General features: G+C 32.8%; 4 protein-coding genes across 5 annotated transcripts; all 4 read right to left on the reverse strand.

Moving 5' to 3' along the window:
* Positions 1–19,161: 19,161 nt before the first annotated feature.
* LOC107839208 (zinc finger CCCH domain-containing protein 30) lies at positions 19,162–23,064 on the reverse strand. The gene is made up of 2 exons (XM_016682607.2): positions 22,593–23,064; positions 19,162–21,714 (listed from the first exon to the last, which is right to left on the reverse strand). The coding sequence occupies exon 2, from the start codon at positions 21,701–21,703 to the stop codon at positions 19,505–19,507; it is 2,199 nt and encodes a 732-aa protein (XP_016538093.1). The 5' UTR covers positions 21,704–21,714; positions 22,593–23,064; the 3' UTR covers positions 19,162–19,504.
* A 5,010-nt stretch (positions 23,065–28,074) lies between these two features.
* Positions 28,075–40,698, reverse strand: LOC107858541. Its single transcript, XM_047411825.1, has 6 exons — positions 40,096–40,698; positions 39,498–39,959; positions 39,303–39,452; positions 39,095–39,135; positions 30,481–30,717; positions 28,075–28,213 (listed from the first exon to the last, which is right to left on the reverse strand). Exons 1-6 carry the CDS (start codon positions 40,696–40,698, stop codon positions 28,075–28,077), a joined length of 1,632 nt encoding a protein of 543 aa, XP_047267781.1.
* Positions 40,699–46,367: 5,669 nt separating this feature from the next.
* Positions 46,368–48,092, reverse strand: LOC107839213. Its single transcript, XM_016682620.2, has 2 exons — positions 47,806–48,092; positions 46,368–47,065 (listed from the first exon to the last, which is right to left on the reverse strand). Exons 1-2 carry the CDS (start codon positions 47,860–47,862, stop codon positions 46,631–46,633), a joined length of 492 nt encoding a protein of 163 aa, XP_016538106.1. The 5' UTR covers positions 47,863–48,092; the 3' UTR covers positions 46,368–46,630.
* A 2,730-nt stretch (positions 48,093–50,822) lies between these two features.
* Positions 50,823–57,134, reverse strand: LOC107839230 (chaperonin-like RbcX protein 2, chloroplastic). Of its 2 annotated transcripts, none has more exons than XM_016682647.2 (5): positions 56,587–57,134; positions 53,211–53,302; positions 51,817–51,874; positions 51,529–51,594; positions 50,823–51,175 (listed from the first exon to the last, which is right to left on the reverse strand). In XM_016682647.2, exons 1-5 carry the CDS (start codon positions 56,908–56,910, stop codon positions 51,092–51,094), a joined length of 624 nt encoding a protein of 207 aa, XP_016538133.1. In that variant the 5' UTR covers positions 56,911–57,134; the 3' UTR covers positions 50,823–51,091. The 2 variants fall into 2 exon arrangements, with proteins under 2 accessions (XP_016538133.1, XP_016538125.1); XM_016682639.2 differs by having other exon boundaries at positions 50,823–51,217.
* Between the last annotated feature and the right edge of the window lie 14,955 nt (positions 57,135–72,089).

A 72,089-nucleotide genomic window follows, 5' to 3' on the forward strand; every position in this document is an offset into this window, starting at 1 on the left:
CTGGCTATTACAGATGGTTTGATGAGGAATTTTCTTCTATTACATCTCCTATGTCTGGATTGACTCAGAAGAAGGTTAAGTTTCAGTGGTCAGATTCATGTGAGAAGAGTTTTCAAGAATTGAAGACTCGACTCACCTCAGCTCAAGTTCTAGCTCTTCCAGATGGTTCAAACGGTTTTGTAGTTTACTATGATGCATCTAGAGTGGGTTTAGGTTGTGTCCTCATACAGCATGGTAAGGTCATAGCCTATGCCTCCAGACACTTAAACTCCATGAGAAGAATTATCCTACTCATGATCTTGAGTTAGCAGTCATAGTCTTTGCCTTAAAGATTTAGAGGCATTATCTCTACGGAGTTCATGTAGACGTCTTCACAGATCATAAGAGCCTTCAGTATGTCTTTTCTCAAAAAGATCTCAATCCTCTTCAGATAAGGTGGTTAGAGCTCTTAAAGGATTATGACATGAGTGTTCTCTATCATCTGGGCAAGGCCAATGTAGTGGCCGATGCTCTCAGTAGGCTGTCCATGGGTAGTATTTATCATGTTGATGATAGTAAGAAAAAGTTAGTCCAGGAAGTCCACCAGCTTGCCAGACTAGGTCTTCGCTTAGTCGATTCTTTAGAGGGTGGTGTATGTGTTCAGAGTAGTTTAGAATTATCTCTAGTTTCTGAGGTAAAATAAAAGCAAGATAAGGATCCTAGCCTTGTCAAGCTAAAAGAGTCAGTTCAGAATTAGAAAATAGAGGTTTTCTCCCAAGGGGGAGATGGTGTTCTTTATTGTCAGGATCATCTCTGTGTTCCAGACATAGATGACTTAACGCAGTAAATTCTTACAGAAGTGCATGGTGCGCGCTACTCTATTTATCCAGGGGACACTAAGATGTACCATGATTTGTGGGAAATCTATTGGTGGAGTGGGATAAAAAGAGATAATGTAGAGTTTGTGGCTAAGTGATCTACACGTCAACAAGTTAAGATAGAGCATCAGAAGTGAAGTGGTCCTATGCAAGAGTTCAGTATTCGTACTTTGAATTGGGAATTTGTGAACATGGACTTCGTGACGGGTTTGCCTCGAACTTGTGTCAGCATGATTCAGTCTGGGTCATTGTAGACAGAATAACCAAATCAGCTCTTTTCCTTCCAGTTCATACCTTTTATTCTGTTGAGGATTACACCAAGCTCTAAATCAAGGAGCTGGTCAGATTGCATGGTGTTTCGTTGACTATTATCTCATACAGAGGTACCCAGTTCACCTCTCATTTTTAAAAAGCATTCCAAAAGGGTCTTGGTACCCAAGTTCATCTCAGTACAGCCTTTTATCCTCAGATAGATGGTCAAAAAGAAAGGACCACTCAGACTTTGGAAGATATTCTAAGGGCGTGTGTAATTGATTTTAAAGGTATTTGGGATGACCACTTGCCTTTGATTGAATTTGCATACAACAATAGCTATCATTCCAATATTCAGATGGCTTCATTCGAAGCTCTCTATGTTAGGAGATATAGATCTCTAATCGTATGGTTTGAAGTTAGTGAGGCCTAAGTCATAGGTCCTAACTTAGTATTCGACGCCTTAGAGAAAGTTCAGTTAATTAGAGAAAGACTCTGGGCTACTAAGAGCAGTCAGAAGTCTTATGCAGATATTCGTAGAAAGGATCTTGAGTTTGAGATTGGTGATTGTGTCTACCTCAAGATCTCTCCCATGAAGGAATTAAAGAGATTCGGCAAGAAAGGAAAGCTCAGTCCCCGATATGTCGGTCCCTTCAAGATTCTCAGTCGATTTGGCAAGATAGCTTATGAGCTTGAATTGCCTTCAGATCTAGCCTCAGTTCATCTAGTCTTTCATGTCTCTTTGCTCAAGAAGTGTATAGGTGACCCATCAGTCGTAGTCCTTATTCAGAGTATAGATGTTCAGAACAGCCTCTCTTATGAAGAGATTCCAGTTGAAATCTTAGACTATCAGACTCGTAGATTGAGGAACAAAGAAGTCCCTCTAGTTAAAGTAATTTGGCGAAATCAGTCCGTCAAGGGATTTACTTGGGAAGCAGAAGCAGATATGCGTACCAAGTACCCTCACCTCTTCTCCACCAAATCAGATCAAGCTCAAGGTAACAGTTCTCCTTAAGCTTACTCAGTTTCATGATTAGTGTGCATCACTAACTTAGTATTCAGTATCATGCTCATGTTCCCATGATAAGCTTGGTATCAAGTACCACCACATACTCAGTCATGCATTCATGTATCAGATCAATCATATAGTTATGCATCAGACATGCATTCTCATTGTGAGAAAATTTAGTTCTTCAGAACTTTCAGTTATGAATTTATGAATCAGTTACGCATGCATCATATATGATGTTCAATATGTTATGTTCAGCTTGCCAGTCATGTCCGTCATGAGATCATGTTCCATTTATTCATGTTCAGCTCATTGTTTCCCCTCTCAGTTAATCTCATTCGAGGATGAATGTTCTCAAGGGGGAGATATTATAATACCCGTGCTTTTTCTTAGCTTGAAAATTATATCAACGATGTTAGAACTTGCTTTGAGATAATAATTCATTCTTATACATGAGGTATTTCCAATCACGTGAAAAATTAAATAAGCTTTCCATTGATATATAATTCACCCAAATCCGACACCCGGGTGAAGAGTTAGAGCCTTTTTAGTGAGACAGTGTTTGACCTGAGCCTTCAACGCGTCGCGGAGATATCTCAAATGGAAATTATCAAATTCCAGTGTTGCTCCATGATACTGGAACGTCGCACCAAACTTCATGGTCGTAGACAAAGTGGAATGCGATAGCTTCGCATCGCGCCACTGTGCAGTTTCCCAATTGTCAATTTCCAGTGATACGGTATGATAACGCCGCGTCACGCCAAGGGCCCAACTCTAGAAATTTTACCAAAAATTTAAAAACGTGTCTAGGGTTAAAAGAGTCAACTTCCTACCCCTATATAATCCCTTTAACATGTGATTCAGCCACTTTTCACCCAAAACATATTAGTTTCTCTCAAGTTTATCTCAAGAACAAACTAGGGTTTCTATTGGGAATTCAAATTCAGGAAGGTTTCACCATCAATCTTCACGAAATCACGATCTAAGTTATGTATAGTGTTTATTCATGGACTCCTTTCGTCCATAAAGTCCAAGAATCCTTTTTATCTATAAGTTATGGATTTTCTTCATGTTTTCATGCTTTATATGTTCTCATTCATGTTGATAAATGAGGAATTGATTTCTATTCCATGATTTGATGATAAATTCCATGTGGATTGATTAGTATAGATAAAGATTTATGAAATCTCATGACTAAAACCTTGTATGATGGAATTGGAATTGAAGCATGATGTTTAATTGTTGTATAATGTGTTTACATGTACTATGTCTGCCATATGTTTGATAAAATGCCTAGATGAAGGAAATTTGCCTAACTAGCATGATATCATGAAAATTCCCATAAATGTACAAGCTTATGCCTATTAGACGTTTGATGAAATGCTTCAATAAACGTATAGTGGTGATTATCATGTATTCAAGAATATCAAGTCATGTCAGTTTCCTTCCATCGAGTCCTGGGGGTACTTGTACCTGAAATATTAGTTGTGTGCCTAGATCTATGTCATATTTTCACGATACTCTCAGCCAAGCTATGAACTCTTAGACTTCAGATAGTCTTATGGCTCAGGAAAAATCTTCATGATCTCATGACTCAGTCAGTTGTCAGATATCAGTAGTATTTCGTCAGCAACGAAAATTCAGTAACTCAGTCCATACTCATTTCAGTTCAGTAAATCTGCTCAGTGTCCATTTATATAGGAGTAGGAATTAGTACCGAGTGAACCCAAGGACGGGGACTCACCTGTTATACGAGGCTGTGATTCCTAGAAGCAATCCTTGCGTTCTAGAACTTTGTAGCCAGCATAGGTTGAGACATCATAGCCTGTTATATGAGGGTAGATGGGGTGGTTTAACCTGTTATGTAAGGGTTCCCACCATTATCGCTAGAGTTACCTATTATATGAGGATTACTCACATGTTGTCCTTACCAATGGCGCGGTATTAACACCCTTCCAATCAGGGCATAGATTGGACCCCAGCTCAGCTATCATAGCACCTTTGAGGCATGTCGGTTAGCTACTACTTCCCACAGTTTCATGTTATAGAATCAGGATTTTCAGATACAGTCAATCAGTTTCAGTAATAGAACTCAAATAGTTCTTCAGATTTCAGGACTGTTAGATACAGTTAACTCAGATACAGTACAGAACTCAAATAATTCCATCAGATTCAGGACTGTCAGACACAGTCACCCATGTTATCAGTTATATTCAGATACAGCCATTCATGTTATCAGTTATGTCATGTTATCAGTATACAAACTCAGAAATCACAAAATCACGTTGTCAGTTATAGTTACGTATTTATGCATGTATTCTCACGTTTATGTTAGACAGTTAGTTAGCATTTTTCATGCATGTGAATCATTGAATATAGTCTACCACACATGTATACTCAGTACATAATTACTGACGCATTTATGCTATGGTTCTTTATTTTTATGTTACATCATTGGTTCAGAGACACGAGTTTTAGATCAGCAGTAGATTTCAGATTCAGCAGTCAGAGTAGAAGTGAGTCCTCATCCTTCGAGGACATAATGATTTTCTAGTATCTCATTGATTAGCTTATTAGTTGGAGTTAGTTGGGGACATGTCCCATCAACTCCTTATTCAGATTCTTCAGACAGTAAAGGCTTTCAGACTAGATGCAGACTAGATACAGACTATCATGTTCAGTTATGTTCATGATCGAACCTTATGGCCTTTCAGTGCATGTTTCCGCATTATTATGTTATCTTATGTAGTATACAGGTACAGATATTAGTCATGGGTTAGTTTGTGGTCCTTCGGGGTCATGAGCACCGTGCAGCATTTCAGTTCAGCAAATCGGGTCGTTACAAACAGCTACCGAGTGAAAGAAAATAAGAAACTAATATACACTTTTCTCACACTCTCTTCTCTTTTTTAAAAAAAAAAACTTTGGAAAACCTCTATATCACTTCCAATACCTTCTAATTCTCATGTTAAAGTACTTATATATTCTTTTAAAAGTTCCGATTCCAATGTAGTAATACTTTTAAATAATTACTGAAGATTAATTCTAGTTTTATTTTTTCTGCCCCTTGTATTATTTCTTTTTTTAAATACCAATATCTTATTCTTATATTTCTAGCAAATGGATGCCTTTTCATTAAATATTTTTTCTATACTTGAGATGTTTTATCAATTCGTAATCTCAGTCAGATATTATGGTAATTAGATTATCTAGTCTTCTCAAGTCTTCTTTTGTACTATTTAGTCTTTTATATTTTTAGTATAAACTATACAAATTATTCTCGATTTCTTCTAACGATTTTGTATTTCTATGAGGTGTTCTCATTAATCTAGATGAATATCGTTTATCCTTTTCCAACTTTCTACAAACTTCAACTCGTGTATATAATATTCTATTTGCACTTGTAATTCTGGTAATCTAGCATCTATTCTTTCTAGTTCTTGATGGGTCTGTTCGCTTAGTTCCGGTGAAAATTCAATAAGTTGAAGGTATAACTGTTTTTGTTCTACCAAAACCTTATATAGTTTTTTATATCTTTTAATAATGTACAAATATCCCAATAATACTCTGAATCTGATATTATCTCTTTTTCGTAGGGTCTAGGCCTTCTTTTCTGAATTCTAGAAATAGTATGAATTGATAAAGCACCTCAAGTCTGGCTTTGATACCATAATAAATATATAATAATATATATATATATACCAATAAAAACAAATAATACGCAAAGAGTAGATAAAATCAAATAAGATTAGACAAGTATAGGGGCAAAGTGATTAAAGCAGATAAGTAGTTATCAGAATGAAAGCAGAGTTAAGGCGATTGTTTTATAATGTTGTGTAAAATTCTTCTCAGTACTCCCTCCTTCGTTATCTTTAGTTCAGTGTAGTAGTAAAGTTATAAAGATCAAAGTATACTTTCTCCCAAAATAAATATTATTTTTATTTTTGGTAACAAAACATCCGTCATTATTTTTCATCATAAAATTTAATCCTAAGACGAAGTCTACTTTTATGTTTAAATTTCTAACTAGCATTCCAATGAGGGTATATGATGGTTGGTAGAATTTTTCACAAGTATTAATAAAACTTAGAGAGAAGTATACATTACCCCCCTGAACTTTTCGAGTTTTATTCATGGTACACCTAAACTTTTACTAGTCCTAAGTACCCCCCCCCCCCCAAACTTGTTCTTTTAATACGTCGTGTGGCTCCTTTTTGCTGAAAGTCCACAGCGTGTAATACATGCGCGGACACGTGGAAAAAAATGCTTATGTGGCTTTCCACGTGGATAAATACCATCCAATTTCCTTATATTTATCCTATATTAAAAAATAAGCCTCTTCTACCCTAAATTATCCGATTTCTCTCTAAATATTTATCCTAATATTTCTGATTTATTTAATATGTAAATTTTAAAACTGTTTAAACCATAGATTACAGCTAAAGTCTCTAAGTCTATGCTACTCATATTGTCTTTTTCTTTATACTTTCCAATTTGATAAGCGCAAATATTTTATTCTTTTTTATCACTATATTTATTAGGTCTTGCTTTTAGTATGGCTCCCCATCCTTTGACACTTTCATCTGTCTCTACAATTAAATAGTCGGTTTCTAATGGCATAGCTAGATATGAAATGTCTTGTATCATGCGTTTAAGTTGTTCTACCAATTTTGTCTTCGGTATTAAAGGTCTTTTGGCATGTCGAACCGGTCTTAGAATACAAAGGTCCTACTACTTTTCCTAAGTTTTTAATAAAATTTCTAGCATAATTTACTAAACCTAAAAATTTCTGTAAATCCTTGGTTTTGTCTAATTTATCTGGCATATTTAAAACTTTTATTGCTATGTGAGGTTGGAGCTTTATCTTTTCTTCTCCAATAACAACTCCTAAGAAATTAATATTATTTTCACATAATTCCACTTTCTTTTTGCTTATTATGATTCCATTGTCTAAAAATAATTTAAAAATCTATTGCAAATGTCCTAGATGTTCTCTCATATTATTACTAAAGACTAAGATATCATCAACATATACCAATATGAAATGCTTATAATTAACAAAAATATTATCCATTTTTTGTTGGAAAATTGGAGGGGCTGCCTTTAAGCCGAAAAGCATAACTATCCATTCAAAATGCCCTTTAGGACATGTAAAAGTTGTCCATTCTATACTATCTCCATGCATTTTTACTTGCCAGTATCCAGATTTACAATCAAATTTACTTAACACTTTCATTTCTTGTATTCTATTTATCAATTCTGTTTTATCAGGTAGCTTATATCCATCCATAGTAGTATTATTATTTAGTCTTTTATAATTTATTATCATTCTAGTCTTTCCTCTTATTATTTCGCTATGATTTCTTACCATGAAAGCTGTTGATCTATGTCTTGATTTAGATTTTCTGATTATGCCTAATTCTAATAGTTCTTTTATTTGTAGCTCAAAATCTTTAAGGTCTTCATTTGTAACTTCTATAGATGTTATTTTTATAGTATATTCTGGATTAATTATTTCTAATTTGCAGGTAATTTGATTGGAGTCTCAATGTTGCTAGGATTTTTCTTCAATTATGTCTAGTTTGTCTAGAATTTGTATTATTTTGTCTAGGTCTTTTTGATCTTTGATTACTCCTATTTGTTGTATACCTTTCCTAAAGTTGTATAATTTTATATCCATTTCTATCAAAGTGTAATCTTTTTCTATTTCTTCTACTGTTAATAGATCTTGTATTCCTCATACATTGTTACCTTTTTATTATCACTACAAGTATAATTTTCTCCTTTATCACATTCTAGCGCTTTTTCTGGAATGGATTTCGACTCACAGACATTACATAATTTGGATACATAAGCAATGACGATATTTACAAAAAGACAAAATAAGAGACGCATGCAATGATATAACAGATGAATAAATGGGAAACAAATGGACGGATGGGAGTTAAAATGGAGACATAACCATGTGACTGTGGGACCCGCCCAACTTGCTAAAGTTTTATCAAGCCATTTGAAGTAAAGATTTGAAATCCATCAAATGCCTATAAATTCCCACCTTATGGGTGACTTAATGATATATAGCTAGAGAGAAGTTGGAGAAAATCAAGAGTGAGTAAAAGAGTGAACATTAAAGTTTTTAGTCTTCTAAAGTTTTTTGTTCATAAAGTTTCTCAGTTTTCCAAAGTTTATTTTTAAAAAAAAAAAAAGAAGGGAGTGTGTGAAAAGTGTATATTAGTTTCTTATTTTCTTCCACTCGATAGCTGTTAAGCCTTCAGGGGACTCCCAAAAGAGAAACCTCACTTCTTCCTTAAGACATGTAAGTAGTTGTTACATAGATCATTGTATTTTTTTCTCTAATTTGTAAATTATGTTGAATTATGCCAAGCTCATATATGTTTTTAATATTATAGATCTGAGAGTCGTACGGATTACCACCAGCTTTCCGATCTTGTTGAATTATATCAAGTTCATATTTTCTTCAATGTGTTTTTAATATTATAGATCTGATAGCCGTGTGGATTACCGCCAGTTTTTCGATCTTGTATAATTGGTAAATTACTTATAAATATACCCCTAGTATATGGTTATTCTCTCAGTGTTTAGTAATAACGATGGATTAATTTATAAATTCCTAGGGAATTAAAAAAGTTCGATATTAATTTGAAAGGATTGTTGTATCATCCCGGGGTGTGATTAAAGAAGACAGTGCTAAATACCTAAAACTGAAGAGAAAGAGATGAACGGGGTATAAATCAAAAAATAATAAATTTTTTTGGGAGAAAGTATACTTTGATCTTTATAACTTCACTATTACACTGAACTAAAGATAACGAAGAAGGGAGTACTGAGTAGGATAGGGGCAAAATGATTAAAGCAGATAAGTAGTTATCAGAATGATAGCAGAGTTAAAGCGATTGTTTTATAATGTTGTGTAAAATCCTACTTAGTACTCCCTCCTTCGTTATCCTTAGTTCAGTGTAGTAGCGAAGTTATAAAGATCAAAGTAATTATTTTAGATAGCATATTATTCGTTAAACTGTTTTGGATAAAACCTGATCTTGGTCTGCTTGGGGATGCCGAAAAAAGGTCCATGATTTTTTGGTAGAGTTTAGCTTTTATTTCTCCTTTTGAGGAGTTAATTCTACTTTCTTTAGTTGTTCTATTAATTCTTCTATACTAGCTTGTTGTTCGATTTGAGCTTTCTCTTTTTTAGCTTGTTGTTCTAGCTGAACTTTTTCTTCGAATGCTTTTTCTAGATTTTTATTAAGTTCTAATAGTAGTAATATTATAATATTATTTTATTTTATTATTGTGGAGTCTGCTTTTCCCTAGGGTTGATAATCTGATAATCCCTCAGAATTTAGTTGAATTTGTGCCGCTTTTTGTAATATTGCTAAGTAGAATTGATCATTTATAAGGATGTTATTCATGAGAGGGTTATTTCTTTTAGATGACTAATTTCTTTACGTATTTCTTTTAATTCTTTTTCTATGTTATTTATACTAAGAAAATTTATATCCTTATTTGTTATTAGTTTAATTTTTCTTTCTAGTTCTATTTATTGATTTTTTAGGAAATCAAAGTTCTGTTCTATTTTATCTAACAGTTTCTTTTGTTTAATTTGTAGGTTTTCCAATACTTCTAGAGTCTTAAGTATTTTACTGTCTTCTCTTTATACTGCTTCTCCCAGGTTTATTATGAGATTTGTAATAGTATTTAGTTGAGAATCTTCTCCATATAAAATATGTTCTCCATTACCGAAATTACATTTAATTAATGAATCATCTTTTATTTGTATGTGTCTCCTTTCTGCCTTTAATTGCAAATCTAGATATTCTATTTTCTGGAAGGGATCTATTATAATGTTCTTATCCTAACCAAAATGTCTCTCTATTACATTCTTCTCGAATTGATTTTATTCTAATGTTCCAATAATCTATACAATATCCAATATGTTCTAATTTATTTTATAGCGGGATTAAATGGTCTACACATCCTATATATATATATATATATATATATATATATATATATAATTTTTATTTTTTTATTTTTTTTTATTTTTTTATTTTTTTTACCCGGTTCATCTCTTCCTCTTAACCTATGTTCTTAACAATTACTTCTTTAACCCCGCCCCGAAAACTTCATATGGCAACTAACACTCGTCCTTCGTCTATTCTGTAGACATAACAAACTTATCAAGGCCAGAATTCCTAGGAATTTACAGGTTAATCCATCGTTATTATTAAGAAATTAAGAGATTAACCATATACTAAGGGTAATGAGTTTAAACAAACATAGTTTAATTTACATGATGTACAGCAAACATAAAAAAATTTAAAACATAAAAAACTTAAATTTAAAACATAAAAAACATATTTTTTGATGGGGAAGTATAGAATAAATAAGAACTTACATGAAGTAACTGGAATAGAGGTTTCCTTTTCGGGAACCCCTTAAGGACTTTGAAAAACTGAAAACTTTATTCTTCCACAAACTTTATATAATACAAGCTTTGATTTACATCAGGAGGAGTTGGTTGGACAGGAGGATTGGTTTATACATAGGAGAGAGGAAATATTTCTAAGAGGTTCTGAGCGTTTTTTCAATCTATGTTTTGCTATTATTTCTAAGTCTTATATAGACCAAATTAAGAAAAAGGAGTGGACACGGATTAAACTACATGGCCTGGACAATATGGCCGACAGATAAGGATAAGATTCTTTAATAATGCAGGTCGGGTACACATTGGGCCCCATCGTCACATGCATTATTATTCCTCTTTTCCAGACACATGCTTCATCAGTTTTTCTTTCCTTTTGAAAAGTAATGATAAAGGAAGCACTCTGACACAGACTTGACTAATTACAAGACTCGAAGTGGGCATACCCACATGGCACTCTTATCATAATACTATCATAATACTTATATCTTATTATTCCACATATCTATCTTCTTTTCCACTTGTCTTCTGTTTGTCTATGTATCCAAGTTGTGTAGGGCTATGGTGTCGAAGCTCATTCCAGAGTCATCATCTTCATAGGGATCCTGAGCATCTTGGAGAAGACTATCTTCAAATCTATCGTCTTCTTCGTCTGACGATCTTGGAACATTAATGTTTGTTGTATTGTTCATGTTTTGAACTACCCTATCTGTGTTTGTACATGATTTGTCTTTACGATTCATATGCTTATCGTGTTCTTGGCTACTAAAGAATTTCTCTAATGTCTATTTTACGATAATCTCAATTTGTTTATTTTTCTTTTTCGCCATCATTGTCTTTTTTAAGGTACTAGTTCTAGGTGGTGTTGATGAAGGTCCTGCTTCATCTTCACTTTTTGGCAAGTGACAGCCATAAACAGATTTGATTTGTCTTTACCAGTTACCGTTTGAACCGGACTAGCTGTACCAACATCCGGTACAGTGGATTTCTGAGTATTCAGAGGGGAATGCACACCCTTCTCATCTATTTTTTGTGGAGATGGAGAACTCTGTGTCTGAGTACTTGCATGAGTCCTTTTAGTTTGATATTTAATAAACTTGTCTTGTAAAGTCTGTATTTGCTCCATGAGTCTAGAATTCTCCACAATAAGAGCCTCCTTCTGAAGATTTAATCTTTTGAAGGCTTCGGTCATTGAGGTGCAATGGTCACAAAAAATTATTTTTCCTGAATCCCTTTGGATATTGTATTGGGGTGTCTGGTCTGGATTTTGTCTGAGGGCTGGTGATAAATAAAAATTTGGTACAAGGTGTCCTCTTGCATAGTCTAAAGCTTCGGAAAAATCATTAAAATCTTTGTAAAGAGGATTTCTTACACCTTTTATAGAGTCCATCACTTCTAACCAAGTTTGAAAATTTTCATTTGTCTTACCATGTATAATTACATAATATTTGAATCTAGGCTTACTTTTATCTGATATATATTGACATAAAGCATTTATAGAGGCTAAAAAATGTTTGTGGTCTGGCTTATGGTGTGCTATCCAAATATTATCTACCAAACATTTTTGGGATCTGTCTAAAACATGTTCTGGTCTAAGTTTGAACGAATAATTACTGGGTGGAAAAGAAATTAAATTAAAAGGTCCAAAGTCTATTCTTTCCATTGATTCTATGGAATTTCAAAGTCCTATAGAATTCTGGGGTCTAAATCTAACATTTTCTAGCATTGTCTGATAATAAATGTCTTGAGATGAGGAAGATACTACTCCCTTGCCCTTGTCTGCTGTATGTTGACTAGTTGATCGCATGCTGAAACAAACATTAGTTTTGGTTAACTGATTTTATTTTTAATTGTAACCTACTTAACTGATCTGCTAATTCATTTTCTTTACCTTTAATATATTCGAAAACAATGTTCTTATATACCGATATGGTGTCCATAAAATTTAACCATCTTCTTCTACTACTAGCTTTATCATTTATTTTTTGGCTAAATTTCACTATAGCCTCACAATCTGTCCTTACTAAAACTTCTTCTTTATTTAAAATATATAATTTAAAACTATTTAAACCATATACTATAGCTAATACTTCTAAATCTACAATAGGCATATTTCCTTTTTCTTTATATTGTCCACTTTGATATGCACAAATTTTTTCTTCATTTTTATCACTGTATTTATTAGGTTTAGCTTTTAACACTGCTCCCCATCCTAAATTACTTCCATCAGTCTAGATGGTTAAATAATCGAATTCTAGTGGAATTTTTAAATCTGGGATATTTTTAACCTTTTCTTTAATCTGTTGTACTAATTTAATGTCTTCTAGATTAAAATATTTTTGCCCTTTACTGCCTATTTTAGCATATAAAGGTCCTGCTATTTTTCCTAAGTCTTGAATAAAGTTTCTTGCGTAATTTACTAATCCTAAGAATTTTTGTAGGTCTTTAGTATTTTCTAATTTGTCTGGCATTTCTAATACCTTTTCGGCTATATGAGGTTGGAGTTTTATCTTCCCATTTCCTAGGGTTATTCCTAAGAAATTAATATGTGTTTTATATAATTCCATTTTCTTTTTACTAATTATTATTCCGTTTTTAACAAATAGTCTAAATATTGTTTGTAAATGTCCTAAATGTTGCTGCATATCTTTGCTAAATACTAAAATATCATCTACATATACTAATACAAAATTTTTATAATCTCTAAAAATATCATTCATTTTTCTTTGAAAAATGGGTAGGGCTGTTTTTAGTCCGATTGGCATAACAAGCCACTCAAAATGCCCTTCTGGAAAGGTGAATGTTGTTCATTCTATGTTGTCTGGGTGCATTTTTACTTGCCAATATTTTGATTTACAGTCAAATTTACTATATATCTTTTTACCTTGTATTCTATTAATTAACTCACTTTTATCTGGTAACTTATATGCGTCTACTTTGGTGTTGTCATTTAATCTTTTATAGTTTATTACCATACAAGCTTTTTCCCTTATTTGCTCACTATGGTTTCTTACCATGAATGTTGTTGATCTGTGTCTAGATGTTGATCTTCGAATTACTTCTAATTTTAATAATTCTTTGATTTGTTTCTCAAATTCTTCTATATCTTCATTGTTAGCTTCTATAGATGTTGTCTTTATGGTATATTCTGGGTTGATTATTTCTAATTTACACATTATTTTGTTATCATTCCAATGTGCTAAGGGTTTTTCTCCTATTATTTCTATTTTATCTAGAATATTTATTACTTTATCTAAATCTTTAGGACTATTTATCATGCCTATTTTATTTATACCTTTTTGAAAAATATAAAGTTGAGTTTCAACATTTATTAATGATCTTTTTCTATTTCTTCTATATATTCTAATCCTTCTGCATTAATTAGTGTGTAATTTTCTAATTCTTCAATATTTCCTTTTAACGTTTTATTTTCTTTTAATAGGTTACTATTTTGGCATTGACTTTGACATTTGTCATTATTTGAGCATCCTTCACAACATGGTTTAGAAATTATTTCCTTTTTGTGTGTTCTTAGTGTTCTATATACTGTTAGTAATGTTACTATTTGTACCGGAGTATAGGTTAGATTTTTAAATAGTATTATTCCATCTCTTGTTAAGAGACATCCTCCTTTATTTTGTATGCAAAAATGTAATCCTATTACAAGTTTGAACCTATGTTTAAATCTCTCACTAATATTCTGTTAATATTGTAAGTTGGCTTGTAGAATTCATTACATGTGTTTAAGAAACTTATTTGTGCCTTTTCTATGTAATAATTATAGATATTCTGCGATCCATCCATTTGTGTAGCTGTTATGGGTTTATCAAATGTCTTTAGTAAATGTTATGGTTCTATTTCTTTATTAATTATACAGCTGGTACATCCTGGGTCTACTAGTGCTAGAGTTTCTATCTCTATATCTTGGATTCTAATTTTCACTAGTACTTTTATGGTAGAAAACTTTTTATCTTCATTACATATTAGGCTAGTGCCATTATCTTCTATGTTCATAAGTTCTGCTTCTAATTTTTCTAAATGCACATTTTCTTGTGTATCTTCTTGTGTATTTATTTCTTCTCTAGTTATTTTGGCTTTCCCTTTTTCGAATGTAGTTAGCCTTTGTTCTAGATTATTTACTCTGGCTTCTAGAGTTGCTACTCTTAAATTTAGAATTTGATTATTTGTATAATTCGGTTCTCTATTTGGTTCTGATTCTATTTTTATCTTTAGAGTGTTTTTTATACAATTTACACAGGCTTTTAAATAACATTTTCTACACTTAGCTCTTTTTTATTTGCTTGGGTACCAACTACATATACGACATCTATTACTGTCTAGACCTTTATATTTTTGAAATTCATGTACACATTCTTGAGTGACATTCATTAAATTATTAATTACTAGGTTATTTAAATCTAAATCATCTAGATCATCTATTTCTTGTCCTAACTCATTTACTAAATTATGCTCTTCTGAATCTGAAGAGTTAGTTTTAGAAATGTCCTCTATATCAAAACTTATTATTGAATATATACTCTCTGTATCTGACATGTATTCGTCTACATTTAATAATGTTTCTTGAAAATCTTCTATTAATTGAGAATTTCTAGTTCTATTATTATTTCTTGTAGGACATACATTAGCTAAATGATCTATGTTTCCACAAGTATAACATTCTAATTTGTTTTTATAGTTTCTATCATTTCTATATTTTCTAACATGTCTATCTCTATTTAGCCATGATTTTTTAGTTTTTGATTTCTTAAGAAGTATTGTTTACGACTAAATGATTTTTGCTTATATTTTTTCTTATATCTTGTAGTTTTTTCTGATTATCATAATTATTGTTCTGTTTCTATAGTACTTTCTGTTTCGGCGTCGTCTAAATCTCTTCTAGTTGTATAATTATAATCTATAAATTTAACTGAAGTTTCTCCTTTACTTGTAGTGTATAGTAAATGAGATTCTAGTGTAAGGATTTTTGGTTTAATAAATTTGTTTAGATTCCATTCTAAACCTGCATATACCTCTGGGTCTATTTTTATTGGTTTTATTAACCTTATACCTTTATTTCTCATTACTTCAACTACGTCATTTACTTTTAATTTAAATTTAGTATTACTACTTAATGTTAATTTTCCTATAAATCCTACACACATTAATAAATTGTTACCACTGTTCATTTCTTCATACCCTTTAGTCTGAATTCCTATTTTAATGTTTTTTCCAAATTCTTTTAAGTTCATTAGGAAATCTAGACTTATGTAGAATATTCCTCCATTATTTGTCATATCTACTTCAATTAATCCTATTATTGATTTCTTAATGTCTGACCATCTGTCATCGTATATTGTTATTAGTACTTGAGATCCTAGATTTTTTCTAGTTAATTCTTTTATTCCTATAACAATTAATCTCATATGCATTAGCAACATTCTATTTTTTATATGTTTTAAAGATTTAGAGTCTACTAAATTTAATATTGTAAAATTTTCTCCTATAGCCGACATCTGTTCTTCTCTATAATGTCTATACAACTGATTATCTGTTGAAAAATATCTAGCATTATATATATATATATATATATATATAAAAGATACATATCAAATTTGTATCAGTATTGTATAAAGCTGTCAGCGAATTGCTACAAAATAGAATTAAAATTCAATAGTTATTTTCTGATTAATAATTTGATTTGAAGTGCTATTTATGTTCTTTTTCCCTGATAAAAATTAAAAATCATCCCAAAAATAAAAACAACCCGTACAAGAACTTGATTTCCAGTCCCTCTGAGTTCCATGGGCCTTGTGGGCTACTGAAGATCAAAAGCACAGAGTCCAGAAATCCAACTAAACATTCTTTGTTCTTTTTTAGGGAAAAAAAAGAAAAAGGATAAAAATAACACCTAAAATTAAAATAATTTCACAAAACTAGCACCTAAATTCTAAATCCCCATAAACAACCACTCAGGAAACTAATTCCAACTGAATGACCATTGTTTTGGTACTTCACAATATATGTTGTGTATTTATTTATTAAGGATTCCATGTTGAATTTTGTTTTCTTTTGTTTTTTAATCAAGGGAGAATTCCACTTTTCTTTTATTTTTATGTGAGCACTTGTATTAATGTTGTTGTTGTTTTTTCGCTCCTTTTCTTTTTTAAAGATTCTACTCATTTTTATTCTTTTTAAACAATTGGGTAATTGCTTCTTTTTTTTAGATTATTTTGCATTCACCAACATTATTAAAATAATATACTATTTGTTTTGTTTATTTTTACTTATTTATACAATAAAATACAATACCAAATACTTTTAATATCATACAATTGTTAAAGATATATATTTATAATAATGATACATTTTCTATATATATACATATTCTATAAATAATTATAGCATTTTTACACGCATTCTATATAATTTTTAACTACAATTATTATTTAGATACATATTTTATACAACTATATATAGTTTCTACATGCATTCTAAAAATGTATCAATCTAGTATAAGAAAGTATCAATTGAGTATATGGACATTGTAAGTGTATCAATGTAGTATAAAAATGTATTAATGTGATATAAAAGAGTATCAATTGGGTATAGGGACTGCATGTGCTTGCATAGAATTTTCTTTCTCTTTTTTAAAAAGTGTATCAATATAGTATAAAAGTATATCAATTTGGTATAAAAGTGTATCAATTGAGTATAGAGATTGCATGTGTCAAATTGAGCCAAATGGCTAAAAAAAAGAACTAAAAATAGCCGACTGATTATAATTATCCACCTTTTCAAATTGTGGCCATTGTTTTAAAAATTATCAGTCCATATCCTTTTTTCAAAAAAAAAAAAAAAGCACTTAAAAGACTTACCTGTATTCACAAATATCCGGTAAGTAGATAAATTAACTCCATAAAGTATGTCCTTTTTAGTCATGCACATTGACATTAATATCAATTGAGGTTATGTCATATGTGTATTATATAAGGAGAACATATTCTAAGTGATCAACTTATTTATATAATGAATATTTAAAGTGCATACAAAGCCTTTATGAAATTTCAAGTACTTGATCGAAATATTACTTAATTCAAATATTTAAATAAAATTTATTAACAAACCAAAAAAGTTGTGTAGTCTGCTGAAAAAAATTAAAAGAAGAAACTACTCATGTAATTGACTAATGAGATTGCTTTTGATGAGAGGTCCATTTCGTGTTTGTCACATACTACATATTATACCATACCAGGGTAACTTGGAACTGAGGCAGGCTCATTCCAATCCGGAATTTTACAATTATATTGAATTGATGATAAAAATAGATTTAAAAAATCTCGATTTTCTAAAATTTATACTAAACTATCAAGTAGGTGATTTATCTGAGGCTGACTTATTCCACTTAGGAATTTAACGATTATATAGAATTGATGATAAAAATACACCTAAAAAAATCTCGACTTTCTATATTTTATATTAAACAAAGTAGGTGAGTTTCTCATCTGAACTATCTCAATTTTTTGTCAAGACAATTAATTATTTAATTTTTCTAATAATTGGATATGAAACTCAAATAATTAGTAGGTGAAGTATGTTTTAATAAATAGTTCATCTAATGTTTTAATAAATAGTTCATATAGAAAACTCACCCATTTAATAGTTGATATATGATATTCAAAAAATCAAAATACTTTAGGTGTATTTTTAACCCATTCACTCTAATATACACACACAACAAATTGCTAATAGTATTTGCCTATAATAAGAGACTGGATAACAAATTAAATTTTTAAGTATTTATCAAATCTCCAATATTTTTTAAAAATTTTATAAAGAGTTTAGAATAATTAACTAGTTTACCAAATTTTTGAGACGTGGCTACCCATTTCATCTTTTGAATAGAGCATGCCATAAATATACCAAAGTGATTCACCTATTTTTGTCCTTTATTTGGGACTACTATAATGCTTCTTTTTCGGTAGAAATTAAATTAATTATTTTTTTAAAAGGACATTTGTTTATTTCCGGACCATTCAAGGTAAAAATCTCATTTTCCTGTCTCCACATTTCACTATCAAAAAATAGTACACTCCGTCAAAAACGACAAACCCCAACACTCGGCCCCCACAAAATTAAAGATTTCTGCCCAACTTCACCCACCACTTTTCTGCAATGTCATTTGATGACTAAGTCAGTGGCCTGTTATCATTTACTATTTTAGCACCCATATATTAAAAGTCTTGCCCAAAATTTTCAAACTTAAATAAATAAAGAAAAAAATTCCACCCTTGTCGCTTTCCATCACTATCTGAAGACGAAACCTATGTTGAGAGAACATAATTTTTTATCCTCAAATACCAATCAACATCAACCTGCTGGACCCCACCCATCTTATTTACTCCACAACAATCCACAAAACCTTTGTTGAGTGGGTGGGTAGCAGATGGTCAGATATTGTATTTAATATTAGAACATGATCATGAAATATACTTTTATTAAAACGAAATAATAGGTAAATATTCTGGTCATGTTTTACATCACCAAAGGCAAAGAAATATATGTCTTGGCACCTTAAAATTGTTTGTGCAGTGAACAAAAACTAGTATTAAGGATATATGGCTTCATTTGGGAGTAACAAAAAATAGTCCTAGGAATTAGGATTATGGAAAAATACAAGGATGAACTCAACAAAGCTGGACTGAGTTTTTCTTTAATACAGCCCAGACAACTTGAAGACTCCTGCTGTAAACAAATAAACGATTAGAATTGAATAGAAACATTTTTGGAAAGTTATGCTTGCCTTTTCCCTAGATCTGTTCTTGTTTTTCCCAAACTTCCGGCCCTCCATCAACAAAAAGTTGTACCCCAAAACAATATATACTACTCTATGAATTTTGATTTTGTTTGGCTAAATGCGAAAATGAATTAATAAGTCTTATCTCGCTAGGCTACAAGCTGATCAAGTTGCATCTGCTCAAGCCAAGCTCCTAAAACTGAATGATCAACTGAATCAATTTGGGAACTGTTCTTCAAACTCTCACTGGATGGTGCAGCACTTGAATTAGGAGCGGCCTGCTTCTCTTTCATCTCGGTTGGAGATTCCTTGACAAGAGATTGCACCCATGATAGGTCAGGCTCCTCTCCATTGTTCAGCTGCTCAAAAGAAGATGATCTGCGCAGGTTTCCAAGTCCACTTCCGTTGACAGACCAGTCTACCTTCCCACTGGGAGATCCCCAATTCGACCAAGAATTACCTACTGGGGATCCAACAATAGAGGCGTTATTGGATCCAAGATCACGGGAGCTGAGGCTTCGCAGCTGTTGCTGCTGCTTCTCACGCTGAGCAAATGCAGAAAGGCGAGCGCTCATGGGAGAGATAGGCTCCATGCTTCTTGGGGACATCCTTCCAGGTGAGGAAACACCAAAAGAAGCCTGCAAAAGAGGGTGCTCAATGTTTTTCGGAGAAAAAACGTTAGTATTAATTGGCGAAAGCATGTTCTGCTGCTGTTGGAACTGATTAAAGTAAGCCGACTTATGTGATGGGGAAAAAACACCAGAAGCCGGTGCCTGATCAGAATATCGCGGAGAAGAGTTCATCTCAGCAGAAAATAGCTCATCAAGATTTGAAGGAGTTAGTGTCTTGGACCGACCAGATCGGTTCAAAGAGGCAGAATTAGGACGTGGCTGTGAATAACAAGCCATGTCATTGAGAACTAGTTGCTGGGCATCAAAATCCTGCAACATGTTAAAGTCATCAGGCGGAATGTCTCGTGCACTAAGGGATGACCTCAGGCGGCTGGACTGCAGATTGCTTCCAGGTAGATGAAGAGTCGGAACATTTGGTTGAGGCCAAGGTCCCGATGAATGAGACATTCCATTTGCTGTGGGGGACATAGGTTGGTTAAATGCAGAAGGAGACATCATAGTGTGTGCTGACGGCGAACCAGGAAAAAGGTTCAGTGCTGCAGCCATGTCCATCACACTAGCTGCAGAAGCAGCAGACCGCGGAGATGGAACTGCAGATCCAGTAGAGACATACAAGGGCCTAAGCTCCTCAGTAGTATGGGCAAAAAAGCAGACTCGCCTAGCACAACTTGTACCATCCTTGCACAGGCGGGTCCGATACTGAGCAGGGTGTAGCCAGCACTCAAACACCCCATGAGCATATTCACACATATCACCACGCCGGCAAGCACCCTTGCGAAATTCAGGACAAGGCACACAGCTATAGTGGTACTTCCTTGGATCTCTCCTGCGAGCATTCTCTCCAGGGTGGACAAATGGGCACTCTGTCCAGTCATGTGAATAGGCTCTAGAACAAGGCCGGACCTTAAAAGAGAACATGCGGAACTCGTCAGTTGAGTATATGCTGTTCTTGATATCAGGGAGAGACGGATCTATTGGATATTCTTTTTTCTCCGGTGCAGAATTAGCAGGGATATCATCAAACTTCAATGCCAAGGGGGAAGACAAGGAATCCCCTGGAGAACAAGGAGATCCATTTTCTGGTGATGAAGAGAGAATGGGAGAGGATGCATTTGAAGTAGCCACAGATACTCTCAACTTGCAGTCACCAATTGAACCATCAGATGAACTGTTCAGAAGCAGTTCTTCAAGCGAAGCTCTGGCACCAAGAAGCTTTGGTGGAACAACGATTACATCAGCTGGCCGCTGCCCATTAGCATCCTCAACATTAGGATCGGCACCAGCAGACAGAAGCAACTTAACTGCATCAACAGCATTCACAGAACCACCAGAAGTTGCACAGTGAAGAGCAGTGCACTTGTTTGGACCACAAGCACGGTTAATATCAACCACAGGATTAGAGATAATCAACTTCAACACATCTAAACTTCCATAGGTGGCAGCCACCATTAAAGGTGTCCTTTCCTCATTAACAATCTGCTTTGCACCTTTCTTGCGGACCAACCATAGCCCCACCTCGTCAATAGCAGAAGCATCGAGCTCAACAGATCTTTTAAAACCTTCAAGATCGTTGTTTGCAGCAAGTTCAAGCAAACTAGAAAAAGAATCTTCAGTCTCAACTGTGAGTTTAGTCATACCCTTCATGCTAGATGTAGAATCAGTAACGGATTGGTTGGTAGATGCACTCGAATTGGGTCTTTCTGGGCCAGTGCACATGCTTCAGTCAACTGCAAGTCAACAGAATTTACAAGAAGATTACAACACCAAATTAAGTAAAAAATCCAAGCACCATCTTTCTAGAATCAGATATATTGCATACACAGATAAACAAAACTGAATGAAATGGAATAGGAATAATCTAATTCAAGAATACACCAAACTGACACGGCATCAAAAAACAGAATCTTCACAGAAAACCCATAGAAAATCCATCAAACTACCCACAAATAAAAGGGTCTGGAGAAGGGGAAAAAGAACACATCTCTACAAAACAAGAAAATAGTAATAGTAGGTACAACTAGAACCGCCTAAACTTCTCAAAAACTACTGAAAATACAGAAAAATGCTAATACACCAATCTCTTAAATAGATAGACAACCTATGATTCTTTTCTCCTAAAAAAAGTAGAATGAGGAGAACACACAGCTATAAAGTTAACAACTTCACCACATACAAAAGTCAATGGATGTATTTCTGCAAAACTAAAAACAATAATACTAATCTATGTATGATCTGATCTATTCTTTTCCTTTAGCCAGTTCATCAGCTACACTAAAATAAACCTTTCACACACAAAAATATAAAACAACTTCGTAAAACATGATAAAAACACAAAAAAAAATAAAAAAAATCGCAACTCAACTTCAAAAAAAATCGCATCTTTACATAACAAAACGTCAGGAAACATATATAAAACCACATAGATCAACATAAAAATATCCTAGTATCACTCGATTTCAACTAAAAATCATCAGCTATAATCTAGAATACACTAAAATAGACAACAACCTACAACAGTCGACCAAAGTCAGAAAACATAAATCAAACTAAAAACACTATTAACATATCCGATTACGATTATTCAACAAATCAACTCAAATCTTACCAGAAATCAAGCAAAAAAATCGAACAGCTGTAGTTGGTTTAGCAGATCCAGAGCAAACAAAGCCTATTCAAAACTCCTTCGAAGTTGAGAAAACAGCAGAAGCAGGGAAATCTAAAAAGCTACATAAACTGATCGCTTCCATAACCATCTTCATTGAAACTCCAAATTAATTTTGGTATCAATCTACAATACATACAAAATCTATGTGTATATATAAGTAGAAGTGAATCTATGGATACACCATTGTAAGAAAAAAAAATATGTATGTGAATATATATGTATATGAAGAGAGAGACTGAAGGAGAGAGAGAAAGATCGAGAAGACGGAGTTGTGTAAGAGAGAGAGAGAGAGAGAAGAGAGGGAAGTAGAAATTGAAATGGAAATGGAGATGAAATTGAAATTGAAATTGTAATGAAATTAGGTTGAAATGCGTGCTATATGAGAGTGGAAATGTGAGTCCATATAGAAAATGGAAAATACTATCTCCGTTTCAGTTTATATATGATATTATTTTATTGATCATAATTTTAAAAATATGAAAAAGTAAAATTTCGTATAATTTAAATAAATCATAGGTATTTGTATGTGTTTGACTATAACTTATAATGAAATTAACATTTTATATTATTATTAAATTAAAAAATATGTTATTAGTTTGAGAATTAATGAAAATTAAAATATATTATATAAATTGGGATGGTAATCAGTAATTCCTCCGTTTCGTATTAATTAACTTTCTAAAAAAATATTTATTTTAATTTAGTTGTTTAAATTCTAAAATCAAAAGTATTTTGTATATATGTTTCTTATTTTATCCTTGATAAAAATACGTTTATAGTTTTAAAAATTATTAAATGATAGTACATAAATAATCTCAATTATCAAAATTATAATTAAATAATTACTGCTAGTTTCAATTATAAATACTCAATATTCTAAATGTAATGTATGAAAATAATATATAGTATCAAATTTTAATATTTAATTATTATATTAATTACTACACTTTAAACAGAATATAAGGATAAATATGTAAGATACATCTTTATTTGTTGATTTCTTAATAAATGTACTAAATCTACAAAGGTCAACAAATATTAAGCGAGGAAGTATTTGATATAAAGAACAAGGAACATAATAATTCTTGAATAATGTTTGGCTGCCATCCCATGTTTTTACGAAGCTATTATCTAATATCACAATTATTTTACCTCACTGTTTAAAATAAAATAATAAAATTACTAGTTTATAATAGTGTAAAATAATATAAATTATAAAATATCTCTATTTATCTTAGTAAATGTATCAAACGACTTTTAAAGTTGTTTAGTAATATAATAGTATTAGGAAAAAACACATAATTATTTTATCATGCATTAGATTAAAGTATTAGTTAGTTTCAAAATTACTTTATCTTACTATTTATGTCTTAATAATAAGATAAATTATCTCATATACATGACACAATAATTAATTTTAAATAATTCTTTTTCAATCAAACGACTCATGTCTTTTGATTGAAAAAAAAAAATTTAAAATAATTAATCTCAAAATTAGTTATCTTATATGTATATAGAATAATTTATTTTATTATTATTATATATAAAAAATAACATAAATTTCGAAATTAGCTAAAATCTTCATTAAATATAAGATAAAATAATTCTACATTTTAATTTCAAACTATTTATATCTTATACCTCAAACAAAGAACCCTTATATATTATTGAAAGTGAGGGTGTGGGGACGGGTTTGGCCGGTGAAAGTTACCGGTTGGGTGGGTAATAGTTGAGGTGTTCGCGGATTTGAAAAGGTAAATTAAAGTGTATATTAAATGGGAAATTTAGAATCCGCCTATAATAAAAGGAGAGAGGAACGGAGCGGACGTGAGGGCCAATGGTGAATTGTGGTTAATTTTGGGGGTCAAATCGAAAGAAAAGAGAAAATAATATATAATAGGGAGGCACGCGGCAACGAGAGAAAAGCTTGGAGTTTTTTTTTAGCTAAATGCCCTTATATTTCTACTAATTTATGTTTACTGCCCCACCACAAGACAAAATAGCAAGTTTAAATTCGCACACCGCTTTATTTTCTTTTGGTACATTTGTGGTACGTAAAATAAAATTTGTACACACACATACATATACTAACTTAAGAACTGTACCATAATTTTAATGTACCATGATACTCCTCTTTCAAGAATACAAGAATACTAGTACTAATTTATTTGAAAGAATTATATTGTTGATCTTTTAATTTTGTTCTTTATCATAATTGGCTAAGATACTTAATATTTGATTAACCGAAAGATGTATTTTTGATGTCTCTATATACAAAAAAAAATATATGATAATTAAAATGTTTTTAAATTTTTTTATTTTATTTAAATATGGAGCAACATATTATCAATATTGCATAACTTGCTGATAATTAAATGATTAACAGATAATTTACCATAGGCACATAGGTACAAAACATACGAGAATAAAATATAAAAATATCGTGTCCTAAAATTAGATGTTAAACTTCATTTATTTTCTATATTTATCGTATGAGTATTCAGGATTGTGAGAATATTTAAATCACGTCTATATTTATCCAAGGCGAATGATTCTCAACTTGCATCATTCTAATGTTTCAAAAGTGGTAATCTAATCAATATATTTTCTTTTAACAAATTTATATCGCATACATTTTTTAATAGTCTTAATCAATTCACCTGATTCATAAGTTTATTTTTATCATGTTATCTCATCTGTTAAAGCTCTGATTAAAACTCAAAATATTAATACGGATTGTTTAACATAGCGTAAGATGAACTCCAAGTATGCAAGAAATTAATTCATTGGGCAATCAAACACATACATATCTTTTGAGTGGTGTTTTTATGATAGTTTGTAAAGCATGTGCAAATAGGTCAATTGAGATGTAGATTACATTGTGATAAGGAAATTCTAATGTTTGTACCCTTGGTTTCAAAAGTCCTTGATTGAATAAGTCGATTGGGGAGCTCAATGTCAACTTTTTTTTTTGTTATTTGATAGACTATCTTCTAAATTAATTGACGTTAAATTATGAATCCATCTCTGATCTCAATTGTTAGCAAAATGTGTTGTGTAGAGCTTCCTCTCGAGATGTTAATGATCAATTTAAATGTTGGCTCATGATAGAGCGATTTGGCGATACTACTATAACTACAATTCAAACAAGTTGAGATCGACTATATTAATCATTATTAATCATGTTGCTCCGTTTAAGTTCGCCTTAGAAGAACAATATAGTGATTCTACCATAACTACAATTACGAGTAAGTTGAAATGCGTTATATGAATTGTCACTAATCATGTCCCTCCATCTAAGCTCTCCTAGACAAGCAATGTAGTAACAATCTAGTGAATAGAGCTACACAAAGACATGTTATCAACACAAGTTTATTCTTCAGGTATAGATAGTGTTAGAAGTTAGAACAAGAATTTCCCATCTCCGAACTTTTGATGATAACAAATTTACATTTCAAACAAATAAAAAAATATTATTTTTTAATTATTTCTATATTGCAGAATTCTATTAATTCAATAGAAAGGGAATTGAAAATCTTGTCAAGCAAAGTAATCGGCGATTCAAACTAGTAGTGTAGGTCAAAATTGGGCATTCAAGCATAATTATGAAATTTGAAGAATAAACGATGATTGCACTTATCTAGGAAGATCACATATCTTTCTTAATAGGTGTGATTTTCGTTTATTTTGCAAATTTCATAATTTTTGCTTGAATATTAATTTTTATTACCTTTCATACTAGTTTGAATCTCCAATTATTTTGCTCAACAAGATTTTCTAATGCTAAAAAAATATACTTTTATTAAACTATCTTTAAATACAAATAATTATTCACGAAATTAACTCAAAATAAAATATGGATAGAAGATGAGAAGATTGAGATATGATGAAGGCACCTGTAGCTGAAATTTATGAAGGCTAAAGAGTAGATTTGAAGACTTGAGATTTCCAATAGCTAGTTGTGCTGCAAAAGAAAAATATTAACAAGATTCAAGGTTGGAGTAAATTAATTTAAGGCCAATCACATTTCGAGGTATCTAAATTTATCACGAATTTTTACTTTGACGCTTAAATTTGACATCATTTATTTAGGTATCTCAACTAATATTACAATATATTATTTTAATATTTTTATTGAGTCATCATTTCATGTGTGCTACAAGTATTTTTTTAAGCAAACTACACGCATTTTAAGTGAGTGTGAGGCTTATTTTTATAATTTTATCCCTTTTCTTCTTCTTCCTCACTTTTTCTTCCATTAATGTTTTTTCTTCAATTACAGTCAGAGTAGTTCCTCAACTTCCACTTTTGCTTCTTCATTTACTTCATCATTATTCATTTCCTCCAATTTCTCCAACTAGGAAAAGTGACTTGTTCAATTTTTTCAGACAATCTAGCAAGCAAGAACCAAAAAACTTATTAATTCAATTAGCCTTTTAATTAAAGACCTGAATTGAAGATGTTTAGCAGATTAATTAATTGTACCAAGAAAGCTGTTGGTTTCAAAACGGAAAGACATTCAATCAAGTTGCACATTCAATGAACTATTGGTCATTTGATTAACAATCGTCTTCTCTGCTAGAATTTCAGTTGATAAAGCAGTAAGCCCTGCTATTGCAAAATTCGCGCCATGACTAAAATTTGCTCTTCGATCCTTGTAAGAATTTGGGAGCGGAAGGTCAAATTCCAGTGTTGTCGCAAAGATAAAAACTTTATTTGTTACAAAGATTGGAAAAATGAAAAACATATTTGAAAAAGAATGTTGGAATTTGCCACAAAGCCCAACCTCTGTGTGTGTATTCAATGAAGTCCATCAATGGCGTCCCTTTTACGAGGTGTTGAAATTTGGGATTTTAGAAATTTAGGAGATGGGGTGTGGGTTAGAGAAGACAATGTTAGGGATTGGGGCGATGAAGAAGATGATCTTGGGGTGAGTTTATGGAAAAAATTAAGTTGGAGATAACAAAAAAGTTTTTAAATAAAAAATAGTGGTAATTTTGATTAGTTAAGGTCAAAGTTTCAATTAAATTGTGATTATGTTAATTGGGATGTAAAGTGTAACTTTTCAAAACTTTTAATTATTTTAAAACGTTTTCAAATCTAAATTTCAAATTTTAGAGTTTCTCCTATTTTCTTATTTTTCAATCTTTCTTTTTTTTCTTTCTTCCCATCTTCTTCTTCTTATTTTTCTCTATCTCTAAATTTTTCTCTTCATCCATCTTTTCTTCTTATTTTTCTTTCTTTTTTTATTTCGTTCTTTCTTTTTTTATTTTTGTGGATTATTTTTTTAAAAAATGAAAAATTTGAAAAGTTTTTTTTTTATTTTTTTTTAAAATGAATGAAGAAATAATTTAGCAAATTCAGCAATTACAAGAGTTGCTTCAGTAACTACGATAATTGTTGCAACAACTACTATTAGTTGTTATGCTACAATAATTATTGAAGTTACTGTAGCAATTATCGAAGTTGCAATAGCAACTATCGAAGTTGTTGCAGCAATTATCGAATTTGATGTAACAAATATCAAAGTTGCTGCAGCAACTTCGATACTTACTTGATTTCTGAAAAAAATCTAATTGGAGAAGAAGTCCACGAAATAGTGATATTTATGATGAAAATGGCGGCGGTGGCGCTGGTGGTGATGCCAAATGAGAAGATAACATTTGTTGTGGTGTTGATAGCGACGGTGGTAGAGGAGAAAGAAGAAAAATAGGCGATAGTTATGTAGTGGGAGGAAATAATGTTGAATCCAGAAGAGGTGGCAATGGTAGTGATAGTGATAGTGGAGAAAAAAAAAATGGCGACGGCGGGCAGCAACAAAAATGGTGGGGGAGGAGTGGTGGTGATGGTGTAGGAATTTTTGTGTAAATATGGGGTAGGAATCTTTATGTAAATAATAAAACTTGAGAATTTTAAATTAGTGTCATTAACACTAATCTTAAAATTGTCACCTCCACTCAATATTTAAGACTTGTGTCATTTTTTTTTTGTTTTAAAATTTTTTGTCACCCTTAATTAATTTGTCCGCGTTTGTAGAAGGGACAGAGGAGGGGGTGGGGGGTGGGTGGACATTGAAGTTGTATTTGGAGAAGATGATTTTAGGGGTGAAGTGGAGTGGGGGTAAAGGGTGCGGCATTGCACCTATATTTGATAGAGAAGATGATTTTGGGGGGTTTGGGGGTGGGGGCAGGGTAGGGGTGGAGGGGTAATTTATTGATTGTTTTTTTAAAAAAAATTAAATTAATTATTTAAAAAAAATGCACAAAAATGACAAATATCGTCATTTTACACGTCATCAGTACGTGTAATACACGTAGATCGTGTATTTTTTATTGATTGTGTAAAAAGTGTCAAAATAACACATTGTAATATTAGTTGAAGTGTCTAAAATAAACAATATTATTTTAGGTGTCAAAATAAAAGTTAATTATGACCATTATAATATGTTTAATGATCATTGATCCATTTGTTTTAGGAAAGATTATAAAAGAAAAAAATATTAAGTCATAATTAACGGACGTGGTTAATGATTAAATAAATTATTTACAGCTAATGTTTAAGTTACATAGCTAAATATATTATAATTTCTGTATTGTATAATTATATATTTTGAGGCTTATATATAAATTTTTAATTTCGAGAGCTTTCTAATTTTGGGGCTCATATATATTTATATTTGTATGCAAAGTCAATTTTGAGACTCATATACAACTCTCTAAAACGAGTTTGCATTTATGTATATAATTTTTAATTTGTATATTTAAATATTAAAATATAATTACATCTTGTAATTAAACAAACTTTAACTATGACTTACATATATTGCTTAAATAATAGTTATTTCCAAAATTTTGCCTTTTGTTTTACCACCCAACTCTTTGAATACAACGCCAACCTACAATATTCTCATCCAAATTCAAATATTGACACGTTATTCGTTTCTTTTTCTTTTTTTTTTAAATACACAAAACAACTCAATTCATGCTTCTCCTATGTGTTTTATCACGTAAGTTCAGTCACCACAACCCATTCTCCATGCCTAATTTCATTTGAAGGTTTCATTTTAAAGTACATTAGTAATTGTTTAGTTATTAGAATATAAAATAAAATCTCACTTGAAATCTAAGACCTTTTCGTTGCCAAATTAAAGATCAAGCTCTTATGTAGCTAACTCTAAATGTCAAACCTGGGAATGGTCTCTTTCAACACATATTAAGGTGTTTAAAAACAAATACCACCTGAAATGTTATTACTATTTTTTTAGTGATGCTTATCCGAATATATATCCAAAGCAATAAAAAAGATTTTAAAATCCATGATTAGTAATAATATTCTAGTATTTTTTTTCTTATAATTAACTCATATTTGTTAATCTAACCCGAGTAATTCATATTCACGTCACATCTAGTTTCTCCGGTGGCCATGACCCGAGTGATATTCGATTCTCTACTACTAAAGCCTTGTTTTAATTTTCTTCTCGTGAAATTCACTCAACTTAATGTATGGGGTGAAAAAGGCTCATTATATATTTGGGTCGATTAGATCAAATTGGGTCATGATGTGTGGTGTCGGCAATATCAGGTATATGTTGAGGCAAAGAGCAAGGGCATCCGAGACCAGCTAGGGATGAGGATCGCATGCAAGATGCCGATAAAAGAGGCTAATGTGTCAGACATATAGGTACTTGGGCAACTCTTGGCCAAATCATACCAGAAACTGAGTACTAGGCTGACATCCTCGGTTCGAGGACAAGCGGGCAAGGGTTATTGGACTTGGTATTATTGGCTTAGAGAATAACTTTATCCTATTGCCAAAACAACCTTTGTACCCTGTAATTAGACACTTTTCTTTGAGCAGATACTTCCGCCTAAACAGATGCGAAAGAAATGAATCTAGCAAATCTATCCCATCTAAATTTGTTGTTCGTGGTACCTCCAACATGTTTGAAGAGTGATACACTGTTAAATCCAACGAGCCAGTTGAAGACAAATCTGGAGAAGCTAGAGAGAATATCCGCATTAAACCTTGTGAACTCTCATATGCCTTAGCATAGGTGAAAAATAACCTGCAATTTATATCCATAAATATGTTTGTTAAGAAATATGTTATATTCCAACAATTCACTTAATAGATGAAGCGGACTCATGTTATAAATATATATATATATATAATATTAAAAGTGTGAACGATCTTGAAAAATTCGTTTGAACTTTTTGCCCTCCATTAAAAACCCTTTTTCTATACAAAATCATCTTTTTACTACTTTCCACAAAAAAATAATAATTATTTAATTATTAAAACTGATTAATTAAAATCCTTATTTGATCAAGGTATGAAATCATAATAGTTAACACTTCTAAGCCAATTTGAATTATAAAAAAAGATTTTTTTAGAATTCTATTTAAATAATTTTTTTTAATAAAATTACACTTACTATATATTGTTGTTGTAATTAAAAGTAAAGTACAAAAAAGAAGGAATTGTCCAGGATGGCCATCTCACGACATCAAGCAACTCAAATTGGAATTGAATTCAATTTTTGCAAAAGGAAAAAATTATTGAAAAACTATGAGAGTTGTGAAAAGTACGTAGGAAATCACCAGAGTCCTTCGTTTCAATAGCGAATTGGATTTAATTTTTTCTACAAACTTAAATTTTAATTACAGAACTAAATTTGTAGAATACTTCTAAATTAACCAGAATTTTACTTTTGACAAAAAATTCTATAATTCTATTTAAATAGTATAATATCTTGGAACAAAAAACATATATGCTTCTTCTACTTCTACTTTTTCTTCCTATTTTGATTTTAATACAAATATTTTTCTTACATTCATTATCTCCATCTTTTCCATCTTTCTTTATTTCTTTTAGTTAATATCCTCAAAGATTATATATGAGTTACACATAATAAAGAATTGGCAGTGAATTCTCCTTTTTTGATAATTTCTTGTGTTTTTCTTTCTTTTGATAATTTCTTGTATTTTTCTTTCAGTTGAAAGTTTATGATAAAAAATTAGATGTAATAAGCATATGACCATTGAATGAAGCAATCAAATAAATTAAAGATTTATCTTTTTTTTTCTTACTTTATTTAAATGTTTATTTAATTGTGACTTAGATTTGATTATGTTAATTAACTATATTTTGATATTTTATTTATTAATATTATAATTGAATCTTTAATTAAATTTATTTGTTGAATTTAAAATATAAAGTTATAATTAAGTGCAAAATCTTCGATATGTGGGAAGAATCTTTAAGTGAAAATTTAAATTAGTTAAAATATCCTTCTAAATTAACTAAAATACTTTACTTATTAGAATAAGTAAAGATGTAAAATTCATGCAACGGGGTGTGGTAAAATTAGTTACCTTATAACAACCGATTTGTATATTTTAATTGATTTTCACAAGTTGCAACTTGCATCAGGCAAACACCACATCCAATTATATTTAAAGGAGAATTTGAGGATTCACGGAATTTGAGAAAGATCAATAAAGGTAGGAATAACTCTCTTTGTTTTAGTTTTATTTGTCTAATTTTATCTTGGCATGGAGTTTACGGCCTTAAACAAAAATATGAAGAATGTACAATAACAAGACTTTCAAATTTTATGGTCTTAAACAACAATATGAAGAATGTACAATATTTTTCAACTTGTGTCTTAAACATGCTATGAAGAAAGTTAGAATTAAAGAGTTGTCAAAAAAAAATAAAAAGATATATTTATTTTAAAATGAACTAAAATGGAGAGATTATTACTTTATGCTCTTTTGAACATAATTAATGTAAACTTGATCACCTGATCACAAACAAATTAATAAGTTGCTTGAGAAAATTTTAGAGTTACCTATTTGTTATTTGATAAACAACAAATTGTGATAGTACAGACATCGAATTGATCTTTTATTCTATCTTTTCTCTGATATACGATTAGTTACACGTTTGAAATTCATCAAACTGAAATAAATACATAAATTATTGTACTTATCTAATAAAACTTTCATGAATTTTCTTTATAAGTTCGGATAAATAAGTGAAAATATTTGCCATAACACATTCATAAAAAAGTCTACTATATTATTTCATATAAAATTGGTTATTCAAACTTTCTTTAAGATCTATTTTGAATCAACAACCACGTGCAACGCACGTGCCACACCACTAGTATATATACACACACACGTTCTTCACTATACATGATCGGTTATGATAAAAAGAAATACACATACATAAGAATTATATTATAATTTAGAGTAATCTTTTTTTTTTATTGTTATACACTGCTATTTGTTTTTAGTGTATTATTTTATTCTTAAAAAATATTAGCTGTTTAACTTCACATAATAATATTATTATTGAAATAATAATTATTTATAGTTAACAAGATGTTAGTCATTTGGTTACAATATATTAGTTTTGATGTTGTCGTAAAAATTTTATTTATTAATATAAAGATTTGATTTACTTAATTCAAAATTCTAAAATAATTATGTTAAAACTGAGTAGTTCTTTTTATTTTTTACTTTTTTAACTTTATATTATGTATTTTATTTATTTTTTACAATATTCAATATTTTTTTAAGTGAAATAAAAAACATAAGATTTGCTATTAAATTTTTGGAGAACCTTAAAATTTTAGAGACCTAAAATAAATGTTTTACTAGTCTCACCCCTAGCCACACCCCTTTAGCCAACTGTAGAGATTGCTTAGGCGGTCTCATAACTTATTCATTATAATTTATATTTACAGAACTATCTTTCATGCAGGGTGATTAAAAACCACAACCTATTGATTGTGTGGCTGTGTATCAAGCTAGCTTCAAATATTAATGAGGTTGATGAAATAGATAGAACCCAACTTATTATTATGGGTGCGAAAGTAGAAAGCCCTATTAGCGAATGTAATTTTTTTTCTCGATAAGACTCATCATTGCTTCATTTGAGGTTATAGATTAAAAGTAGAGTATTTTATTATAACTTTAACTTATATACGACGATTGTGTAAATAAATTCTAAACGAATTTTCAGGAATTAGTTCACTTAATAATTGATAAAAAATAATGTGAATTTCAAGCGTTGAACTTTGAAAGGACTTAACAAGGCTATATGACCTATTATTTAATTAAGAATAGTTATATTGCATCGTTAGAAATTATTTAAGGACGACCTTGTCTAATGCCTATACACTTTACTTTAATAAATGTCCTTGTCTGTTTTTTCTTTTTAAAGGAAGGACAACTTCATCTGTTATTACCATAGTAAGTCAAACTGTCTAATGATGGATTTTGTCTGGTTATTCAACAGCTTATGTTAAACTATACTTAATCATAGGTATCCAATCAATCAATTAGCACATAAAGGGGACGATTGGAGTAATGTGTAAAATTAATATCGACCTAAAATCAATTTAAGTTTCTTTGAAATAAAATAATACAGTAATATATATAATTAAAGAATATGACATATTTTATGTGTAAATCCATGAATCGGTTTGAATCGGTTAGTGGTTAAAACCATAACAAAAACTAATTTAGTCGGTTTTTGAATTTCTAAAACCAAACCAAACCACAAAAAGAAAATAATTGTCGGTTTGGTTCGATTTTTCGATTATTGACTAGCCTACTCCAATCATCTCTAGAATAAACTCTTTTTTTTTTAACCCATAGAAAAGCGTATCACATTGAACAATTTTTCATGAAATATTTGTACAGTGATGGAAAAATAACACTATAAACTCTTAAAAATCAGAACAAACACATTAAACAAAATCAACATTGAGATGAAAAACATCAGTTTTGTATTGTAGGCACTAAGATTATCCAACAACATACAAACACATACATGTACATGGTAAAACAGAGTTTTGTATTCTGTTGCAGTGTACTGCAAGAAGAGCCAGTGTTAGGCAAATTTGAGTTATTTATTTATTTTAAAGACTAGCTAGGTGAGCTAATCATACAAGGAAACGATTGAATAAACAAGGAGACATAAAACTACCATTTGAACCAGGGACCATGGTAGCTCATATTGTGAAAGGTGAAGTAGAAAAAGCGAGGTAGGGACCGTAGGGTTAACTTATTAGTAATAGTAGGTATAGTTGAACTTGAATATATATATATATATATATATATATATAAATTATCGGTTCGGTTTGATTATTTTTACGGTTTATTTTAAGTAAAATTATAACCAAATCAAATAATATCGATTTTTTAAAATTTAAAACCAAACCTAACTAAATCAAACCAAACATCGATTTTTTTAATCGGTTCGATTTAGTTTTTAACCAAACCCATGAACACCCCTATGCAAACGTCTTTTAAGAGATAGAAATATGATAATTTTATCATATGTTAACATACATGTCAATCAGAAACAAACCACAAATTCAAATACCCAACTAAAATTTGTTTCAAAAGTTTAAGAGATCGTTCATGTATTAAGCTAAAAGAATATGAAAATTATCTAGTCTTTTAACAAGTAACAAACTATTACTAATTACTGTTGTGAATTATGACTCATCTTCTTGACTCATTCATGGATGGCTAATTAATACACATTTTTTCTTACTGTGTTTCTAGTCCTAGGGTGCCAATTTAAGTACCCTATCTTTCTTTTTGTTGTTCGTCGCATTCCAAAAAGAGTGTGTCTCACATTGAGTAAGTTTTTTAATTTTAATATTTTACATGATATGTTTAAGATCACGAGACTTAAAGAACATCAAATATTTTTTATTTAAGATCATAAAATTAAAAAATATCTCTTTATTTTTTAAACTTTGTGTTTAATCAAATTAAGACACTTAAATTGAAACAAATAGAGTAGATTTTCTTTTCTATCTACTCAATTACAAGCTAGGCCAGAGCCAAAGACAAATATAGAACTTAAGCTTTAAGCGTCCAATCTTTAATATTCTTAGCATTAAGTCTATTATATTTTCAAAATTATAAATTCAAAAATATTAGAGTATTTATTAATATGGTAATATATTCTTGCAGTAAAATTTATGCTCGCATTAGCACTGCTAGAATTAGGAGCAAATTTGAAGAAAAAAAGAGGAGGAATAATGACAACATATTAATAAAAAGTAGAATTGTTTAAAAAAAAACAGAGAGAGAGGAAAAGTAGTTGTCAAAATAGTAGGGGGTCGATCGGTAATGGCCGTGGAATATCTCACGAGATTATTTTATCTCTAATATAAAATAAATTATCTCTTATTTATATTAAAATGTTGAGAAAAAATAGTATCAATACTCATTTCTAAATATGGAATACAAAAATTTTAATTACCCCAAAATTATTAACCTTATTTGATCAAGCAAAGGATTGTACAATAATCTATATTTATATTTATAATCTAAAGTGTGAAAGGTCATAGAAATGTTTTTTCAGTTTTTTGCCCTTTATTAAAGTTTTTGCTTTAAACAAAATTATCTTTTCACTATTTTTTTCTAATATTTAAGAATTAAAAATTAATTAAATATATTTATGATAAAACCTTTTCTTAAAGTCATCAAAATTAATGACAACTAATATATTTTTCATTAGTTTAAGAATTCTAAATCAACTAAATTTGATTTTAAGAAGATTTAAAAAATCTTGAAATAAATATAAAAAAAATTAAAATAAGAAAAAGTTAATAAATACCAAATTTTTAAAAGTTTTAACTATGCAATAAAAATATAATTAATGATTTTGTAAAAATTTGACTTTAAATGTAAGAAAAGAGAGAATGGTTTAACAAAGATATACGTGTTTCTGGTGGTACATATATTTCTTCAAAGATATATCTACACTATCATCCTTAGCACTATCAAACTTTAAATTATAATTATTCATGATGTTTATTAGATAAATCAAGATGAGTAATTTCTTCATAATTTTTCGACTTCCATATTGTATATAATGTATAACAACAACTATTGTCCTTTCTATAATTAGAATTAGAGAATGGGAGGATTAATAAATTTAATGTTTGTTTTGCTGCTTTCGGTCATGTGATGAGAACCATTTCATGTGATAAATGTTTGTTGAAGTTGCAAATTAAACAAGATTGCAATTTTTAATTATATTTCACATCAAACATTTGTAACTTCTTATGATAATATATATATATATATGCTTATACTAAAATATATGTTTATATTTATATTATTATATTAAAGTTTAAGAATCTTTGAAAAATGATTTCAACTTTTACACTTCATAAAAAATCTTCATAATAAATAAAATTATTTAATTTTGAATTATCAAACATTACACATGTGAGATATATAAATTAAACTAGTATAGAAAAAAGTACTTTAACATAAAAAGTATAAATATTATTCATGGACGGTGATGAATTATTATGAAAAGATGGAGCATTATTCGCGCTTTACTAGCCGGCCAATATTGACGTGATGCTAGTGCGACTTTATACATAAAGAAAAACGAAATAATGGATCTATTTTTTTAAAAAAGATATATATAAAAGATGATATGTACTTGGTGATATTATTCTTGGCATAATCACTAATAATAAAAGAATTTAACCACTCAACGATTATTGAGATAGTTGAAATTTTTTTGCTGTTAAGTCTTAATTAAAGATTTCAAAATCAAATATTTTTGAAAAGAAGAACTTTAAGATTTCAAAACCCAAAAAGTCTTTATTACTACAAATTTATTTAAGTTTTTGATCAATAGTATAATTGATGAGATTGCATTTTTTTGGTTATTAGTTTGACATGTGGGGTTCTATTTTAATTTGTTCATACTAAACATGCAGTAAACAAAAAGTACGTAATATATTCCTTACTATCGTTATGATGTTGGTTTTTATATTAAAAATGTCGTAGATACAGTTTTTATTTTGAATAAAAAATGACTATATTTCTTTAAAGTAAAAAAGAAAAATGATCTCAAAATATGTCCTTAAATTTCAAAAAGTGCTTCAAGGAATACGATGCCAAATGGTTTAAATACAAAATTGACTTATTTTAGAGACTTTAATTGTCAACTACATCCACAACTTCTTTTAATTTCTTCTAATTTTATGCTATCCACATATGAGGTAAAGGATAATTTTTAAAAAAATTGTCATGATCCATACCTTGTTGGAAAAATAAAGGGACCCCTTTAGAACAACTCTCTCTTTTTTTTTTTTTTTCAGTAAAGCATCTATCACCTCTTTATTTGTGATTAAATTTGTTAAGAGACACTCCAACTTCAGGTGTCTATTATTTCTTAAATTAAATTTTCACATGTTTTTTAATCTTTTAATTAACGTGATATCTTTTAGCTGACGTGATATTTTTAATGTGACTTTATTTTATATAATAAAGGTGTCACGTGAGCATAAAAGGGTGATAAAACTACGTTAAAATTGAGTTCAGGAGGGTAATAAGACTCCTGTAAAGTTGGAGCGTATCTTAACAACTGTGGTCATAGTTCGAGGGTACTGAATGCTTATCTCTATTTTTTTCTTAAATATTTTCCAAAACTTCTCATAACGATCAAGGGACTGTATTTTGTCTTGACTCGAGACTCTATTTGAAACAATCGCTCTACTCACATCTTAAATAGTGGTATATACTGCGTATATTCTACCTTCTCCAGACTCACTGTATGAAAATATACTGAATATATTATTGTTATTGTGGTCACAATCAGAAAACTATAGTGTTTTTTTAAGAGAGTAATTAATTAGTTTGGTAAGGATAAGGACTCATGAATGAATTTTCTCATGCTTAGATGTTCTTAATATAGTTCTCATGAATGAAAACTATATTTAATCAATCATGCAAGACTATAATTAATTAATTAATTATTTAAAAAAGTCTAATTAAGATTTGCTGATTTGATATAAGATCTCTTTTAAGAAAAATTTACTCCACCACACACTAAATTCCAAACCTGAAAATAATTTTGTTCTTTGAAAGTGGCACAATGTGATGCTTAAAAGAGAAGATGAATGGATTTTTGTACCTATCTTTAAAGTCAAAACAAAACAGTTTGTCATTTTCAATCTTTTTCCCCTTTATTACACATTTTCTTTTTGTAAAAATCCCATGAGAATATTCATCAAGGAAAATAAATTTGAATGCCAGCATCTAGTTCTTGGGGACCAAAGGGCATAATATAAAGAATGTATTCTCTTTTTTTTTTTTTGGTTAACTGGAATTCGTTCATCATAAAAATACTTCTAGTTTAATTTATACCTCTCTTGTTTACGTCTTGGCTTGTTTAAGTAAAAGGTGAGCATGCATTTGTATAATATTTGAGTGGAGGTTGGAAAAAGAAAATGGAGTCGAGATTGATAAGAAAAAAAATGTTATCTGTAAATGTTGATCATGATTGACGAAAGAAATTATTGTATTGAAGTCGAAATTAATATTACATTTTAATGAACTTCAGCACTTGGAAACAGAGGCGGATCCAAGATTCGAACTCACCGGGTGCCAAGTAATTCAATCGGATTATTCATCTTTTCGGTCTATAGGACAAATAACAAATCAATCATTAATAAAAGAACAATAATAAAATGAGCAAGCTTAAAACTTTTAATAATATTACTAATATCATAATATCCATAATTCATTACAATTGTCCACGACGAGTTTTTATATTCTGAAAACGATCAACGATGACATCATTACTTACATTTGCAAATACATCACGCTCTATGTAACATACTAAACAATTATTTAAATATTGATCACCAATACTATTTCGCACTTCATTTTTTATGTGCTTCATGGAAGAGAATGCTCTTTCAACAGTTGCCGTAGCGACGGGTAAAATCAAAATCAACTTAATAAGTAAATAAACAAGTGAATAAGTCTTCACAAGATTTGCCTCAACTAATGCCTTTGCCAAATCACGAATTCCTTGCAAGTTGGAAAACTTGAAATTACCACCTCGCATATGAATTATGAAGGTATCAAGTTGGTAACTCAAATCTCGAAGCTTTCCATCATCAAACTCATTTGGATAACACTTTGCTAAAGTCATGATTCTACCTTTGTCAAAGTTAGAAAAAGAATTGACAGGATTCAAGCTACCCATCCCAAGAAGCAAATCACTACTCACTACATCAAAACGCTCATTAAGCTCTTGAAGTTGCACATCAATGACCGCAAAAAAAATTTCAACACGCAAGTGGTGCGAATAACAAACATCTAAACACTTACGCTTTGACTTTTCGGGAAAATAAGACACATCTAATTTGGGAATCAAAATATCATGTGAATCACAAAATGAAGAAACATCATTCAACAAAGATTTCCACCCATTCTCTCTCGCATCTTGCAATCTTTTCTTTGAGATGTTAAGAAACTCCACGGCATTAACAATATCTTGATTTTTTTTTTTGTAAAATCTTACTCAACTCATTTGACATGACCAACACTTTCAACATCAAGTGAAGCATAAAAACAAATTTGAATGTTCTAACCTTAGTCAAAAGATATTCCGCTTGATTTCTATCACTTGAAGTAGAACCTTCAATTTCAATCACTCCAAGCACATGAACAATGGTTGAAAAAATAACAAGAAAGTTATCCAATGTTTTAAAATGTGATCCCCAATGAGTATCACCCGGTCTTTGAAGCCCACGCTCTTGATTGAATCCTTGTCCGGTATGAGCTTCACCGGACTCAAGTAATTGCTTCAAATATTCGGCTTGGTGATGACGAAGTAAATCTCGACGTTTAAAACATCCTCCAACAATATTCAACACATTAGTACCATGATCTAGAAAGTCTTCAACTTCCACATGTTTTTTAGCAATAGCTACAAGTGTTAGTTGCAATTGATATGCAAAACAATGAATATAGTACGCCGAAGGACTGTCTTCCATAATTAAAGTTTTGAGACTATTTATCTCTCCCTTCGTATTACTAGCTCCATCATAACCTTGCCCACGTATTTTGGATGGACTTAGTGAATGATCGGAAAGCAAAGAATAAATTTCTTTCTTCAATGAGCAAGCCGATGTATCACTAACATGGACAAGATCAATAAATCGTTCCACTACTTCACCCTTTTTTATCAACATATCTCAAAACAAGAGCCATTTGTTCTTTGTGTGAGCTGTCTTTGGATTCATCAACTAATATACCAAAATAATCTCCATTCAAGTCCGCAATTATAACTTTCAATGTTTCTTTAGCACAAGCATTGACAATATCCTTTTGGATCATAGGACAAGTCAGTATCATTTTGTGGAGCTTTTTCTAATATTGCTTTTCCCACATCCGGATGGTTGTCTCCATGCCACTGCAAAAATCCTAAAAAGTAGCCTTGATTACTTGAAGATTCACTTTCGTCATGACCTCGAAAAGGCAATCCATAATACAAAAGAAGTCTTGCTACATTAATTGAAGCTTCCAAACACATTCGGTACTCACTTTTTAACTTTTCAGAATGTTTGTCAAGAACAACTTGAATTGATTGACGACGATTTGATAAATCTAGCATCTTATTGTAACATTTGTGGTGAACACTATTAACTTTACCGACATGCAAACGAAATCTTTCAAGAGCCTTATTCCAACCCCTAAAATCCTTCGATGCATAAAAATCACCTGTAGTTTCATGAACACATTCATTTTTGAATAAATAACAACAAAGACAATATGCGGTATCTTTCTCCACACTATACTCCAACCAAGTCGAATATGAACCTTTAAACCAACTTGAAGTAAATTGATGCATTCTACCTCCTATTTCACTCGAAGGATATGGTTTCAAGATAGGTTGACAAGGCCCTTTTTCAATATAATATTTCCTCACTTCATCTCGTATTTGAGGATCATAATCAGAAATAGGTCTTCTTTCTCCCGGATCGGCTTTAAGTGAACCCAAATCGAGGTCAGTTATAAGACAAGAACAATTGACATTGATATTACGAGAACTAGATTGAGAATAATTAACCTTCTTGGAAAAATTCTCCATCTCAATTTACAAAATTAGAACACTTTCTCCTAAATCATGATAATTTCAAATTTGGATTTCTAGGTTCAAGAAAGAGAAACAAAATAATTTTTCAAAATAACTTACAAAGAGAGCAAGCAACAAGCAAGAGTGCAGAGAGAAAGAGCAACCAGCAGCAGCAAAGCTCAAGAACATAGATGTTTTGATTTGGTCCTTTTCTTTGGAAATAGAGTTTTTGTTTTAATTTTAATGAAAGATAAGTACCTTTTAAATAATTAAATTAAAAAAAAGGGTCAAAAATAAGATTACTTTTATACAAAATTGGTAATAGTGTGGCTTTGTACGAATGTGCCCTGTTTAATTGAGAATTATTATGCCTGTTGGTTTACTGCCAAAATGATTTTTAAAAAACAAATGGTGCTGGCTCGGTTCGAACACGAGACCTTGGGTTAACAAGTGCAGCACTTTGCCAATTGCACTAAACAACACTCTATTATTCTAGGTGCCATGTTTAATATTTAACTATATATCTATATATATACAACTATATATATAAAATTTCTGCGAAGTTTGCGGGTGGCGTACCACCCCCACGGGCCTTAATAGATCTGCCCTGCTTGGAAATGCTCATGAGTCATGACCACACAAATGTTTGCGCGCAAATATTGAAGTTCAGTATATGCAAACACTGAAATATCCCCCCTCGTATTAATTGACGCTTATAAATTTGACAAATGCTCATTAAGAAATCAATAAATAAAAATATATTTACATATTTACTTTTATACGCCTTTAAAAGTTCAATAATCAATACAATGCTTAAACATTGAAATTTGATACATATTACTTCATGCAATGCATTACGTCTAGAACATTGAGTTTATAATTGAAACTAGTAATAATCATTTACTTCTGATTTTGAGAATTGAGATCATTGTGCGTCATTCAGTAATTCTAAAACTGCGGATGCATTTAGTATTTATATCAAGAGTAAAATGAAAAATATATGTATAAAATACTCTTAATTTTAGAACTTGAACAACTAAATTGAAACAAATATTTTTAAAAAGAAGACCAATTATTACGAAATGAAAGGAGCATATGACTAAACGGCCCTAAAATGTTTAGTGAAAATTACCATTTTAATGTTTAATACATTAGACGCTTTTTAAGTTTCTCGTTGATGTCATCTATTCTCTTTGGGGCACGACTATTAATTAAAATTTACACCAGAAAATCACATATTAAAGTATCCATTTGAAGTGCATATATTGAACAAATAGCTTTCTGACCAAACAAATATATATATATGCTATTGAACTTCAGCATTTGTCAAAACTACTTAAAATAGTACTCCGTGCTAAAAGTAATATTTTAAGCTCAAAATATAGAACATGGTTTATTAAAGGGCTACAAATCAAGAGTTAATAAGACATTCAAGATGTTCCAAGACCCTTAGGCATCATAATACATATTGTAGGCTTGGTGTCCCAAAGGGTTAATTAAATGAGTTGATACTTGATGTTATGCTTTAATTTATTGAATTGATTGTCTACCAATATTTAATTATTGGAGCAATCAATATCAGTTTCAACATCATGTTTGGTTTTCTGATGTGAAATTTCAGGTTCAATACACTTGTACTAAATGAATATATATACAAGGGCTGAAGAGAAGATTATTACTTTGAGCCAGACCAAGTTTTGGAAGACAAAAAAAACCATAGACTATAACATCAAGGCTGTAGTATGGTACTGCATGTTAGGTATGTTTCTTCGATGCGTTGATTTATTAACAACTTTATTATGCTATATTATAAAGATCATTAGTTAAAGAAATGTAATTGATAGATATGACTTGAGCTGCTTGTCTATTACATATCTTGTAGAATTGGAGTGATCACCTAATATATTGATATGAGATTGGCAGTATTATTGTAAAGACTTGATTCGAAAAGCTAACGCCCCCTCCAACCCCTCGAACTCAGGATAATTTTTCGCTAGCATTAATTTAATTTCAAAAAATTGTGAAATATTAAACTTACACGTATAACAAATGTATTTACACAAATTATATCCGTGTATATAGTACGATACAATATATCACACACATAATAGTGAAAGACAATACATACAAGCGCATCACACGTACTACATCTTTATTTGGAGCCTAAAGGATAAGTTTTTTTTATTTAAAATTCTAAAAGGATATATTAAAATGAAAAAAATACCAAAACGAAAAGTTCACGACGTTAGTCACATGGTAAAGTTCAAGGTAAAATTATGAATTTACCTTAAAAGTAAATAGAGTCACTTGCCTTGTCTATTGACTCGAAAATTGATTGAAAAAGTCAAGGTAAAATCACGATTTTACCTTACAAGGTAAATGGAGTTACTTACCTCATCTTTGACTAAAAACGTGGGAAATAAATTCCGCTAGGAAAGAAGTGTCTGCAAGATGAGACTTATCGCTAACAAGGGAGGAAATACATTCCCTTTTGCTGGTTGATTGTAAGTCAAGTATGAGTATGGATTCTCAACTTGTAAAGTAGGATCTCATGTTCATTTTGTAAGGTAGTATTCCATGTTTGCCTTGTAATAGCTTCAAAATTCACGATGCTATATAAAAAGTATGAGCGTAGGTTTCTTTCATTTACATTAATTAAAAAAAAAAAAAAATTCAAAGTTCATAACTCAAAGTATTTGTTGAACATTATTCATTTTTTACTTTAAGATGAATAATAATAAGGTACAAGTGTGAGTGTAAGTTACTCAAAATATTTATTCAGTTTTCTATTTTGGAATATCCAATCATACTTGTTCACTTTATGAAATCAATGGATAAATTTATCCATTTTTACCTATTTTACCCCTGGTGTTAAATACAATACATCACTCACTATATTTTTCAAAACAAAAAATTTACTATACTCAAAGAGTAATATAGTAAAATCACATATCTATTTATTGTTTCTTAAGGCATATATCAAGTAAAGAATGTATAAGTACTTATTGATAGAGAGAGTATTTAATGAAAATTTATTAAACTATAGTGCAAAGTTCGAAGACTATTTTACCTTACAAGATATATGTCCCTTACCTTATTAATTTTCTTTTATAAACCACCATTTCATTCATTTCTTATTTATATTATTACTTATTTGTTCACCCATTTCACTCTCTTCATTCACATTATTTAGGTGTTTGATTTTGTTCTTGTTCAAAGTCTATTTCATAAAAATTTTTGTACTTTAAGGTATATTTTAATCACCTTTTTATATAATTATTTCAACTCCTAACAAGCAAGTATGTGGTATTAATATTATTAATCATCTTTTTAGCTGACTGAGTAACCTACACTCATACAACACACTCTTTCTTTATTATCATTTATCTTAAAGTAAGAAATGAATAAAGATCAACAAATATTTTGAGTTACCATAAATTTCAAAGTTGTTACAAAGCAAACATAGGATCTACCTTATAAGGTGAACATGAGATCCTACCTTATCAGGTGAGAATCCATACTCGATTTACAATCAACCAACAAAAAAAAAAAATTATTCCCTCCCTTGTTAGCAGTAAGTCATATCTTGCAGACACTCCTTCTTTAGAGAAATTTATTCCCCACTTTTTCAATCAAAGAATAAGTTAAGTGACTCCATTTAACTTGTAAGGTAAAAATACACTTTTTTTAGTTAATTTTTTGCTCAAATAAGATAAGTGACTATTTTTCTTATAAGATAAAATTACGATTTTACTTTACATTTTATCATAAAACTACCTTCATAAACTTTTTAATAAATTCTTTTATTTTGATATGCCTTTTTAAAATTTTGAATGAAAATAAATTATCTTTTAGACTCCAAGCTCACCTTTATATATTTTTTTAAATTTAAATGCAAATATCTACTGCCACCTAAAAGTAGCATCATGTAATATCACCTAAAAGTAGCATCATGTAATAAAGTACTTCCTCCGTTTAAAAGAAAAATAACCTACTGTTTTTTTAAATCCATTTTAAAAAAAATAATTCATTTTTTTTTATTTTTAACTTTTCACGTGACATGTTTAAAAACATTTAACAACTTTTTAATTTTCACTTCCATATAACATTTAAGACCGCAAAATTAAAAAATATTTTACTACATTTAACATATCTTTAATTTAAATTCACAAATAACGAGAAAGTAATATTTAGAAGTATTCTCTAACTCACAAATTTTTCCAAAAAGCCCATTAGGTAATTGAAGCAAGAGCCCAAGAAAGCAAATAACTACTTTCACAGGCCTTCACCAGCAAAAAGCCTGTAGACTTGACAGAAATCGAGCATTTTTAAGACCGATGGGCAAACAATACCCTATTATAGAACAAATTTCTCTTGCAGTTCTTGTAGAAACATAAGTAGCTGGGGTAGGCTTGAATAGGGGTTCCATTATTCAAACGAAACAGCCCAAACCATTGTGAGGAGTTGATTATAATCAATCAAGGAAAAAGAAACTAAACAGAGTTCACACTCATCAAATTAAACTTGGCCTCTGTCATAACCCCCACCCACAATCCACACTCATTTTCAATACCTCCGGTTCAATTTATGTCACATAAATTTCTCTTTAATTCATCCAAATTATTTGTTTATGAACACAAATCTCATTTTATCCCTCATTGAAACAAGAAGAAATACCCAAAATAACACCAAAATAATTTCAATAAAAAATATGTTACGTAGTAAACATGATGCTGACTTTAACAAAATCTGCACTACTCGGTCCCGATCAAATTATGCCATATGTGACTGAGGAAGTATTTCATTTTTAACTATCGAACATTACGCGTTACAGCTCAAATCAACACCATAGTGCGAAAGAGTTGAACCATCGAAACACAGGTTACACCTCCAATCAACACCAAATTAATACATAGTGCGAAAGAGTTGCAGACTTCTCTACTCGGGTGTCCAAACGAGATCACGTACAGGACATCCGATGGAAAGCTTTAAGAAAGTACACACAAACATGCATACATAAATGAACATCATTGGAATTCCACAAAACCTTAAATCTTTCTATTATGTTTCCCTATCCCTGTCCCTTTAACACACGACTTAACAAAGCTCTTGAAAGTACCCTTCTTATGAGGTGCCCTGTCCTCCTCCTCAATTACAACATCATTCTCCTCTCTTTTCTTCTTCAAATTCTCCTCGACAGCAAGATCCTCCTGTTTCTTCTTCTTCATCAGCTCCAACTCCGCCTCCAACTGCGCACACACATTCAACACCCTATTCTCAACATTCACCAGCCTCTCAATGAGTGTCCCCTTGTGCTCCGTCTCCGAAATCACGTCGTCTATGGGACGGCAATGCTTTTCCATGCTTCTTGGAGAGAAATCGAGCGACGACACTTGCCCATCGCTAGTTGTTAACGTCTCGCTTGATGCCGTTGATGACTTTGAGGAATGGTCACCTCCTCTCACTTCCTCCAGTTTTTTGATCTGAAAACACATAGCAACTCACATCAAACACCAAGAAATCCCTTGAAATGGAAGGAAATTGAGATAGATCTAAGTTCCATTTTTTTTTTTACCTACCATGTCATAGTAGACATCTATTTTGAACATTAATTGATAACCTGTATTCACTCTTAGTACTAGCTAGTATAATAAGATAAACTGCTAATCTTAATATTGAAGACTTGAATACACTGAATACTGTAAATAACATATCCTCCTGATCAGGACAGAGCCAGCCTTCTGTTCGGAGGCCAAACCTTCGACAAAAAAATACACCATTTATACATAATTAAAATTATTTTTTATATAATTATAATAAGTGCTAGAACCCTTTGACTAAGCTTTCTTTGAATGTGAACCCTTAATTGAAATCTTAAATTTTCTCTAAATATGAAACCCTTCCGTTAAAATCCTAACTCCACCTTTGCTCCTGATGGTCATTAATTTGATCCCAAGGTTTTTGCAACGATTTGGTACTTTTACGCGCTAGCTAGTTATCTTTTTGGATTCTCTCTTCCTGGTTTCAAGTACGTCAGCTCTTTTTTGCTTAATTCAACCTAGGTGATCTTTTCTTTTAAAAATATAGAGTAACCACCTTAAAGGATATTATGAAGAAAACAATTGGTGCAACACTAATACTCCTCCTCCAACATGCCAAAGGATCATAAGCAGAAAAAAAATAACAACAATAAATATATGAATAATTAGGAGTGAGGACTCACAATATTATCAAGTCTGTCGAGCCTAGACAATATTGGTTCTTCTATTACTGCTTCCATTTTCTTAATTCTCCTTAATGGTTCTTTCCTTCTTTTTGTGTTTTTGGGTTCATAATAATAATAGTACTTCCTAGGGCTAGACAAGATGGACTTTTATAGTGGATTTTAGGCGGCTAGCCAAGGGAAGGGATACGTGGCATGATGCAAAAAGAGCAACTGACAGATGACACGTTACAAGATATTATATGTTTGATGGAGATATGATGATGTTTTGGTATCTACGTTCTCTTGACACGTTGAGGATTGCATGCAGTGGATAAATATATAGATATGGTATGATCATTCCCATTTTTTTCTTTCACATTTATCCCATTCTAAAACAAGAACCATTCCCATTGGTCTTGTTTTTTCTTTTTTCTCATCACGTAATAGATCAGGAGGCTGCCAAGAATACTGAATAAAATTTGTGTCCCTTCCTAAATGCGTCATAGATGATCAAGGGACTAGCTAGCACTACTTTTTTATGGTTTTAACAGGTTAATAAAATATGGAGCATTGTTTTATTCACCTTGTTTCGGTAAAAATTTAAGTGTTAACTATACATACTAAGCCGACGGAAAATGGACCGGTCAAATTAGATAGGGACGGGCAATGAATAAAAGATATAATTTTGCTCATATAATATGCATAAAAAATAAATTAACTAATACTAGTTCACATGAATATTTTGTTAGTTTTATGGATGCACAATATTTACTAACAATAAGAACTTCTACACTAAATCCTAAGAACAATCAAGAAGTTCAAATAATTTTAAATACAAAGTTCAACCAATTTACCAACTATCAAAATGAAATTTTAATTATTTTTTCTAAAACTTATTAAAATCATAAGTCCACTGAATTCACAGTGTAACCTTAAAGAATTTATTTTTCTTAAATATTTAAGGTTATGAAATATATTCTACGGGATGAAATGATTCGCTACAGCAAATAACAGTCAAATTAACTCAACAGTTTGAAAATTACACAAAATTAAGAAGAAATAATTTTTCACTTCAAAATTCGTACCTTTACCTGAGAAAGTTATAGCCAAAAAGTGGTGCTTCAAAAAGAAAGCAATGATTCACAAAAAAAATTATACTATTTCGAAACGACATTGACCTGCGAATCCACCTGCGCGAGTAGGTGGCCCACATGCGACCGCAGGTCATTAATTTTCAATTTCCAGAATGTTTCGTCTCTTCTGAGGACTTCACTTGCAGGGATGACCTATAACCGTAGCTCATCTTTCCGCTTAGAAACAGTGCCTCGAAGGATCGCATCCATGCATTGTGATATGTGTTTGCACATGCCATGTGCGTCCGCAAATTCAAATCCAAATTCGAAGTTGAGTCAAATGACACGACGACGTAATGCTTATCTTTTTCTTGCCTCACTTTCCACATGAAGAAATGCTTCTCCATATAAGCACGAGAAAGTTCCTTTCTCCCCCTCAATGTAGGAGAGTTTCACTTTCCCTCCATTTCCACCTATAATCCAAACATATTTTTGTTATCCTTAGTGAGTTGAATGCCATAAAAGAAATTCCAAATTTTCGGTTTTAAACATTTTAATTTCAAAATCAACTGAAAAAGATATGAACCTTTTGAGATTTGCTGCATATGTTGGCACTTGCTCATACGCACTTCTGTAGGAAAGTAATGAAAGCATCTGTCCAATACTACTTTCCCTGTGATCAGTCTCTACTACTTGTTTTCTTTTGCCTTCAAATTTAGTCACATGGAAATGCAGAAGAAGACTAACAAAAGTATGTGCTGCAATTGATATATCATATGTATTCCTTCAAATAGATTTTGTCTAAGCCAGTTTAGCGTATCAACATCTATTGGACTGAGCATAATGAACACTCAAATGTATAAACTAGCTAGCATATACTGATTTTTGAAATACATATTATATTACTAACAAGAAAGAATATATATATAGGCTAAAGGGGAAGATGCATTAAAAAACGTAAATACATAATTACCCTGATCTTGTCCGAAATTTACAAAAAAAACATCTAAACTTTACCTTCGACATATTACCACAAGATTCTTCTTTATTTCGTTACAAACACACCATTTTGATCCTCTGCATGTATACACGCACCACAGGCGCGTGAAAAAGCTTGAATTTGATTTTTTTGACCAATTAAAAGCTGCCACGTGTAAAATAATTTAATACATAATTTATATAATTTTTTTAAAATAATATTTATTTTTTTTTTTAAAATTATCCCTACCCCCTCTCCGCCCTCCCCCAACCCACCCACTCTTTCTTCTTCAACTCAATTCACCATTAAAGCTTCCATTGAAGCTTTTTTTTTTTTTTTTAAATCATTCATTAAAGCTTCATTGTACAACTAAATCATATCATTTAACTACCCATCATTTTTTCTTCAACACAATATCTTCTTCAACACCATTAAAACTCCTCCATTGAAGCTTTTTTTTTTTTTTTTTTTAAATCATATCATTAAACTCAACTTTTCAATTAAATCATATCATTTAACTATCTTTATAACTCAATTTAATCATAAAACTCTCAATTCAATCATAAAATTATTTTTTGAATTGATTTGAAAAAAAAAATGGACGGGGAGAGAGAATGGTGACGGAGGGAAGGTTGGGGTGTTTGGGGTAGATGCTGATTGGGTTTAGGTGTTGGACGGGAGGTGGGGGTGCTGAATGGGGGTGGAGAGTGGAGGAGAGCTGTTGGGGGACGGAGTTGCTGGATGGGGTGGGGTGGGGTGTTCAATTAAATAAAAAGTAAAATTATATTAATAAAACAAAAAAAATATAAATTAAACGTATTTGACACGTGGCAGCACCTGATTGGCGCGTGTATTTTACTCTCCTTGTTGTGACTGAGATTCAGCGAAAAATGGTGTGTTTGCAACGGATTAAGTAAAAATCGCTGGGTAATGGGTCGAATTCAAAGTTTAGGTATCTTTTTAAAAATCTCGACCAACGTTAGTGGGGTAATTATGTATTTACTCATTAAAAAAATGCTAGTTTACATACTTCATCCCATCAGAAAAATAAAAGTTTACGCATGAATGATGCCTTCCCCATCCTCTATTCATCAGCGCTCACAACCTTCTGTTGGGAATATGGAAACATATCCATAGCTAAATTATTACTTTGAACAACTGACAACCACCCGATAACAGTTCTGCCTATCATCAAGACTAATGTAAAAAAGGAAGGGCAGAAACACCAAAGAGAGCTAGGCTTCTTCATCAATCAATCCAAACTTCCAGCAATCTCATCATCTTCAGATGGCCATATAACAGTTTGAGTGAGTCGTTCACGCATCAGTTCTACGTTCTGATCAGATATTTTGTTATATAATTCAGTATGATCACATTTCTACACCCAACAGAGAATATTCATTAGCTTTTCTCTGCATCGTTGCAGTTGAAAATGCACAGGAGTTCAATTTTTACACAACAATCCATGAAATAATATAGACAAATGGAAGATAGAAAATAAGGATTGGGTACTCCTTTTGCTTTAAATCACACCATTTGTTTCACATAAAGAAACTGACTCTCACTAAGCACAGCACAGCTTTAGCCAATAGAATGCTTTTGAACAAAGATATATATAATTCACAAATGCCATACTTTTGAAGGATCGAAATATTTACATCATCAGTAGCTAAAATCGAGGTGACATACCTGCATCCATATGCTGTAAAGGCTAAGACGTGTTATCATCACTCTTTCAGCAAGTTCCCGCCTTTCCTGCAAAATTTTTGAAACTATCAGATGCATAGAACAATGCGGACAAAAGGTAAAGCTCAGCTAAATTCACAGGAGTTATTATTAAACCTAAGGGCACATTACTACAGTGCTATTTCCTTGAAAACATATTTTACTGGATGCAGAAGACATGTGGGAAAATCCTTGCATACCACATATCACCTTTTACCATATAAAAATATTTACCACTATCTACAATGTTACCTTGAAAAGCTGCTGAAGGAAATTTTTCCCGGTGTTAGGCACGTGGTTTACTATAAAACTGTAAGAGAAGCACAAAGAATTAGTGAGACAACCAATGAACAAAACCATTAATAGACTCATACCTCTCAGGTCCATTGAACAAACAAGATTCTTTTACAAAGACTAAAAATGTTTTCAAAAAAGATGTTGAAAATAGGTCTTAGGATTGCAGAAATAAAATAGATAGATATATTATCTGTAGAAGATTTCTTTTGCAGAAACTCAGTTTATCAGTAGCTAAACCTTTAAGAATTCAAATTATTTTCATTAGAGTTCTTTGTGGCTTGAATTTAGGAGTTAGTTTCCTCTTTCTTTGTGATTTGGTATTGCAAATAAGTCAGTAGCATATTTTTCTTCCTTTGACTGCATTGTCAGTATTTTTCTCTTAGCCTTTCTCTGTTATTTTCCCAAGTTTCTTTGTTAAAAACCAACAGGAGAGCAGTTTAGCAACTTTTTATAAGTCGAAACTACACTTCAGACTCTGTGCTTCCAATTTGGAGCTTTGTTCTTCTCTTCACATAACAGTAGTGTCTAGGCTAACCTTGTGTGCACCTTGACTAACCCCACTAGCACATGTATATATTTGGTAATCAACTTTATCCATCAATACTTAACCAACGCGAAGAAGTTACCTAGTATTGCCACTACTGTGATTTGAACCAAGCATCTGAGGTTGTTACTTCATTTCTTTGATCACTAAGTCACTCCCTTGGTGGCTCCAAATCAGAGCATGCTAAGCTTTACATTTGGCAAAAGTGGTAATTTAATCCAATTTAAAAGGTATTCTCTAGGGAATGGATGATTTAAAATATGGAGTTTTCAAGAGAAATTTAGTGCTACTTCTCAAGTGGAAAAGCAAACGTCGACAAGATTTCGCAAATTTCCACTCGAAACAAGATTAACAGATAGCGTGCCAAAGAATAAAGGAAAGATGACAATTTCAAGACAACCCAAGAATGTTAAATGAAAAATAAAATCACTATAAAAGGGAAAACATAGAAAAGCTCAAAAGATAATCTGCTAGTAACTTTAAAAATAATAGAAAAGCAAAGGAAATGACCATGAACTAGAGTCCATCTCCTTTGAAACTTCAGCGTGCCACAAATGACCTACGAAGAAGAATTCCTTTTCTCTTTCCTTGCCTTAAATCTTAAAGTACAATAACACCAAAGCTGTAATGATCATTGAATCTATCTTTCCTTGTGTAATTTTGTTTAAACTGGATTGAAGTGTCAGTTTTTATAACATCAACAGCCTAACTATTATCTGCTAACTTGAATCATTGAGCTAAAACCAGCGGTTCATCTTACCAAGATAGTGGATACCTTTGAGAGGAAAAGAAACCTAAAACTTACTTGTAAAACCATGTGTACTGTGGAGGGTTCATCTCATAGAGTTGCTGAAGAACAGTCCGCACAGCTTTGTAAGTTATAATATTGATCATTTCCTGCAAATGCCAATCACTTAAGTAGTTATACAACAACAACAACATACCTAGTATATTCCCACCAAGTGGGGTCTGGGGAGGGTAAGTGTACGCCGTCCATACCACTACCTCAGAAATGAGATAGAGAGGCTGTTTTCGAAAGACCCCCGGCTCAAAATAGAACAATGCTCAATATAAAACAATCTAGACAAGACATAGTCAAAGGACAAAATATCATAGAAATCAACAAATCCAATAACATCATATACAAGATACACCAAGTAGTACAACAAAAGATACAACATCCTAAACTCATCCTAACCTTCTACCCTAATCCGCCTCCTCCACAACTTCTATCTAGGGTCATGTCCTCGGTAAGCTGGAGCTGCTCCATGTCCTGTCTAATCACCTCCCTCCAATATTTCTTCGATCTACCTCTACCGCGCTTGAACCCATCCCTAACCAACCTCTCACACCTCTACACTGGGGCATCCGCGCCCCTCCTCATCACATGACTAAACCATCTCAACATCGCTTCCCTCATCGTGGCTTCCACCGATGCCACTCCCACCTTATCTCGAATAACCTCATTTCTAATCCTATCTTTCCTAGTACACCCACACATCCACCAAAGCATTCTCATCTCCGCCACCTTCATCTGCTGGATGTGGGCCTTCTTAACAGGACAACACTCCGTCCCATACAACGCCGGTCTAACCACCACACTGTAAAACTTGCCTTTAAGTTTAGGAGGTACCTTTTTGTCACATAAGATTCCGGAGGCGAGCCTCTATTTTATCCACCCTACCCCAATCCGATAAGTGACATCCTCGTCAATCTCTCCATTCTCCTGAATCATAGACCCTAGATACTTAAAACTGTCTCACTTATTAATAGAATAAGTATTCATGAGACACCTCGCTGAACTTACACTACATATATTCCGTCTTGGACCTACTCAACCTAAACCCTTTGGACTCAAGGATTTGCCTCCAAACCTCCAATTTAGCATTAACTCCACTACAAGTCTCATCAATCAACACCACATCATCCGCAAAAAGCATACAGTAAGGCACCTCATCTTGAATTTGCCGCGCCAAAACCTCCATCACCAAGGCAAAAAGAAACAGACTAAGCGTCGACCCTTGGTGTAACCCCATCAAGACGGGGAAGTGCTCCAAGACCCCTCCCCCGGTCTTAACTCGAGTCTTGGTTCCATCGTACATGTCCTTAATAGCTCTAACATACACCATAGGAACACCTCTAGCCTCCTAACATCTCTAAAGAACCTCCCTGGGAACTCTATCATAGGCTTTTTCTAAGTCGATAAATACCATGTGCAAATCCTTCTTCCTTTCTGATACGAGAATAATCATGGAAATAGACTTATGTGGGTGTGCATTGAAAGCAACTAAGTGTATGTGCAAGAGAAGGGTAATTAAAGGCCCAAATACACACCAAAACAGCCCATTCCATACACTAGAGGGGCAACCCATTCTTGAAGGGCCTTTTTGGTCATTTTAACTTCTATTTGTTTTGTAATATATAAGGAACATGTAGGGTTTTATTTACTTAGTTTATGAATGAAGTTGTAAGTCTTACAAGACAAAGAAACACAAGTCCTCTTTCCTTGAGGCACCCAAAACCGAAATTAGGGTTTAGACAAGTGTAGAATCACTTGTGTTTGCATTTGCTTGGAAACATTGATGCTTATTGTGTGTAGTGTTAAGGGTCCAAGAGTTAACTTAGTTTGTTGTTGGCTGCAAAAGGTGTCAAACATCTAGTTATATTATCCTTCTTGTATTTCATTCTTGAATCCGAGAGTGGTCTTCAAAAGGGTCCTCGATTCTTTGAATTAGTGGACTGTTTTTGGAGTATGTTTGGACTGTTTTGAGCTAATTCCGTGTGTTCCTTGGTTTTCTTGTATCACTTTTCCTATACTGCTCCACCAGTCTCCTAACGAGGTGGATGACTTCAGTAGTCGAGTGTCCTGGCATAAATCCAAACTGATGTTCAGAAATAGTCACAATCCTCCGCAACCTCAACTCCACCACCCTCTCCCAAACCTTCATAGTGTGACTCAACAGCTCGATACCCCTATAATTGTTGCAATCCTGAATGTCGCCCCTATTTTTATACAGTGGAATCATCGTGCTACACCACCACGCTTCAGGCATCCTCGCCTTCTCGAAAATTAAGTTAAACAACCGAGTCAACCACTTCATACTTGCCCCTCCTGTACACTTCCAAAAATCCACAGGAATCTCATCTGGCCCCGTCGCTCTACCTCTACGCAGCCTATGAATAGCTGCCTTAACCTCCTCAACCTTAATGCGCCTACAATAAACATAGTCGCGAAACCTCTCAGAATGCTCCAAATCCCCCAACACAATGCTAGTATCCCTTCCTTCGTTCAGGAGCTTATGAAAGTACGACTGACATCTCTTCCTAATACGACCTTCCTCCACCAAAACTTTGTCGTCCATATCCTTAATACACTTCACCTGATCAAGGTCCCGAGCCTTCCTTCCCCTAACCTTGTCAAGTCTGTACAACTTCTTATCCCTACTTTTACTATCTAACATTGTGTATAAACTCTCGAAAGCAGCATCTTAATCCATCGTGACCGCTAACTTCGCCTCTCGCCTAGCAATCTTGTACTTCTCCCTATTCTTTCGTTTAGCCTCTTCATCCTTATTCTCAGCCAACTTAGCATATGCTCTCTTCTTAGCCTCCACCTTCCCCTTTACCTCTGCGTTCCATCACCAATCCTCCCACTGCATTGACCACTAGTCTACACCCTTGGTTACAGTACCAATTCAATATTATCATGATAACCGAAGAAGCTATTAGTCATCAATCTATAGAATCCACTATCATGTTTGAGCAGATAATAAATTTGATAATTGATCTGCCATACTGTTCAGTTGGGAAAATTCTAGCATAATTCCTAGTAGTAACTAGAGTAAAAAACAGACCTAAAGTATTCTGATTTCACGAGTTACATACTTGAACTATCAGGTATACGAGTTTCCTACCTGAACTATCACAAACTATTTATCAAAATACACCTCAACTATTAATCATTCACTTTTCCTACCTAAAAGTTTCATTATTAAACTCAAACAATTAATAGTTTAGGTGTGTTATGATAAATAGTTTGGAGATAGTTTAGGTTGGAAACTCACACACCTGATCGTTCTAGTATGAAACTCATGAAATCGGAATACTTTAGGTGTATTTTTGACCATTAACTTTAGTAACAAACATAAATAAAATCAACAAATTTACAAGAAAGCTCTCACATTTGTAACATCTTCCCCTGAATCATCATCCTCCACTTCCAGCCCACCAACAACAGTGAATTTCCCAATCTTTTGTCTCTTTCTTGAACCCCTATTAACAGCCAAAGATATCATCTTTGCAGATAACCTCCACTCACACCATGCTTCCAAGAAAGTGGAAGTTAAATTCAACTGCTTTCTCCCCTTAAAGCTTCTCCACAATCCCAATTTCCTACTAGTCTTGAAATTGAAACTGCCTGAGTTAAGACTAGGATTCAAGCACAAACATGGAGAAGAATGAGTTTCAGCTAATGATCTTCCTGAACCAGAAATAGTTCCAACCATTATGTTCTTTTTTGGACTTTGATGGGGTTGAAAAATGGGAAATTGATTGGGTGCAGAACAGTGGTGGCTGAATCTTCTGTTGCGGATTCTTGAAAATACATGTTTGGGATTTTATGTAGTTTTTTTATGAGGTCCAAAATTGTTTGACAGAGGATTTTTATTTTAAGACAAGCAACATATAAGGTGGTCGAGCTGGGAATTGAACTTCTTGCCGAAAATGGTTTTTTTTTTTTCTTTTTCCCTTTGAAGCAAGAGTGACGTAACTATAAGGAAAAGGGCCAAATTTATCCACAAATTGGCTAAATGCACTACTCCCTCTATAATAAATTAATTATTGCATTTTGGTATTAATAATAATAATAATAAAAAAGTAAAAACATAAATTTATCATATTTTTTTATTTTTTCCCTTTTTAAATTTCAAAACCTTAATAATGATACATCACTTTCAATACACATTTAATGGAGGATAAATTTAAAAAAAATTTATAACATCTACCTTGAATTGTGAATCATTCACTTATTTTGAACACTAAAAACTACTCAAACAATTCACTTATTGTAGAACGGAGGGAGTATTAATTAGGGATATCCAAAAATCAAGCTGACCGATAAATCGAATCGATAAAAATGTTATTGAATTATTGATATTGAGTTATTGGGTTAACGATTTTTTATTGATTTTATAAAAAAATTTATTGGGTAAATGGTTCGGTTTCAATTTTAGCTTATTGGGTTATCGGTTAAACCGATAATCCAAGAATGATACACTAAATTTCTGTTTTACCCCTATATATATATATATATCCTAGATGTCATACTGTAGGGTCAAATTAGTGATTCACAAAATATTAACCTATTCAGGGCAACAAAGGCACAATACAAAGCACGAGTATTGTCATATTGGAAAGCTTGAAGCATTTAGTAGCTTCCAACAATTAGGATTCAGTTTTTTCCGAACTAACATTCAGTTCAAGTTTGGAGATTCTTGTAAACTAAAACGCATTGTGTAGGATTTTGGCGGCAACTAAGCTTTCATTTTTTTATGTTAGTTGTTACTATTTCTATTTTATGAGTATTTTATTATTGGTTAAACCAAAAACCGAACCGTTAAGTACCAAAAATCAATAAATCAAAAAACGGTAAGAAAATATCTTATTGGTTGTTTATTGGTTTGCATATTTGAAAATAAAAAACCGATAAATCGAATCAATAACACATAAAATCGAACCGAACCGATCGACGCACACCCCTACTATTAATCATATTTTTGAGTCAAATTTATTCAAATCAAATTTATCCTTTTGCTTTGAAAAATTAACCGAAGATGCCCTTCATCAAACTTTGGTGCCAAATTTATCCTCGATGTCATACTTTAGGGTCAAATTTACCCTTGTTGTTAAAAAAAATTTCTCATGTACCATTCTTTTAATAGAAAAGCTCAAATCAATATTAAATGTCTAATTTCTTAAAAAATAAAATACACTCTAATCTAATCGGTTCAATGTGACTCGCGCCATAATAAAAACACAAACAAATATACCCCTGTCCGTTTTATTGGTCAAATTTTCCAATGAGATTAAGCGACTTGATATTTATCAATTCATAACTCATGAAAAATGAATCTACATCAGTACAAACACAAATAAATATACCCATTCTTTAGTTCATGGGTCTGCATTAATGCAGATCTCATGAAAATGGTACTTAGCAATCAAATCTAATAAATTAGGCTTACTGGATATTTCTATGATTGATTGAGTTAAAAGGTCTCCTTATGTGCCAATCGTGACTTTTCTTTATTCTTATGTATCTATATACAATTTGAATCTACATAAATTTTTCATCATGTCATTTGCTCAAAAAAATTATCCACTTATTCTCGAATCTAGATGCACGTAAAATTGCATATCAAATTTAAAATTTGAACGTAATTGAAACAAGATCAGAGTATGAATAGATATTTTCTCTAGTTCCATACTTCTGTGTTATCCATTTCATTTTACTTTTTGTTAATTTGTAAACAGCCTGTCAGCGCTGCACATTAAAAGAGAAGTTGAGAAAATTTGATCAATAGAACGGGGGGGGGGGGGGGGTATATTTGTTTATGTATTTTTTGTGATTCGTATCGGACGGATTAGATTAGAGTGTGTCTTATTTTTAAAAAATGGTCATTTAATGTTGATTTGGAATTTTCTCTCAAAGGAAGGGTATATGAGAAAAGTTTCTTAACGACGGTAAATTTGGTCCAAAGTATGACATCTAGGGTAAATTTGGCCCCAAAGTATAACGAAGAGTATATTTAGCCAATTTTTCAAAGTAGAGAGGTAATTTTGATCTCAAAGTATGACATCGAGGATAAATTTGACCCCAAAGTATGACGAAGGATATATTTAGCCAATTTTTTTTAAAGTAGAGAGGTAAATTTGACTATTTTCCCTAACTATAATTGTCTTTCTATTTTGTTCCGCAATGAAATCCAATTAATTCAAATTAGCATGGCATATCATTTGAGTAAAGCACTTTCTATAGTTTTTTTTTTCACAATTGTGAGCTGTTTTTTTTTTTTTTTTTGGTTAAAAGGATGATTCAACATTAAGAACGGAAGGAGTTGTTCATACTAGGGCGGGGACTTGCACATGGGGCTAGAGTTTGCCCTTGATAGTAGATATTACATGCCAAAAATTTTCTAACAAAAGTAGTTCCTACACTATCTGCTTCAAAAGAATCTACTACACATAGCGAAGGAACTGCAAAAACTTGTAGGTTTGTTGGACTTGAACCTGTGTTGCCTTCTTTGGCCAAGCAATCTGTAACTCTATTTTGTTCCCTCTAAGCATGCTTGGGGGAGGAGTATTCAGTTGTGCCATCAACCACCTGCATTCCACAATGATGTTATTATAGATTGTATTTTCATTGTTAAACATGTTAATGGCTTCCAAGGCGTCTGCTTCTATTAGCAGTGAAAAAAATAGAATTCCTTTGCCATTTTTAGTCCTTCAAGAATGGCTAGGAGTTCAGCCAGAATGGGAGAAGTATTGGTGATGTTTTTGGTAAAACTTACAACCCAAGTTCCTAGATGGTTACGAAAGACTCCAACCAACCCACCTATTCTATTGTGATTCTTACAGTCTCCATCAATGTTAAGCTTATAGGACCCTTGCGGAGGGGGTTCCCATTTTAGATGTAAGATAGTGCTAGTGACGGGAGCATAGTTATGCTTGTCAGCCATGAAGGAAAATTTAGTGGCAAGCTGGATAATAGTGTGAACGTCACTGGGGTCTTTCTTTTGCCTAAAAAGGTTGACATTCCTGTGTAGCCAGATGCACCAGAGGGCAAAAGAAATGACCCTATCCCAAGTAAGCTACTGGCTGTGAAAGATATTCTTGATTTTTAACCAAGTGGCCTAATAATTGTCTAAGGTTAGACAGAAGGAACTGAAAGAGAGGAGAGTGGTGTTGTTATCATCCAGTCTAGACTAAAATGGAGAGGTGTTAGAGTATTGGAAGAGGATATGGTTAATGCCCTCCTCATAGTTGTCACAAAAGTGATAGAAGGGGTTGTTAATGACCTCAATGTGGTGCAGGAACTTGCTAGTGGGGAGACTTTTATGTTGGAGTAGCCAGAGAAAGGTTTTAATCTTATTAGAAAGTACCAACTTTCAGATCTATTTAAAGTTGGTCTATGGATCTAGTGTGGTTCTGATTTCTGTTCTAGCATTCCTCTACTGTGTGATAGACAGGTTTCAGGGAGAATGCTCTATTGTTGGTCTTTTCCCAATAGAGTTTATCATTAAGAGTGTTGTTATGTGGCATACAGGTATTGTCGATAGCAAAGGACAAGTCAGGTTGTAGCTGAATGGATAGAGCCTCTAAGTTCTTAGTACCATTGATATAGATATCCCCAGCTTTAGCTTATTGTCACTAGAATTAAGGGGGCTTTAGATATAGGTTCTAATGGCTTGATGATTAAGGATCCATTTATCATGAAAGAAATTGATTATGTCCTCATTGTGAGGAGTACATATGATGTTATTGTTGCATATGGATCAGCCTTGCTTAATACATTTCCAAGTTCTAGGTGCTATCCTCTTCTTGGGCTCTTTAATAAGAGGTCTACAATATTTATTAAAAAGAATTCTGTCCTAAATAGCAGTAGGATTATAGTAAATCCTCTAAGCAAGGCTAGCATAAATGGCATTATTTTTTGGCAGTTTTTCTTAATACCTAGACCCTTTCCTCCTTGGTAGAAGTAATGGTGTCCCAATTAATGAGGTGGATCCTTTTTTTTATCAGCAGTGGTGCCCTAGAGGAAGTTCTTTTGGATTTGGTCTATGTGTTTGGTGGTTTTTTGAGACAGCTGGATGAATTGCATAACATAACAGAGGATGCTACCTAGGGTGGCTTTAGTAAGGACAGTTCTTCTTATCATATTTAGCAGTTTGGTTTTCCATCCAGTCAATCTATTATGCATATTATCAATGATGAATTAGAAGTCTGCATGGGTTGGTTTGGAATACAAGTAGGAAAGCTAAGGTATTTTCCAAAGTGAGTGTTGGGTTGAATGTTAAGAATTAATGAGCAGACATTGGTAGTATTGGCATTGCAATTGCCTGAGAAGACACATTTAGATTTGTTGAGATTTATTTTTTGACCCGAGGCATCGCAGAAAGCATTGAGGGTCTGGATGATATTTGAGCTATCTTCAGGGGTGGCTCTAGAGAAAAGGGTTAAGTCATCAACAAAGAAGAGATGGGAGACCTTTGGTCCTTTATTGCATATAGAAATAGGCTTCCAGTGTTGGCTCCTAACTTGGTTATCAATAGTTTTGGATAACCTTTCCATACAAAGTAAGAAAAGGTATGGGGATAGGGGATCCCCTTGCCTGATACCTCTAGATGGGTTGAAAGGGATAGTCTTGTTTTTATTTACTATAAAGGAAATACTAGAGCTAGAAATACAGGACATGATGAGGGTGATAAGCTTGTTGGGGAATTTGAAAAGGATAAGGGTTTCCCTAATGAAGGACCATTCTATCCTATCAAAGCCTTTCCAAGTCTATTTTAAGAATCATGTTTTCCATTCTACCCTTCATTTTGGTAAAGTGGGTGATGAATTCCTGAAAAATGATGGCATTGTTAGAAGCTCTTCTATTGGATAGGAAGCTGGTTTGGCTAGGACCAATAATCTGATGAAAATAGGGTTTGAGCCTATTTACTAGGATTTTAGTGACCAGCTTGTAGGTTGTGTTACAGACTCCAATTGGTCTGTAGCTCTTAATGGTATTGTCATTGGTTACTTTAGGGATCAGACACAATAAAATTTTATTTATTTTTGGTTCCATCTAACTAGTATTGAAAGCATTCTTGCAGAAAGAGATGGTTTTTCCATCCAATATTTCTGAAAAAAAGGGGATGGCTCCATCAAGTCCAAGGGCTCTGTATAGTTTGAAAGAGTTAATAGCTAGCAGGATTTCAGTGTCCTTTAGAGGTTCCTCCAAGAAAAACTGAGCTATTTGATTGAGGTAGGGCCCTGTGCACCCCGTACAATCCATAGGAGTGGGAAATAAAATAGGGTGTTCAGTGGTATAAAGCTCAGAAAAGAAGAAAGAGATGTGGGCTTTGATATTAGCCTAATTTGTAAGCCAAGGTTATCTTCCTTCACGATGAATTTGATTTTGTTTCTCCTTCTCCTATTGAGAGTGAAGGTATGGAGGAATCTGGTGTTAGAGTATCCTTCATTGAGCCAAGGTATTCTGGATTTTGTTTTCTAAAATTCTTCCTCAAAATTCAGGCGATCATCATATTGATGCAAGAGATCCCCCTTTAGGTTTTGCAGAAAGGTGTTGTAAGGGAAATTGGGGGACTTTTGAATTCCATCTAATCTAGCAAGGTTTTTTTTCATTTTCTAGAAAATGTTTCCAAAAGTAAAGACATTCCACTGAGATGCTAAAAATTAAAGCTTCTAAATAGAGTTGATAAGAGGAAAGAGGGAGGAAAAAAAGACACTTTTGAGAATATTGCTAAAAGTGGGGTGCCCACACCACACGGGTTCCATTCTAAAGGGTCTGGGCCCACTGGGGCCCTAAGAGGAGAGTTAAATTAGCATTGGGCGGTGGTTAGACTTAGTCTTGGGGAAGGGGTGACACTGGTTTCGAGGTACTTGGAGATCCAAAAGGTATTATCAAGACACCTATCTAGACTTTAAAATATAAGGTGTTGTCTATTTTTAAACCTCTTATTGGTTCAAGTTTACTTGTTTTCTTTACAGCCTAGATCAACCATATTACAGTGATTGAGGCATCGCCTAAGAAGGTCATCTTTCTTATTATTAATGTTATTTCACCCTAGTTTTTCTTTGGCTTGAAGGACTTTATTGAAGTTCTCTCCAATAAACCAATCTCAATAGAAGTTTTAGAACATTCTGGTGAGGCTATCCCAGAGGGTACTCCTGGAATTGAAATCAGTACTAGCATAGATGACTGAGAGAAGCCAGTTATGAGTAAAAGAAAGTACCTTGACCATGGTATGTATACATTGGTGGGTAATAGAGATGTCCTCAAGGTTGAGGGTGTTATCTTTACACATAATCACTATACCTCCAGACTATCCATTAGCAACAACTTAGAGTTGGTGATCAAAACCTAGAGTCTCAGTGATCTTTTTATGGTCGACCATTTTGGTTTTTAACAAACTAAGCATGGAAGGCCTATGAAGTTTCACCATAGCTGTACAGTGTCTCCTAAAGTTGCTACTATTTGCCACTCTAACATTTTAAATGATGAAGTTCAGCATGGGAAGTTGGTTGGATGGTGTTGATGTTATTTCCTTCCTCTTCCCTAGGTAGGGTGAGGATTTCTTAAGCTCTATGGTCTCCAGTCTCACTGTCAAAAGGGTTTGCTCTTTCTCTTTCCTCGGCATGAGTGAGCATTTTCTCAAGTTCATATGGCAATATACTATAGTAGCTTCTCTGATAAGCTTTTTAAACTCCTTCAGGAAGGCATTTTCTAGAACTGACATTTGTGTTTTTGGTTCCACTAAGCTTTCAAACATGTCCTCTAGTATGTTGTTGCATTGGATTAGTGAGTCTTAAGGTATGTTTCTTACCTCTTCTAGGTCTTCTACCAAAGTTGTGTTTTCTGGTTGTGATAGTGGCCCTTAGGGTGCCCAAGGTATGAATTGTGGGCTTACCAGTGGGTGGGGAGATGGTTGAGTGGGAAAAAATGGAAGACTGAGGAAGGCTTGGTGTCATCAAGGCATTGTAGTCCTGTAATGACATTTGGTGCATGTGCCCTTGTTCTTGGCCCAACAACATGGATTGGATCTAATTTTGGTTCCCCATGCTCAGGACTACATATTTTATTTTTTAGCAGCTTTACCAGGTAAGATGGATCTTGGTTGATTGTCACTACTGGTTGATTGCCTATCATGGAAGCATATCTCCAATCATGATGTCGGCACATGCTTCGGGAGTCAGTGAGGCTGATACTAAGAACAGTGATGGAGGGGGGTTTGTGTTGTCCATTGGTTTTAAGAATGACAATGGGATTGGTGGTTTGTAGAGGGTTTAGTTGATTATCCCTAGTTTCATTACTTAACCCAGTGGTTTGGTTAGTATTAGGGAAGTTAATAGATGTGACTGCCGCTGTCATGTCCATGGGGAGTTATTAATATTCTTTTTTATTGATAAAATACCTCCTTGGGAGACAAATTGGGTGGCTTCCATCTTGGATTGATGGGATGGCGTGTTATACCCTAGGGGTATATCAGGGTGGGGGTTGGATGTACATATCGTCTGGTTTAGGTTGACCGCAACACTTCTCATGGTAGATTGGAAAGTCAACACTTTTGGGGAGAAGTGTTGGTGGTGGACCCAACTGGCAGGGTATTCGCCCTACTTGGGACTCAAGGTCTTGCGTAAGAGCTCCAGTGGGACTTTGATGGCTTGGACGGCCTTTCTCTGAACTATTATTAGAGGAGGTTGCCAAATCGAAAGGGGAAATAAACTTACCAATAAGGGGGTCGAAAGCTTTTACCTGAGTGATTACTTTGTTTAGAGACTTACCAGGTAGCCCGGTAAGTAGTCTTACCCTTCTCCATTTGAAAGGAACAAGCTTCTATATATCTTCCTCCAAGGGTTTAATGTTTTCCTCCGCATGCTTTAAGGTTATATGTTCAGCTAGTTGTTTGGGAATTTAGTTTTTACATATCTTAATCGTATGGCCCACGCATCCATAACTCGTGCACAGTGTTCCTTCTCCCTCATAAACCATCTCTTTCTTATGGTTTTCAATTGTGACTGACTTTTTCATAGGGATGTTTTAGGGGACTTGTAGAAGATCCGTGCATATCTTTCCCTCAATGTTGCCGACATACAAGTATCTATCTTTAGGAGGGCTCCTAATTTCCTACTGATCCTTTCTAGTATGGATTTGTCATAGAATTCGGTGGGTAATTATGGTAAACTGACCCAGATAGCTGAGTGTGTTATTGTTGAACTTTATGGAGGGTAGTTTGTCTCCTAATGTCTTACTAAAAGGAAGTTTCCCTGGATAAACCATGGTCCACCATGCAGAGCTTTACTGGAGTTCTCCACATTGTTGAATTTCTCTATGAAGAATTCATAGCCCAGATCTATCAGATTAAGCGGTTCATCTAACAACCAGAGTTCGATTAGCTTGGTTTTGAGGTACTGATATGAAATTCTTTTTCCACTCAGCTGTACAATAACTGATCGATTCCATGGTTGGTAGATTCACGCCCCTTCTATTTTTATGAGAAGATTGGGGCCGTCCGAGTTATCTATAAGGGCCGACTAAAGTTGGTCATTTTAATAGTAGCAGTTGTTTAAGTGTATCCTTTTATCAGCAAGGACGTCCCTGAAGGATTGAGTTGGAGTATAAGTTTAAAATGAGTAAATTTTATTTTCAGAAAATCTAATTATTTTATGTACAATTTTTTTTTTTAAAAAAATTAATTTGACTCTCATATGTTGTTGATAATGTAGTAAATCAATATTAATTTGCTAGATACGAACTAATATTACTAGAAGACAACTCAATTCTAGGTTAATCTAGGGTTAGGCAGAACATATTTGGCAATCAAAGTTTCTTCTAATCTTTGCTAATTTTGGGCACAAGTAAAAATGACCTGTTAGAGTTGTGACCCAAATTATGTTGAGCGGACTCTGAAAGTTTCGCAGTGCAACCCATATTGTGATTTTTAATAAGGTCTGTAGTGGTAGCGTAGGGATCGGGCCGATAGACCCGATTATGAACCTTTATGTTTTTGGGCCTAGGACTTATTTGTATGCATGTATTATATAAGTGCATTTAGTGGGTTATTTTGTGCATTCAGAAAATACACATTCTCCATATTATACTCCTCTCCTTTCACCATTGTGAAACATCCTCTACCTCTGCCCGTGGTTTTTTCTGCAAGTGTTTCCATGTAAATCTGTGTGTTGTTATTTATTATTTTGCTTGTGGTTTGCTTTTTTTGGCCGATTTAAAATAAATTGGTATCAGAGCCTGTTCGATTATTTTCTTGAGGATGGAAACCATGAAGTATGATATTCTGCTACTGGATCGCAACACCAGATTTTTGTTATGGCAAGTTAAGATGTGGGTTGTGCTCGCGTAGATATATTTGGACGATGATTTATTAGGATTTGAGAAGTTGCCCTTATCGTAGACGGACGGGGACAAACACCGTAAGGATCGAAAGGCTCTATCTCAAATCCACCTTCATTTATACAATCAGATTCTACAGGATGTTTTGAAGAAGACCACAACCGCTGCGTTGTGGTTGAAATTGGAATTGTTGTGTTTATGAAGAGCCTAACAAGCAAGTTGCATCTCAAGCAATAACTTTATTCCCATTTCATGTCTGAGGGTGTGTCCTTAGAGGATCACCTATTTGTATTTAAGGAAATTGTCTCTAATTTAGAGACTCTGGAGGTTAAGTACGATCAGGAAGATCTAGGGTTGATTTAATTTGTTGTGTTCATTGCCTGCATCATACACGACCTTTAGGGATCATAATACCTAGACGATTGATGAAGTCTATGATGCATTATTCTCTAAGGAGAAAATGAAGCATCTTGTGAATGGGTTGGAGACTCAAAGAGATAGTCTCATTGTTCGAGGAGGAAGGAATCGTGAGAGAAATTCTGGAGGTGATGACAAGAATAAGTTAAAATTTAGAAACAGAAACAAAACCTGTAATTACTGCAAGAAGAAGGGCCACATCAAATTTGAGTGTTGGAAGATACAGAATAGAGAGAAAAGAGAAGCTCTAAAACCAAAGGGAAACCAATCATATAAGTCTGGTAAAGCCAGTTTTGTTGAAGATAGCGGTAGTGATGGAGAACTCTTGGTAGTTTTTTATGAAAACTCCAAACCCTGTGAGGATTGGATTCTTGATTCAGCTTGCATGTTTCATATGTGTCATAATCGGTATTGGTTTACAACATATGAAATAGTCTATAAAAGTGTTATATTGATGGTAAATAACACACCTTGTAAGATAGCTGGTATTGGAACAATCAGGATCAAGATGTTTGATGGGGTTATGAGGACACTTGGTGATATGCGGTATGTCCCAGACTTGAAAAAAAATCTTAGTTCCTTGAGCATCCTTGATTTGAGTGGTTATAGGTACACTGGTGACGGTGGAGTCCTGAAGGTTACTAAAGGTGCTCTTGTTGTGATGAAGGGACAAAGAAAGTCTACAAATTTGTATGTCCTGCAAGGCTCTACTGTTATAGGTGATGCAATCAGAAAGTGACGTTGTTAAACTTTGGCATATGCACCTGGGGCATATGAGTGAAAATGGGATGACTGAACTAAGCAGGAGAGGACTTCTTGATGGGCAGAGTATTACAAAATTGGAGTTATGTGAGCACTGCATTTTCGGGAAGCAAAAATGAGTTAGATTCACTAAAGGCATCCACTCAACTAAGGGCACACTTGATTACATTCATTCTGATCTCTGGGTAACTGCTAGAGTACCTTCTAAAGGAGGCGTTAATTACTTGTTGACTATTATTAATGACTATTCTAGAAAATTCTGGGTGTTCTTTTTGAAGCAAAAAATGATACGTTGCCTACTTTCAAGGAGTGAAAGACTATGATTGAAAAACAAATAGAGAAGCAGGTAAAACGTCTTCAAACCGATAATGGTTTAGAGTTCTGTTTTAATGAATTTAATGCTCTATGCAAGTTAGAAAGAATTGTGAGGCACTTGACAGTTCGTCATACTCCATAACAGAATGGTATGGCTGAACGAATGAATAGCACTATAATGTAGAAGGTGTGTTGTATGCTCTCTAATGTTGGTTTACCCAAGTCTTTTTGGGCCAAAGCTACTTCCACGTCTTATCTTCTTATTAACTGCTCTCCCTCAGTCGTGACTGATGAAAGACTCCACAAGAGATATGGTCTGGTACTCCTGCTAGTTATTTTGATTTGAGGATATTTGGATGTCCTGCATATGCTCATGTTGATAATGGAAAGTTGGAACCTAGATCTGTCAAGTGCTTATTTATGGGTTATAAATATGGTGTTAAAGGTTATAAGTTTTGGTGTCCAGAAAGCAGAAAGGTTATAATTAGCAGAGATGTTGTGTTTGATGAATCTGCCATGCTTCGGGCTCCCTCCGAATCTAGTGCTTCACCTCTAGATGAGCTTAGTGACATGAATCAACAAAAGTCAAGCACCCATGTTGAATTGCAGATTAGAGCAGAGTCTACATCAGTGCCTACTTATCAGTCTAACCCGAAGATACAGAGTGATACTATTTTTTCTTCACCACCAGTGGTGCCATAATATTCTATTACTAAAGATAGGCCTAGAAGATAGTAGACCTCCTCAGAAGTATGATGAAGCTGATTTGGTTGCTTATGTATTGAGTGTAGTAGAAGGTATTGATTTCGATGAAGATCCTTCTTCTTACTTAGAGGAAGTTAGTCGTGATGATTTCAATCGATGAATGATTACTATATAGAAGGAGATGGAATCACTTCATAAGAATGGCACGTGGGAGCTGGTGAGATTGCCTAAAGATAAGAAAGTTGTCCGTTGCAAGTAGGTATTCAAAAAGAAAGAAGGAACATCGGGAGTTGAAGATGCTAGGTATAAAGTAAGACTAGTTGCTAAAGGTTACAGTCAGGTTCCAGGTATTGACTTCACAGATGTGTTTTCTCCCGTTGTAAAGCATAGTTTGATTCGAACATTTCTTGGTATTATGGCCATGAATAATCTTGAGCTTGAGCAGTTGGATGTCAAAACTGCATTCTTACGTGGAGAACTTGAGGGGGGCATCTATATGCAGCAATCAAAGGGCTTTGTAGTCTCGGGAAAGGAGGACTATGTATGCTTGTTGAAAAGGTCTCTTTATGGCTTAAAGTAGTCGCCCAGACAGTGGTGTAAGATATTTGACTCTTGTATGACCTCTCATATGTTTTAGAGGAGCAACTATGATAGTTGTGTCTACCTTAAGAAGGTAAGTGATGTTTCATTCGTGTATCTTCTCTTGTATATTGATGATATGTTGATTGCAGAAAAGGATATGAGAGAGCTAATAAAAGTCAAAGCTCAGCTCAGTAAGTAATTTGATATGAAGGATCTAGGAGCATAAAAGAAGATTCTTGGCATGAAGATTTTGAGGGATAGAAAGAATTGTAAGTTATACTTGAGTCAGAAATGATATATTGAAAAAGTACTTCATAGGCTCAATATGCAAAATGCAAAGCCCGTTAGTACTCCATTGACAGCTAACTTCAAACTCTCGACCACTTTATCTCCAAAGATAGATAATAAGCATGACTATATGTCTCAAGTTCCATACTCTAGTGTTGTTGGGTCTCTTATGTATGCGATGGTATGTTCCCGACTAGATTTATTTTATGCTATCAGTGTAGTTAGCAGATACATGACAAATCCTGGCAAAGAACATTGGAAAGAAGTTTAGTGAATTTACAAATAGTTGTATAGATCTACTGATGTTTGTTTGTAGTTTGGGTGAAATAGAGATAGAGTAATCGAGTATATATAAAAAGAAATCCCTTACGGTTATGTTTTTACCATTGGTGGTTGTGCTATCAGTTGGAAAGCTACTTTACAAACTATGATTGCTTTGTCAACTAGTGAGGCAGAGTACATGGCTATTACAGTAATGCCCCGAGTCTATACCCCGGACGCTACACGGTGCTTACGACCTCGAAGGACCACAAGCTAACCTATGACTGATATCTGCTGTGAGCAATCAATAATAATACTATAATAGATGCGAAAATTAGGCTGAAATGCCATAAAGTTTAGAATCTACAATGTTGAATAAGAATATCGATTGTAATAATAATCTGTAAAACTAAATACTATCTGAAAATTTAGTCTGAAAAGCCTCTAACTAAACTGTCTGAATGTGGAGTTGATGGGATAAGCCCCCAACTAACTCCGACTATTCAAATACTGATAAACTAAAATACTAAAATAAAAGCATGACCTCGATAGATGAGAACTCACTACTGAAACTACTGTTGATAATTGGATCTGTCTATGCATAATCAAGAACCTGAGCGTCCGAACCTATGATATGAGACATCATAGCACAAAGAAAGAGTATGCATCAGTACGTGGAATGTACTAATATGCTAGATGAGGTAAGGCTGAATGCAAGGGTTCATATGCATGAACAATAACTGACTGAATGATATAGAGTAAATGAATATGAGAGTACATGGATAATTAAAGCTGCTGTAAATACTGAGTATGCAATACTGTGTATATACGTGTATGCTGTAACTGAACTTTTACTAAAGCTGAATTCTGAGTTTTGATAACTGTATAACTGATATTTGAGATTACTGATAACTGAGTTACTAAAACTGATTGACTGTATCTGACAATCCTGATTCTGAAGAACTGAATAGAGTTCTATACTGAGACTGAAACTGAGACTGTGGGAAGTAATTATCTAATCGATATGCCCCTTTTTCTAAATAGATTTGGGGTCCAACCTGTAACCCCAGTTGGAATGGTGTCAGTACCATGCCACAGGTAAAGACACTAAAAAGTTACCCTAATCTGGCAGGTACTTTAATGAGAATGATGGAACTCTCAACTGTCAGGTTAAAACACCTCATCATTCCTCAATTGGTAGGTTAATGTCTCAACCTACGCTGGCTACGTAGTTATGGAATGCAAGAACTGCTTCTAAAGTTCACACCCTCTAATGGCAGGTGAGCCCCCATCCTTGGGTTCACTCGGTGCTGAATCCAACTCCTAACTAAGTAGACCCTGAACTGATTATACTGAACTAGACTTGACTGATATTGAGTTTTACTAAGTTCTATCGTCGACTGAGTACTACCGAGTTCTGTAACTGACTGAGTTCTACTGATCGTGACATGATTGATACTATTCTGTAACTACTGTAGCTCTAGGTAAACAACTAGTTTTTCAGATATTAAATACTCCCAGGACTCGATATCATAAAAAGTAGAGCGCATAGCATGATCTTGGAAAACATAACAATGTACACTTGTCCATAACTCATTCATAGAGACATTTTATCAAACACATGTAGAGCATAAGCTTGTACATATACTAGCATGTCATGATTGCATCATTTAATTCACATGGACATTCTATAAAACACTTGGGGAGCACAACTTAATGCACATAATCATGGATATCATATAAACATTACAACTTTAATGCTCAAACTTGCAAATTCAAGGCTTGTTACATGGAAATTATACAATTCAATATACATGCTATTTCAATTTCATGGAAACCACAATTAATCATGGATTGAAACTCAATTAATGTCATGAATATGAATACAATCTAATTTCAAGCATGTAAATCATGACTCAATAATCTTGGGGTTTTTAAAATGGATTCTTGGACTCTATGGGTGAAAGGAACCCATAAATGAACACCTAACATACCTTGGAATGTTAATTTTTGAAGGTTCTTGGTGAGTTTCTTGATCTTTGTTCTTGATTTCTTCAGAGCTAGGGTTTGATAATTGAGAGAGAATGATTTCCTTCTTGAGATAAGTGAGCAAATAATGAGATATTAGGCTATTTAGGGCTTTAATCCCATGTTTAGGCTGACTGGAATGAGAAAAAAAGACCTAAAAGCCCTTGGAATTTAAAACTCAGAATTATCTAA

The sequence above is a fragment of the Capsicum annuum genome, chromosome 1, assembly GCF_002878395.1.
Source record: "Capsicum annuum cultivar UCD-10X-F1 chromosome 1, UCD10Xv1.1, whole genome shotgun sequence".
NCBI lineage: Eukaryota > Viridiplantae > Streptophyta > Magnoliopsida > Solanales > Solanaceae > Capsicum > Capsicum annuum.

What these genes read in the sequence shown, in the direction of transcription:
- LOC107839208 (XM_016682607.2), bottom strand. Translation starts at nt 21,703, where the DNA reads ATGTGCACTGGCCCAGAAAGACCCAATTCGAGTGCATCTACCAACCAA.
- LOC107858541 (XM_047411825.1), bottom strand. Translation starts at nt 40,698, where the DNA reads ATGTTGATAAAAAAGGGTGAAGTAGTGGAACGATTTATTGATCTTGTC. An exon ending in CGGAATATCTTTTGACTAAG is followed by an intron (nt 39,960 to 40,095) that starts GTTAGAACATTC and finishes AACATCTCAAAG; the next exon opens with AAAAGATTGCAAGATGCGAG. An exon ending in ATTGAATTACTTGGCACCCG is followed by an intron (nt 30,718 to 39,094) that starts GTGAGTTCGAAT and finishes TATAAATTGCAG; the next exon opens with GTTATTTTTCACCTATGCTA.
- LOC107839213 (XM_016682620.2), bottom strand. Translation starts at nt 47,862, where the DNA reads ATGGAAGCAGTAATAGAAGAACCAATATTGTCTAGGCTCGACAGACTT. An exon ending in TCGACAGACTTGATAATATT is followed by an intron (nt 47,066 to 47,805) that starts GTGAGTCCTCAC and finishes ATGTGTTTTCAG; the next exon opens with ATCAAAAAACTGGAGGAAGT.
- LOC107839230 (XM_016682639.2), bottom strand. Translation starts at nt 56,910, where the DNA reads ATGGTTGGAACTATTTCTGGTTCAGGAAGATCATTAGCTGAAACTCAT. An exon ending in CAGTACACATGGTTTTACAA is followed by an intron (nt 51,875 to 53,210) that starts GTAAGTTTTAGG and finishes CTTCTCTTACAG; the next exon opens with TTTTATAGTAAACCACGTGC. An exon ending in TTTACAGCATATGGATGCAG is followed by an intron (nt 51,218 to 51,528) that starts GTATGTCACCTC and finishes TGTTGGGTGTAG; the next exon opens with AAATGTGATCATACTGAATT.